Source organism: Chenopodium quinoa, unplaced genomic scaffold (genome assembly GCF_001683475.1).
Source record: "Chenopodium quinoa cultivar QQ74 unplaced genomic scaffold, ASM168347v1, whole genome shotgun sequence".
Classification (NCBI taxonomy): Eukaryota; Viridiplantae; Streptophyta; class Magnoliopsida; order Caryophyllales; family Amaranthaceae; genus Chenopodium; species Chenopodium quinoa.
In genome coordinates, this window is record NW_018745281.1 from 699,936 (window position 1) to 772,024 (window position 72,089).

Here is a 72,089-nt window from a genome sequence, read left to right on the forward strand (position 1 = left end):
ATTTTTTGTGAGCTTAGGTCATACAGAGTAATAATATGTGAAATGTTGCAGCTAAAAACTTAAAAATGTAAGTTCTTTAATGTTCTACGACCATCTAACTTCTATATCTAATACTACAGCAATAACCACTTAGTTATATTTTTACTCTTAAATTCCTTCATTTTCTCTCCCATAATTAATACATTTTTTTTTCTATAATCGATTTTCCTTGATTTTAGAATTTATAAGTTCTTTATAACTCTTGATAACATCTGCTCAAATATCACTATTTAATATGAATCTCATTTACAATTCCATAACGTTGTTTGATGGCACGTTTATGTGCCATCAAACAATGTACATTTCAAAAACTAATAAACCTTAACAATAATTACAGTTAAAGGACGACAAGATTGTAAATAAGAAGAGCAACCACAAAGGAATAAACAGTCTATTCGTACATACAATATTTTTTTTCTTTTTTAATAATAATCTATACTTATATACTAAAGTAATCCCCATAGCTATCCCCTAAGTACACGTATTATCACCTCATAAAAAATTTCCTTTCCAATTTTTATTTTATTTTATTTTATTTTTGGTTATTGAAAGAAGTTTGTTACTATATTTGAGGGAGAAGTTTTGGTCTTATATGTAGTGAATGATTCCCAGCCATAATAATTTAAATAAAATTTAAAAATATAGTGGTAAAAAATAATAAATGTTACATAATATTATAAAATACTATTTAGGATATTATCAAAAAGTATTATTATAATATTGTTTTTTCTGTTATTTACAAGAATAACATGAATAGTATGTGACTACGTGAGTACTTCCATTAATTGTACAGTAATTTAGACATTGAGATTAATCTTATAGTATATCACAGTGTTTATTATACTATACTCTTTTTTTTTATATATATGTTTTATTTATTTCTAATGATTCGTTTTGTACGACATTCTTCATCTTGCTAAGGCTTGTTCTTTCATTGTTTTCTCTCATATTGGCAGAAAAGGAAATAGTGTTGCTCATAAATTAGCTCACATTAGTTAGAACTTTGTAGAGATGCGTGTTTGGCTTGAAGAAGGCCCTACCGATGTAAATTCTGCCCTTGCTTTTGATCTTGCTAATGCTTAATAAAACATGAGCACTTCCCGCTAAAAAAAAAAAAAAAAAAAAGATTCGTTTAGTATAGTTTCTAATAAATAAATAGTAAAATATTATTGTAACCGTGCGTTGCACGGGTGTTGAACTAGTAATATCATATGAAGTATAAGGGTCTGTTCCGATTTACTGAAAATAATTGAAATGAACTGATTGGGGGTGAACTGAATAGAGCTGAAATGAATTGTTTATGAGAGAAGGAAATTAGGAACTGAACTGAACTAGTTGGAGCTGAGCTGAACTAAAATTAAGCTGAACAAAACAGGCCCTAAGATAATTTTTTTCTGAAAAAAAAAGCATTACAAGTTTTTTGTTTTTTTGAGAAAAAAAAAAGCTTTGAATTAAATGATGATATGTTTAATGAAAAATAACATTAAATGTGTTAATGAGGTTAAACATATCAACGAGGGTAAAAATGTAAATACACATTTTTGTACATATTTTTGAACGTATTTTTAGGGGTATAATTGGTAGCACATTATTCCTAAGAGTTATATTATACAGTATTTTTTATAAGGTAAGGATTTCGATTTTAATAAGACAAGGATACATCGTACTCTGTAACTTTTATTTACAGAAATTTTGCAGCAAGTCTAAAAGTCTTATCTTATAAATTCCAAGACCCATTTTGTTGTCCTCGACTCTGCAGATAATACTGTAAAAGATTATAAAGTGCCTTCAAAGTTTGAAGGCGTTACAGCCTTACAGGGATACCCAGTTTATAAATCTTGATACATACATCCTTATCCCTCTTAATATGTTCAAGTACAAAACAGGGCTGCTGGAATACTTTGTGAGACCCTTTACTTGCATTCCAAATCAAAAGGCAAAAACTAATGATATTTATACAACAATCTGCACATAATCGCCCCCAAAAATATAAACCATAGAGCCAAATTTAGGAATAGATATCATTTTAGTGTAACCATACTTTTATGAAAAACAGATTAAGCTGAGAGAGAAATAAGCCTACAAAGATCTCCTACAGTAGTTTCTTTCTTATCCTTCCCTTTCCTTCCAAAAGCTCCCTTAGCCAGCTCCTTCTTTTTCTTTTGCAATTCTAACACTCTCTCTTCGATTGTGTTTCGAGCGATGATCCTCACAATCTTCACATCTTTTCTCTGGCCAATTCTATGAACACGGTCCATTGCTTGTTCCTCAGTTGCTGGGTTCCACCATGGCTCCAATAAGTACACCACTGAAGCAGATGTAAGATTTATACCTGTAGTTATGTAACTCTAATCATTTCATTCTTCTAGATAAACAAAAAATCTGAATAGGAAAAAAAGAGGGTTCATACTCATACCTGTACCAGAGGCTTTGAGACTGGCAAGCAAAACAGTAGGAGAATCACTTTCACTAACACTAAATTCCTGTATCACTAGACCTCTCTCTTTTGCGCTCATTGAGCCGTCCAACCGCAGCGTCTTAATCCCAGCCGCTTTCAGTGGTTCTTCAAGTAACAATAACATCTTGCGGAATTGTGAGAACACAACAGATTTAACTCCTCTATTTTCAGAGAGGAGTTTCAGTAAAGCACACACTTTTGAAGATGCTTTAGGTGAAGAGGATGCATTGTTGTCATCTGACAACTCTGCTGGGGGTGGGGCTGAGTAAAGCTCGGACTCTGACAAGGGATGGCGGCACATAGGACAGTTGGCTTTGGTAAGATTAAGAGTTTTAGCAATGCAGGCACGACAGAATATGTGGGCACAACTTGTTATTATAACATCTGTTGGTGGAGAGATGCAAATTGGACAGTCAAAGTCTTCAGCATCTTGCAGCAATGACACCAACTTCTCCAACAGTTCAGGATTATTAGACACATCTGCAGGGTAGTAATAACAAGGAGATGAATGGTATCTAGATAGATGCTAGGAATTTTATTATAGTAGCAACATGTAGTTAAAGGAAACAACATCAATAGTGCCTTAGATACCACTGTTAGCTCAATCCTTTCTAAAAGACTGTTTTCTTCTTCATGTGAAGTTAATTAACTAAAAATGTGATGTTCAGGAGAAAAAAAAAAAAAGTTTCACGCAGGCTCTTACAAAGCCAAAACAGTGCAAACTAGTAAAAGCCACAACAGTGCAAACTAGTAAAATAATGGTAGACTTCAAAACAGCTTGCCTAAAATAAAATAAAAATAAAATAAGCATATGGCTTCAAAAACTGGAAATTCCCGTAGCTGTACATAGAAGACAGATTAAAATTTGTAAGTCCTAAAACTCTAAAAAGTTAAAGCTAATCTATGTAGAACAAGAACGTCCACAATTAGTAAAAGGTAAGTTTCATGATACATAAGAGAGAAAAAATTGTGAGGAAAAGGCTCTAAATTCCCTTATCAACATCTACGATGAGTAAGTGACTAGAAGACAAGTAAATTAACATATAAAACCTTTCTGAAGGCCGACAATAACCAATATTGTTCATCAAATAAGGAAAAAAGGCTTGTATATCTTGATTTTCCCCACTGGACATTCATACCTAATACTGTAATACAACTACATGGAGCCTTTTTTACGTGGCAACCTTTTTTAGCTTCAAACAACAATAATACTTTTCACAGAGCAGAGTAGATAATCACTTCTAAATGGAGCAGAATAGCTACTATATGGAGGCATAATCACTAGAAATGGACATTAAATTCAGAATAACTTAAAAAGGAGTTTACTTAAATAAGTCTATTGTCTAAGGAAGGAGAAACAACAAGAGGCAACAACAAAAACCACCCAGTTGGTGTGCTGTTAGAATGGAGTTGAGAAACAAATACCAATTTAGGTAAACAACCCTTGATATTTTTCATAATTGTCAATAAACATATAAAGCATGTATGGAAAAGTACATATTTCAGAAAACATCCACTAATAGCAATCTAGCCATGATTTCCTGATTTAGAATAAAAAATAATGCTTGAAAGCTCTGTGCTTTGAACAGATATGTAATCTAACAGAGTCAATACATGTAAATTGCAGAATAATCAACATTCTCAGCAACAAATAGATGCATCAGTAGAAGACAGTGTTTAAAATTGGAGATAAATTGACAACTGAGTTGACAGAAAAGCATGTTTGTGCAGGATAAGATGTAGAACAGACATGCAAACACATAAGGAGAGTGCCAACCTTGAACATTGTCTGGAGGGAGCAAGGATTTAATATCATGTGGGCACAATGCGACATCAGTACAAATTTGGCGAAGTCTCAATATAATGCTGAGGACAGTGGAGTAGTAACGTGTTACACTACCATCATTGATATAATTCTTCACAATCTGTTTGGCTTCTTCTTCCATGCGGTCATATAGTCTACGTTCCTCATGCATAAGTTCAACATAACAAGTATTTATTGATTTTGATGGTAACTGGATCAAATTTTGCTCTTTTGTTCTTCTCAATGAGATAGTTGCCATTAAGACCTACAATGAGATGTTTAGAAAACAAGGTTAAGAATAACAAACAGTACATCATTGCTATTCATTGGATTGTAGACTGTACTTTAGATTCTTTTGCATGAAGGAATGGAGTTATCAGTGATGGGGCAGACAAACTAAGTGACAAACAATGACAGAGTCAAATGATGCTGAATTATCTCATAAATATTACTTCTATGTAGAATGAGTGTTTCATTATCCTAAAGCATAACTAATTTCCCACAAGCTAAAAAAACACAAGAGAAAAGATGTACCTGAAGACGCTCAAGACCTTTTTTATCTCCCTGAAGTAATGGCTGTTGCACAACTCTATTCCAGTAATATTTATTAGAGAAGGGTTCAAATTTCAAGAAGGCCATAAGCGAAAACAGATCATAGGAGCTGTTCTGTATGGGTGTTCCTGTCACCACCCATCTTCTCTTACTATTTAAAGCTGTCACTGCACGACTCAACTTTGCATTGGTATTCTTAATTATATGTCCCTCATCTAAGATAATACGCCTCCAGTCCATCTTGTTCATCGGTGACTCAGATAGACTCTCCTCAACAGACAAAGTATTATATGAGGTGAGCACTACATCATACTTCTTAAGCACCTCCACATCACGTGTCCTGTCCTTGCCATGGTACTCATAGTATTTCAACGAGTTAAGATAAGTGTGATCACTAAGCTGTTCTGTCCAAACCGAAAAGACAGAAACCGAACACACAACTAATGTTGTATTTGATGGTACCAAGTTCTCATTCACCACATCACTTGAATCAACTTTCCTCTTCTTCCTAGCAGTATTAACACTACCCCTTTTGCCCTTTCTACCTCCCTTCGACTTCCTACCACCAGAATCATCTATATTATCCCCATCACCACAATTCTCACTAGTTTTACCTACACTACCACAACATTTTTTATCATAAGCAATCAAAGAAAGTAAAGTTAAGGTCTTCCCCAATCCCATATCATCGGCGAAAATCCCACCCTTAATCGGCTCAGGCCTCGTGCTCGTCTGATGATTTGTCAACACATTGACAAACACCCCATCCCTCTCCTCCCAAAAAGGGGGCAACTCCTCAGAATTTTCCCTCCCAACCAACCACCCAAGCCCTTCTTTCTGGTGATCAAACAACTCAGGCAAAATAACATCTTTTGGGGGCTCCAATTTCACAACCAAACCCTCTTTCCTACCCACATTTTCATCAACCAACTCAAAAATCTCATCAACACTTTTAACATCCTTACTATTCCTCTTCTCCTTCACAACCTCGGCATCCGATAGCGCGAAACTAGGACTATTCCCAGCAACTAACTGCAACCCTCCTCCTAAAATCGCAGATTGAACATCTGGGAAAGCCTCAATTCTAGCAAATATATGAAGTTGAACAGGAATTTTAAACCTAGAACCTGAATTAGGAGTATTAGGAACAATACCTTCAACAATAATCAGTTGGGTATCCATTAATGGCGCTAGAACTTTCGCAGCAACTCGTTCAATATAACCCACTTGAGCCCCACGAGTGTTGAGCACTCTAATGGCGTTTTCGTCGTGCACATTCAAGTCATCTCGGACTAAACCCACCAATTGTCGGCCGCTTATTCTTGCGGTGTAGTGCTGCATGCCGACGATTTTGACGATGACGAAACCCACCATGTAAGTTTCGGAAGAAGAGGAGAGAGAAAGTTGGGGGTCTGTGAATTGGGTTTCTTCATAATCGTTTGCTTCGTCTTCAAGATTGTAGGAGGTTGTCATTCTGTTTAAAATTGTGAAAAATTGATGAATGAAGAAGGAGGAGAATTTAGGGTTTTTGGTGGTTTGAAATCTTGTTGAATTTAGAGAGTAATGGGGGTTTGAGATAATCGAAGCTTTTAAAGTGGCTACTTCAAATGTTTGTTTCAGAATTCTCAAGGACGAGAAGTTTGAAAAGCCAGAAAAGGTGGAGTTGAGCGGGTTATATCACAAATATTTAAATAATACTTGTGCTCTGTAATCGAACATTGTACCGCCTTATTATCGACCACTTTGTAGGTGAGTTTGGTCAAAAGAAAAGACAAATTGCGAATTTTGCAATAAAATCATATGCTTATAGTGACTCATAAAAGTTGGTTTTTCTAAGGGGTTTGAAATACCAAAGTTGCTTATAACGACTCACAAAAGTTGACTATTTTAAGGGGTTTGAATGAAATACCAAAGTAACAACGACAATTAGTGGCATTAGTGACTAGTCTCTTCACGTAGGAATTAGGTGCTCCAGTTAAGGATAAAGGGTTGATCAAGGATCTCTCTAGTTCTAAATGTTAGATATCGAACCTCAACGAGTCAACAGGCTCAACCTATTGATCAACAGATGAATTGAACAATCACTATATCAACTATCAAGACCAACATGGTAAACATTTTACATTGTGTTTTAAGGATTGAGGAAATGTTATTGCATACCGAGTTGATATCTACTACAAAAGAAAAGATATATTAAGTGCACCATAATGAAAAATGAATGACCTCTAGGTTTTGTAAGGGTCATCAGACTCATCACTCCTCAGACTTCTCGAACATCTCTTTTTCCTCTTCATTCTTCAACACCATCTTTAACAGAAAAATTACATGTATTTCTAAATAGATCAAAATAAAAATCCATATGAAAAAGATTTCGATAAGGATGTAAGTTATTTGATTGCTAGATAGAAGGTTCCTACATGTTAAGTATTGTATCAATTCACTAACATTATGTACATGTCAACAATCTTGATTGATTAAAATTTTAGGTAGAATCAAAAACCTTGAATCAAATTTTGTTAGATAGTTGCTTCACTGGTCTCATCCAGAGGTTTCAAGCATACAACTGTCTGAATGACTTGTATTTCAGTCCTATTAATCTAGATAATACATGTATCAAATTGTGTAGGCGGGAAAACACATTTGAAGAAGAAGCTAACAATTTGTCATTATAATCAGCATTTCTAAGAGATCAAACACATTTTGAGTAGAAACCAACAATTCTCAGCAGTCAGTAGTTATATTGTTAAATTTCTGCCAATCTTTCAGCAACTTTCATGAATTAAACTAAATTTCCCCTCGGCAAACTTGTACAAGACTGCAAATGCAAATTTTTCTACCAGATGTAGCTAGTAAGATAAATTTTACTCGAACTAAAACCAAGAGAAATCAACAAACAACAATTTTATACCAGTATAACACAAAGTTACCAGGCTACTTGCTAATTCAAGCATATATTGAAGCTGATACATCTGCAGCATTCTCCAAAGCAATTCAATACTAAAAAGTAAAAACTCTACAATAGAAACGAAAAGGTAAAGGGTGAATACAAATAACAGGGCAGAGGAAAAAATGTTCAGGAATGAGCAGGTGCATCAGCTGGGATGGTCGAAGAAGGTGGGGGCTCTCTTCTAAGCTCCTTCACAACTGCAGCAAGCGCCTCAGGGTTCAAGCCAAGATCACATAGTGCAATCAAGACAGAAAGAGAGTGACGATCTAATCCCGTTTCAAGTATGTTCGACATCTGAAATGCTAGTTCCAGAGAGTCTCGTGCAGTTCGTGCAGCCTCCGAATCCATCTATGCAATTTCTTCAGTATTGCTTCACTAATTACTGAGACAGACAAATGTGGAAAAAACTGAGCTTCTTCCATTGAATAACGAGTTTCTATTTCAGTGTAAATGGAGGAAATCATCGTTTAGAAAAGTCATACGACATCTACAATTATTATAGACCCCCGGAATACAGTATATCAAACATATAAACAGGAATTTTTCTGAGTATCAAGAAATCGGATATATAATAAAACAAATTCGGACTCGATTCGAACTTCATGGTTTCCTACTTTCATCATAAAATGAGGAAATTGGGAAATCAGCACCAAATTACGGCAATTCAATTTTTTTTTTTTCCTGAGTGTCAAAATTTTGTTCAAAATCCAAAGAAATAACAAAGCTTATCACAAATACAACATAAATATTCGAGTTCTGCACAAGCACTACTAGGGATTTAATAAAAAAAATTGAAATTTGCATACAAAATAATTGAATTCGTGAATGAATTCAAGACCTAACTAGGGTTTTAATTTAGGGTTTTGTTTAGCAATTCTTCAATCAATCAATTAAATCAAATCATACAAGAATTCACAGGAATATGAGATGATAGGAAGAATGATTACGAACTCAATAGATTACGAAAATGGAAGATTGAAGTTCCAATTCAAAACGAAATAATTTGAAGATAAAAACATAAAAATAAGCATTATAACGGTAAATTAAAATTGTTGAGCAGACATACCTTAAGAATTGGAAAGGTGGAGAGTGAGAAATTAGTCAAGATTTGCGATTTGTGGAAGAAAAAGTAGGCAAAAGGAGTTTTGCTTGAAAGGAAAGGCAATGGAGGAGAGAGACTGTAGAAGAGGGAAATGTAGGAGAGAGACTAAAGACCCAAATTGGAGTAGTATTTTCCCGCCTATGTCTAGTACGTACAAGTTTCACGAAACCAAACTAGATAGGAGTCGCAAACTCACAATACTCTCTCCATCCCGTATTAGTTGCACAGTTTGCACTGATTTTTCATAAAACTTGGACAATTTTATGAAAAGAAATGACTCGAAATTTTTTATGTTGCTCTGTACAAGTCTATTTGTCCTTCCATGTTTGCCCTATTTACCTTTTTAGTTTGTCCCTTTAACTTTGTCTCATAATACTTTGTTTCATCAAACATTGTTACAATGGGTTTTTTTTAAATAATTCTCTAGTTGGTTTTATAAAGGCCTAATTTGATTTTAGGTTGGTTGATATCTGGTTTGGATCCTTCTACAAGTTGGGTGATCATTGTTTTATTTTTTTTTTTGTAAAAAAAATTAATAGCTTATAAGTCATACATGAATACATGATTGGCCAAGTGGTCAAAGCTCACACATGACATAAGCCCTTCAAAAAATGAACATGTATTATTCACTTTATGTAATTAATAGCCTTGAGGATAGAAGAATCATTTGAGATCCTGTGTACATCACTGTCCTTCAAGCCTCTCTTGGCCCAAAAGGAAAAACCAATGTTGTCTAATCAACACCTTATATATGAATAGCCAAGAACATCAATTTAAATTCATTTCCTCTAATGAACCCACAGTAAGTTTAACCAACCGTTGTTATCCACCTACTAAGTGAGTGACACTCTCAAGCATTGCAAACATGCCAACTTTACATTGTGCTCAAATCGCAAGAGGAGAAAAATCATTCATCCATTAGCATCGAAACAATGGGAAAGGCCAACTACGTTTGAACCTTCGTGCCCTAAAATCTTGCTTGTAATCAGTTGCTTGACAAACTTGAGGTTCTTAAAGAGCAACAAATGAGCATTGCTACTTAATATATGAAATCCTCTAGTGCAACAACATTTGTCACTTCTCTTGCTTCTTCCTTTCACTGCATGCCTTAAGAGCTTGAACCTCTACACAAGTGCAAAACGTGCAAGAACAAAATTAACAAGAACTTGAGCAAACTTTGAAATTTCTACTTTTGGACAACAAGATTTTGAAAGAAACTTTAACCTAATTAATTTGAAGGATGGAAATGGTAACATAAACCAAAAAGAGAAACACAAGTTATGAAAAGAAAGCGTACCCTTTTGGCACGATTTCCAGTTTCTATCGGTTTTTATCAAACAATCCTGCACGTATGTTCAGATTATACATAATATATTAGAAACAAAATTGTATCTTCTTATATATAGTAGTAATTTAGTACCATACTTGTGTACCTGTAATGACAAGTACAAAGATGAGCAATCTCCAAGTTGCTTCACACTCTCATTTGCGTCATTTTGATGAACTGGTGGTGGTGGCTTTGAGATGGCAAGGATGATGATTGATGAGATTTGATGTTTTTGCCGTGTAAGTTTGCTTTTGTACTTGGCTTCATCCTGTGAAAGAATATCTTTCACTTAGAACATAACAGTCTCTGACAATGTATAACATGCCCCCAACATTTTAGGCATTTTCCTCTCATAAAACTAATTTAACTGAGCTTCGCTGTAAAAAGTTGAAACAGGGTATGCCTCTGATATTTCTTAAAAGTTTCAAGTGTTCATACTTATGTCACAGTATCAAGTATCTTATGGGGGTACTCATTGTAACCTAGAGACTTGAGTATTCCCCTCCATCAGAGTAACTCCCGAAAAACATATCATAAGTTTCAGAAACTTACTGATTTGTAATCGTGTTATTATACGTCAACAAAATGTGTGCTGCCTTAAGTAAGTACTAGAACAACATTATCATTACTCATTACACTTAGGAAAGAAGTCAAAGGAAAATCTAGGATGTATACCCAGATATGGTCCCGAAATTGATACATCAAAATGTGGCTATTCTCAAATAATTTGAGCCATGATTATTCATAGTCTTCTACATTGCTGCAACTAGTGAGCTCTTTTTTCTTGTGGCCAATATGGCTTAAAAAGGAATTTAAGTTCATGATTCCACAACCTCGAGGAAACTACTCCCTTCTACATCACACAAATCCACTCAAAAATCATAATAGCATGATACTTTAGATAGTGATAGGCCAAGCTATTTCTCAATAAGTAGCTGTGTTCTCGCTCATTTGAGAGCTCAGTGAAACAGAAACTTAAGTAGTGGCAGAGACTGCTTCTTGGATCTTACTCATATAAAGTTCCTAGATTACGAAGTACAGTAAAATTTTGTATCGATAAGAAGCTCTACTCAAGAAATAGCCACATATTTCTTAGTCAGTACTAAGCTACCTACAGATTTTTTACAAAAAAACACTCAGCTGAGCATCGATTCATTACAATCCAAATCCATAAAGTACAACCATTCTTCAAAAGCAGCAGATTACCCACCACCCTCTATGATAATTGCTAAGAATATTCTACAGCGAACTTTCCTCCTTAAAACATGTAACTCAAGACTATATTGATATTAATTGTTCCAATAGGAAGTAACACAAACTCAACACCTAAAAATATAATCTAAACAATGTTACTTGGACTTTGTATTTTACTTCAGTACCCACGAGACACTTCAACATGTGTATGGACACTTCAACACTTTAACAGCCGAGTTGGAGACTTGAACACATACCCTGTTTAGTACGAGTTCTCGAGTTAGAGTAACATAGAGTGTAACATGCCGAATACATTACAATAGTACACAATTATAACTTTTCAAAAACTTACATGGGTCTGTTACATACTACAACTACAAGGTCTACAACGATTGTTATAGATAATTAAGAAAAAGCTGGAAAAGTGACAAAAATTGGTAAATGAAAAAAAAGGAGAAAGCGTGCATGGAAATAGAGATAGGGATGGTAGGAATAAAGCTAGACATCACTGATGTTAAGCTTGCACAATTTTTTGCTCCAAACTTCATTTTTATGCTACCCATACAACCTTCTTAATCACCTCAATTTCTCACAACCAAAAGTTGGAAGATTATATAAATCCTTGAAAATTCCAACTCAATTTTAACTCACTCGAAATTAAAAGAAACACCCATTTAATCACTCCCCCCCCCCCCCCCCCCCCCCCCCCCCCCCCCCCCCCCCCCCCCCACAAAAATAAAAGAAAAAAAGAAAAAAAAAACAACGTTCCAACAAACTAAAACCTTCAAAAATCCAGAAATTAATCCAGATAGGAAACCCAAATATTTGAAAATAAAACAGTTCTACTGTTGAAAATATTAACATTTTAACACCTCAAACCATATGAACAGCTGTTGCTAAAACAGCTTAACAGATTCACCTCACACTATTACGAAATATTGTTTGAGCAAAATAGGGAACAATTTCTTATATCTGTAGCTAACCAAGTGCGTCACCAAGCATAGAGCCCATGCCAAAATAAGATTAGATTGGAATTGTCAGAGAATTTGTGCTGATAAGACTCTTACATTGGCTCACATGACATGCAATATAATATCTTTCTTGGGATGTCAATCAGCAACATAGGTTCTACTTGGGAATTACCAGAGAAAACATCAAATTGAATCACGGCCTATAGGCATATAGACCTTTCTAAGAAAACAAGTCACGGCACTACTTTTGACCTATTAACTTAATAACCACCCCATCAAAATGATTATGCTTGATGTAATAATTGTGGATCCTATAATCTATCTTACTTTTGCAAGACTTACCACAGAAGTTCTTCAAAAGAAGCAAATTGAAGCTAAATAGACCAAAGACACCACAACCTTTATTCCATTCCACAACCTTTTAGTTCGGTTTGAGTTTTTTTTTTTTTTTTTTTTATTTATTTATTTATTTTTTTATTTTATTGCGGTTTCTATTCGAGTTTGGTCGTAATTGGGTCGGGTTGTAGTTGGTTCGGGTCATAATCATTTTGAGTTGAATCGGGTCGGTTTGAAAATGGGTTTAGCCAGTTTAAAGTGGATTTCGGTTCAAAATTGTTCGGGTTGTAATCGGGTCAGGTTGTAATCGGTTCGGGTCATAATCAGTTTGGGTTAAACCGGGTCAGTTTGAAAATTGGTTTCGGTTCAAAACAGATTGGGTGAAATTGGGGGTCCGGTCATTATCGGTTCAGGTCATAATCGGTTTGGACTGAACTTGGTCGGTTTGAAAATAGGTTTACCCAATTTGAAGCGGGTTTCAGTCCAAATCATATTGGTTTAAAATCGAGACGGATTATTATCGAGTCGAGTGTCAGATAATGGTTGGGAACGGGTCATGTTATAATCAAGTTAAGTCATAAATAAGTTGGGTTTATCGAGTAGTGGGTTGAGACGGATTAGATCATAAACATATTGGCTTACGGGTTGTAAACGACTTCGGTTTCAACGGGTTACGGGTTATAAATGGTTCGGTAACAACAGGTTACGACTTGGACCGGTTCAGGTTTATCGGATTTTTGCTGGGTTAAAACGGTTTTCGGTTTAAAATGGGTCAGGTTACTATCGGGTTCAGACGTAATCGGTTCGGGTTGATTTTTGTTTCATGTTGTAACAGTTTGGCTTGATAACGGGTCGGATTAGTAATGGTTCGTACAAATTTGGTTCAATTCAGTTTTGGGTTAGAAAAAATTGGGTTGGGTCTGTTTTCGGTTTCCAAAAAACGGGTTTTTAACGGTTTAGTTTCTTTTCGGATCGGTTCGAAACAAGCGGATTTAATGGTTTGGGTCAGAAACTGACAGCTCTACTAGTCAGTAATCAAAGTGAGACTTTCAATATAAACGCAAACAACAAGCTCAGGTATGAAACCAGAAGAAAATGGGCATTACATTTAGCCGATTTAGGATCACCTCTGCTGGGGTAAGCAACATTACATACGAGTGTTAATTACAAAAGAAATACTTCCTCCGTTTTGTTTTGTTTTGTTTTTTTTTTTTTTTTTTTTTTTTTTGAACTTGTTTTTATTTATAACACTTATCAATACAAAAATTTAGATAATTTGATACACTAGGATTTTCCTAATTTCTTAAACAATTCAAACAAAATTCCACATGATTATTATTTCTTAACTCTTATGTATAAATCACAAAGGGAGGTCAAAGGTACATGTGTAAATAGTGTAAAAGTCAAAATAAATCAAGTAGAAAAGAGCAAAGGAAATACTCCGAGTATGGCAAAGAAAATTCCAAATGAGCATAAAAATAAAAGTGAGTAGACACAACATGGATAGGTAATACTCATCAAATATAAAAGGATTGACAAAATTAACCTCCAACATTAAATAATCTGCATCATATATTATTAACCTCCAAAATTAAACATCTACTAGCATAAGTCTAATTCATAATTTACTCGGTAAAATCAATTTTAGACTTTGTAGTAGTATGTCTACAAAATGCCGCCTTTGGGGTTCCCTCAGATGTTCTTCAAGCCTCAAAGTTGCCTCCAGTCGTTGAGCTTGCACTACACATTTTCGGCTTAGTTTCATGACATGCAACGAAGATAGGCAAGAGTCAAGCAGATTAAAAAAGTGCCTCTTAAATCCTTATAAACTGATCTCGGTGGATGTTGATAGTGCATACTACTATGCACCTCCTATGGCTCTACTATCTCATGGATGACAAGGCACAGTTGTTATATTCAAGATTTATTGACATTTTATACAAAGTAAACCCTTCATACAGATCGTATATTTCTGATGGAGGGATATTATGGCCACAGGAAAGCTTCCAAGGTTTGGACCACCCCCGAAGCACTAACCAAAAGCTCACTCCTTCATGAGCCATGACTTGTAGCTTTACCCAAGGACGTAAAGCTGAGCCTGCCAAAAATAAACATTGAACTTTGGTGATTGAAATTAACTCCACAAAGAGAAAGACAAAATAATAATATACTGTGAGAATTACCTAATAAGCGGCTTTTTTTGTACAGGAGCGGTTATTTGGACCGGTCCTGGCATTGTAAGTTCAGCAGGCTGCACAAATGGAACAAGCAAAGATGATCAAACCACATGAAGTAAGCATCTAATTAACCTCAAAGCAGGTACAAACCCTTCAATCAACTGGTAAATAACAATTACAGTGTTTTAGATTCACAACAATATCAGAAGGAAGAGGGGAGAGAAGGAAAATAAATACTCTCTTAACTCGATGAAGCAAAAGATGTAAAATAGGGTAAAGAGTGGTTTTCATTTCCAAAAATTTTCTAAGTTCAAAACTTCTTTAATTAAAAAAATGGAAAATGTACTCCCTTTATTCTTCCCTCCCCTTCTAACCCAACCAAATTATTGTCCAGCTAAGGGGATATACCTATCAACTCTTTCCCCCACCCTCCAAATCCCCTCAATCAAACATACAGTACAAGCTGGCAGAGATAATTTTATAATGATTTCGGAATTGAAGGAAAAAAAAATACCCTCGCTCCCCACCTAACAACATAATAAGTACGATGATACTTTTAGGAGATCCCAGATTCTGGAGAGAGCTAAATAACTCCATTGGGTAGATTAGCCAACTGCAACCTCTAAACTCTAATATAGAACATAATACTCTTACTAGTGCCTGGATCCCACTACCTATCAAAATACGAAGTATATCGCTATTAATGTCATCATTTTTAGGGCCTTGAGAACATTTATGACATGTTAATCATTGATAATTCGAGTGACAGTAAAACAGAGAATGATCCAGGAATAGGAAAAGACCTCAAGCTCTTCCAAACTCCCATTAGCAAATGAACTGGAGTGAGCAGCAGTTGCACCAGATATTCCAATTTCCACTGCTTCCATAACAGACGAGGTCTCCTGCGACAACTTAGCAGCTTCTCCAGAATATTCAACTTGATGAGCATTTTCTACATCAACCTCTAGCTCATCAAGCTCGGGTAGATCTTGCTGAGACCCGTATGGACCTGACATCATCTTTTCAATAGCCACCTTCTCTGCCTCATTGGAGTTGGATGATGCAGAAGGAACTGATGCAGTACTGAGAGGCGGACTTTGTTGGACAGATCTATCAAGTTCACCATTATTTGCAGGATGTAACATTTCTGTATCTGTTCTCTCAGTATTCGCCTCACTAGATCCATCCATTTCTAGATGATCCACTTTTACTAAAGAAGTTGCAGTGCTGATAGGACTACCTGCATGACCTCCTTCACTTATAGAAGGCAAAGAAGCTGAAAGTCTGGGCAATCCCACACCAGACACGGTATCATCATTCTCCTTTTTTCTCCTCTTGCCACCACCTAGCTTATCTAAACCAGACTTCATCTCAAGAGATCGCTTACGTTCTCCAGAAGATCTTGTAGAACGAGGTCTAATACCCCCAGGAAATACAAAAGCTGGTATTTTTTTTTGCCTTACATGGCTAACGCGGATTTCCATTCCAGGTTTCCACATGGTATACATATTAACAGTTTGCTTAAATTCATCAACGGTCATCCTTATATCAAACTGTTCGCGTTCACCAGCTGGAACCTCTTTTATACTCTGCAAACCCATGAAATAAGAGCTATGAAAAGGTTTGGATTCATCTGTGAATTCACCTGGGTGAGGATGGCACTGAAGCATATTGTACGTGTGCCTCTCAATCTGAATTGGCATAAACAAATTTCAGAAATGGATTCCACAACAGATACATGTATAAAGTTCCAATCCTGTTATTGTAAATAACTTCTTTTTTACCTTTAACGTAAGTGTACGAAGACGAGACTCAACCCAACCTTTCCATTTCTGATAGTCATCAGCATTTTCAGCGTTGATGTCAATCTGCAGATAGTTTCCATACGCTGTGAAGAAAGGATATGGCTCAAAAAGTGAATCCCAGTCACCCTTGTTAGATTCCATAGCCTGAAAGTGCATACAATCACCAATCAGAACTACAGAAGGAAGAATACAGAAAAGAAAAGGAAAAAAAAAACGTATAAAGCTCAGCATGTCATCAGAGTTGCAGTGTAGCCACAACTCAATGGTACAACAAGGGCAGACCAGGACAGCTGAGATATCCCCATGTTTGAAGACAACAGTCAGTTACTATTTACAAACCTAAAAGCAGCTTTTCTGTAACTGGATATCTCATAATACTCCGTATGTATCATTAACATCACAACATAGCTACAATATTGATTGATTGATAGAAACAGGAAGGTAATAAACTGAGCCTCCTATAAAAGGGCGAGACCAAACACAACCCTTCTCTCAATGAGTAGGGAAAGACAATTAGAAGCTAAGAGAAAAAAGAAATGCATAGTAGAGTGAGGAGATATCACACAAGAGAACAGACATAACATAGGAGACACAGACGCTCAATCTCCACTCAATAGATTACAAGCATCGAAACACAATTAAACAGGATCCAGTGTCATCTACATGACTTGATGACTACATTCATGGCCAGATTGGCCACTAATATAGACCCTAGACTTCCCTTGGAGACATAAAACAATTAGATGTAATATTACTCATATTCATCTTCATCCACAAGAGATCTCCAAGGCATGACTCTAAACTAATGCCAATCTAAATAAGACAGAGCTAAAAAGCAGTAAGGCACTTCTTTTTTGAGATTTCCACCCTGTTAGGTTTTGTCAGGGGTGAAAGCTTCAACCTCTAGAGAGGTTTCTAGGTAACAATAGAGTACTAGAATGCAGGAAACTAAACAGCTCAACAATTAAAGAAAGTACTCCAATATTTTTCCAAAACTTTCCAACAATACTGTCTGAAAGAAACAAGCCATGAGCTACTCAAAATCAGAAAATCCATTCCCCCATAATCGACTCAAGTAAAGCTAAAGTCGTGCGCTATCTACGACTTCAGCTCAAGTCCGAACATGGCATTATGGCAAATCAATAAGACATACGCTGAATTAAATAAAAATTATATAAATCAAAAAAAAAAAAAAAAAAAAAAGTAGTTTGAAGGCTAATAGTAGTGATAACCATACTGGAACTGATATATGATACATAAGCATATCCCAACAGCATAAGAATCTAAGTCTTAATCCCACCCATAATAATGATTCCAGTGAGCATTTTCATGGCAATCTAAACAATCAAATGGAAAATGGTAACGAAAGCTTAACTGTAACTTTTTACATCATATTTGATAATCTTTTTTGATAAATCAATGTTAAAGTTTCAATGTAGCCAAAGACAATATCATCAGACACCCCCTCAAACTTAGATACGAAGTTTATCTTAAAATGATATTTGAAGACACTCTTTAGATCTTGTGTTATATATAGTCAATATTCTCAACAAACATAAGATGGCTAGCATACAACTCACAGAAACCTCCGAGTATCAATCAGCTTTTTTGCTTTCCTAAGGAACTCCCACAAGTGTAAGACAACTTTGGGTCCAATAATTCCAGGAGCCAATGCCACCCAATACACGTTTTCCCTCTTTACTCTTCATAGTTTTCCCCAATGGCACAAGAGGCTTCTGAGAGGGACTTGTAAGAATTGATAGTGCCAGTCAATATGGTGTGCAAAGTTATATGTCCAGCAGGCATGAGAGATAACCAGAACTAAAAGGTAATGACAAAATCCACACCCATGCTTTAGTATTAAAGATCTAGACTTACACATAAATAGACAGTATAACTTGTACTATGATGTTGAAATGGACCAAAAAATGTAGGAAACATATAACATAGAGGCAGATCCTTCCAGTGGAGAGCAACACTACACACAACACTACCCTTCCCTCCTCTCTCTAAGTTCATTGCACAAGGGCAAGAGATATAAAATAGAGGGGGGTGGGGAGGGGGGAACAAAGGTAAATGAGACATCATACTAGAGAGAGGGATCCTCATACACGTGGAAAAAACATGGCATCAACAAATTCAAGAAAAATACCTCACAAATTTCATATCCCCTTTGGAACTCTTCTGTCATAATCCGCAGAGTACTGGCTGAGACATTATAACTAGAATTCATGCATGGATATGCAGGAGTTATTATAGGCATCAAATGGTATCTATCCTTGGGATTCCTCCTTGGATCCCAAACTTGCAGACCAAGAGATCCCTCTTCAATATCACAGAGCATGACAGGAGTGGGCCACCTCCATTGAGTATAAACCCTAAAGAAGCGAGAGACTAACATATTGGGCAATGCGTTGGGATACAACTGACAAATACGAGCAACTAGTAGTGCCCAATTAATACCGCCAAGAAACCCAGCCACCTAACCATGAAATGAAAGAGAGTATTAAGATCCACATATTCCAAAAAAAAAAAAAAAAAAAATGTGAAAAAAATTTCATTGGAAAGGAAAAACAGTCATTAACTCATAGGAGCCTCTATCAAGACAGTTTATTTACATAAAACGAGGAAATAACTCAATTCTTACATTTGAATAGACACCACGACGTTTTGCCCAAAATCGCATGCATCTAAGTGTAGTACGGAAATTCTGCAACAACAGGTAAAGTTAAGCAAATATACCTACTTTAAAGACCAAAAAATTGCACGGGTTACTCAACTTCAACCCGTCACAAGAATATTTGGTTCCTTCAACCATCATGAGCACCCACTTTTGTATAGACAACTTAGACACTGTAAATCAGACTTTACAAGCAATGCAGACCTGTATATTTGGCACCAAGCGCAAAATTTGATCTGTAACTCTACAACCATTAAGACTGCGAACAGTCTGCTCGTCAGCATTTTGCAAAATTGAATCTTGGGAGATATCCAAATCCTACATTATAAGATATAGAGCAAAATAGCACATAAGCATCATATGAGACACGCTTATTCTTCAATATTAAATAGGCAAGTTCCTGATTCTCTCCCCATCAGCACACAGCCCACATGAAACATGATCAAGATACCTCAACCAGATATAAACCTGCCCAAATCTTACTGCTAAAATCTTCCTCAAAATGACAGATAGAGGTTAAGAAGAAGTTGGGGGAGAGGTATTAGAAACTTTTTAAGGGTAAACTGTCCTTCACTACCTCCTATGAGACCCTCGCAAAAACAATGGAGACTTCAACTCAAGAAAATAATCTAACCTAAGAAGGAAGTGAAGCAAATGGGCATGAACTGTTTAAGGGCAAAATCATAGTTACACGAGATATACAAAATTCATCAAAATATTGGGGCCAGCATTTTTACCTTCTGTAATCTGTAATACATATATGATTACAGATAAAGACATACTAGCCAGCCTAAGCAAGTAAGCAATAAGACAAGCCAAGTAGCTAACATGCAATTTCCTAGTAAATCAATATAACATGTATCAGAATTTCAGTTCCTCTGTGCCTCAATGGGAACCAAGCGCATAGAGTGTAAAATGATCATGATAGATGTCACATTTTTATTCAACATGAACACAAAATCCAAAAAGAAACCAAAGTTTGTAACTATAGCATGCAAATGAGATAAGTCAGACAGCTGAATTAATGTGGGGATTATACTCACTTCAGGAACCACCCAAAGCGACAATTTTGCATAAAGAAGATCTATGGACACCCCATTGAACTTAAATCTCATCACTGGGACAAAAGCATCAGGCACAGGGTGCAACTCTGTAACCTCAGGCATCTCAGAAAGCATCCTGTGGAGTTCTCCAAAGAAATCTTCCTATATCCAGTAAAATATAACAGGTAAAGGGGCACTGAAGTAGGAAAAAATAATGGGAAAAGTATAGAAGCAGACAAAAGTTACCTCTCGCGTAGCATGTCTAGGGCCAACACATAGGGTATCTATATCAGCTCCAGGACTATGCACCTAGTTACAACAACCAAAAAAAAAAAAAAAAGAAAAAAAAAAAGAAAAAGAAGAAGAAATCTCAGCAAAGTTGGCACTACTACAGTAAGTGCTTGGAAAAAAGAAAGGTAAATTGATAAGTAATTTCCAAGAAACACAAGCTACTAAACACTAGTGTGAAAAAGATCATAAAGTATAGTTTCTTTACATTTCCAGATCACTATTTTCAGCTTCAGCCAACCTGGAGCATAGACAAAATGGAATTGTAGGAATTTGGGAGGATGAGATATAGAATATTACTCCCAAGAAGCAAAAATTAAAAATTTCTTTAAACGTGCGTTTTCCTATTTTAAACACAATTTCAGTCTCTTTCCCAAGGTTATGAATCACCAAATATTCATCCACCACAAAGAATCAGCCTAGTATGTCTTCAACAATCAACATCTATATACTCGGTACATGCTTAGAAAGAGCCCAAAAATATTACTTACACAGTAGTTACACATCTCAAAACAGTCACAAGCTTAAAAGAAATTATTACTTTCAAAAAAAGAAAATCACCCACAAACAGCCACAATTCACGCAATAGAGCTAGGTTTACTTACTATTACAATCAAACCCTAGTCAATGATCTAGCCGTTTCCCTTCACTTCAAGCTTATACAGCTCAGATTGTGTCCCAATGTTATTAGTTTCAACATTGACAATTACTTCTTCCATCATACTTATATTCCACTAGATGTTGATCAATACGACAATTTGGCCACATCATCATCATCTACCTCTCATGACGTTTAATTCTTAAACTACAAAAAGAGTATTGGTTTTTAGTGCAATTCGCATGGATTGGGAATTCGCATGGATTAGGACAAGCCATATCAAATTATCCACTTGTCATCCCACCAGAAACACAGACATGGGGCCACATGTGGATGGCAACTTGAGCGCATTGCAGTTAAACTTTTAAGACTCCAAAGAAGAAGCACACAGCACAACTCACCTGACTTAAGAGCTCAACCATCACCTAGAAGCTTAAACTAAAGAATAAAGATCATAGAATGAATAAGCTAGGAGCTAGTTATCATACCCTTAAAACGCTTGCAAATCTAGTGATAAGTTGGCTTTTCCAGTACAAATTGATCATTGTTAAGGTCTCCTAATTCAGTTTGATGGCAAATCTATTATAGAATACAACAGAAGCCAGGCATAATTTGATTTTTCCTAGTGAAGGAATTGCTATATATTCAAGAGTTGTAATACTTAGGCAAGGTCTAAACAGAGGCCCGTACAAAATAATTAAACTCTCTAATGTAAGCAAAGATGAATTATTCAAAAGAGAAACTAAGAATCCTTAATAAGAAGGGAGTGGGGGGAGAACCAACAGCAGCAGCAGCAGCAGCATCAAAAAGGTTTCATACCCCAAGTCGATATGACCCAAACGTGAAAATCTTTGCATTTGCTTCTTGCACCAATTGTTCATTCAAACCCTTGGCTCGGCTAATTGTTTTCACCCAGTGCTTCACAATCTATGCAAAAGCCAACAAAGAATAACCCAAAACATTATTGAATATCACAAGCTCAAATCAGCATAATAATTCAAAAAACAAGAAACCCAAATAAAATACACACAAAACACAGCTTAACCTGGTCTAATCTTCCAAGCACTTCTTCCCTTCTCACAGCCTCCTCCTGCTTCTCGTACAAACCCACATTTTCCAAGTACTGTAAAACCAAGATTCTCACTTCAATATGGCCTCAAACAATTCACAATAGATGATCAACAAAAGCAACCAATTCTACGATAAGAAAACTGTAAATTAACCTTTTCAAGTTCGTGGGTCTTTTTCACATCATATTCCGTTGGTCCACCAAATGATATTGGCTCGGTTATGCCCAATCGTTGCCCATTATATTGATTGATCACGCCCAAATCAGCCATTAATTCAAACTCAAAGGATTATACGCTTCGTCCTGTTTTTCCCTAACAAGTATCCTTTTTCTGTTCTTTGTTCTTTTTTTCGCTATAATTTTATTACCATCAACAAAATTGATTTCTTTTTTCCACCATTTATTTCCAAAATTCTTTTTTACATTTCGGTTTTTTTTTCTTTTATTTTATTTCCCAAAATATAAACTTTTGCACATGAATCCAATCATCAACTCAGAAATTAAAAAAAATAAAAAAATAAAAAATTACGAAGTAAAGAACGAAGAACGAGAAATCTGTTAATGTGTAGTATAGGGATACAAGATACAATCAGCCGAATAAATCAAACAAATAAAAACTACAACAAAATTGAAGCATGAATTGGGGGAAAATTAAACGACAATCTAATACAACAGAGGAAACCCTAATTTCATCAAATTGACAAAATTAAACAACCAAAAATTAGGGGAAAATCGAAAGCTTATCACACAGATCAACGAGCGGATTATTAATCGACAAAATCTTCCGCTGCTTGCTGCTTTGAACTTGGATTAGATTTCCGCCATAGCAACCCAGAAATTGAGAATTTTACTCTCCTTGAATTTTGATAGGAGAGAAGAGAGAGAGAGAGGAGATATTTGTAGAAAGATTGAGGGAGAAAAGGTGGCTAGTTTAACTGATGCTGCTCCCCTAAGTGCAAATACTTTTTTTTTTTTTTTTTTTTGGTAAATAACCTAATAAGTGCAAATATAATCCCTCTAATCGGCCAATCACATTATTCCCTCCGTCCTTAAATAATGTGATCTCGTATTGTATACGGAGTGGGGCTGTTCATATTAGGTTAACCGTATCGTTAAACCGTTAGACCGGTTACCTTAAAACACAAACTGTAATCGTATCGTTAAGAAACGGTTAACCAATTCTTAGTGGTACAGTTACCGGTTAACCGCTAACCAATAAATAAATTATAATCAATACTTTATTGCCCATCCAAGAGTTTCAACTCTAATACAAATTTTGATATAAACAAGAATAAGCTCCAATAAGTTGATTACAAATCAATAAAGATTCTTTTAGGGTTAACTTACTTAATTATACTTCTCTTTACTATATATATATATATATATATATATATATATTTTAATCGTTTACTCAAAAGTGTAATCGTAATCGTAACCGTTAACCGCTATATTTAACGGTTCGGTTAACCATAATCGTTTATTTTTAACGGTGCGATTAATTAATCTATAAAATGAGTCAGTTATAGCGGTTAACGATTACGATTTTCTTATACACCCTTAATACGGAGTAGTTGTCACTTTTGCGCTTGTAGTTAAGAGTTGTCACTTTTATGCTTGTAATTGTAATAATGCACATTTTTTTTTATGGAAATTGTTAACAATGTACATAACTTCGTATATTCAAACTCAAATAATCAATCCAATTAATAAAAATTTGTAATTCGTATTTTTGTTGATACACTAATTAAGATCTACCACAACGTAGTTTAGATGGGTTGAATCATGTGGGTATTAACTAGGTGTTCGTAAATTATACTCCAAAGTTCTTATATCCCTAGTAGTTTGCATCATTGCAATTTAGTGAGTCAAATTTAAAAAACTCTGACCACAAATTATCACTAATTTATTAGAAATTATATAATCATGCTGGATTCATTTTAATGTCTACTTTTAAAATATCATAATTTTATAACTTTGCATAAACAGAGTTGAAAATATTTACATTTTAAGATGCGTCTTAGAAAAATTAAAAAGTCAAATAAGGCAAATAAATAGAAACAAAGAGATAATAATTTTTTTGACATAAAGAGAACTACAAAAGCACAAAGAGAAAATGATGTTTGATACGGAGTACTAGGTTTTTGGTACCACCTCCAATACTTTAATCATCGTAGTTTACATACACATTTAAATCAAATTGTTCATCCAAATGCACAGTGTTAACTATAAAAATGGTGAAATAACTATCTTTTTTGGCTGTGTGGAATTTCTTTTTACCAAAAATGCACAATTTTTCAAAGGATTACCTCTGTTAGAGAGTTATCGGAAAATATATGTGGTGATATATTTTCCCTAAATATAATTAGGAGAATAATATATTTAGGTTTATTTATCTTAAAGATATTAATTAGTGAATATATCTTTAGGATTTACAGTTATTGTGGTATATCTTTTAGAAGATTGTTTCCTATCTTATTATCTTAGGCTTTGTATAAATACGTACTCTACCTATTAATGAATAATAATCAAGCCATTCTATTATCTCTTTCACCCTAATTTGTCATGGTATCAAAAGCAGGTTAGATCTTGGAAGCGCTTACAAAAATGAAAATTAAACCTACCTTGAAACGATAGGGTGTTGTACCTTGAAACGACATGACAAGCATATTGGTTTCACTATACCTTGAGACAACTAAAAATTTTAACATACACTAGGGTGTACTATGCTTGGTACACCTTGTGTAAATGTACACCATTGTTGTACTTCTATTTAAAAAAAAAAAGAGATTCTACTTGCTTAATTATAGGAATTATGTTATTCATTCCATATTTATTATTTACTAAATTAGTTATTTTCCACGTTCATTCATTTTTGAGTTTTCAAAACAGAGAGACAAATTTTTAGAGAGAGAAATTGAAATTTCAGAGAGAGAAGTTAAAGGTTAACAGGAAAAATGATGGCACAAGATGAATTTCATCACGATTCTAATCGTCGATTTGCTATGGATGATCACAATGAAGATTTTTGTGATGATAATGGTGAATTTGTTTAATTCGAATCTAAAGAAGAAGGTAATTTATGTTTCTAATTTTGACAATCAAGTAAGAGGATGAATAATGAAATGTTCTTTAATTTATTGTGTGCATTGTTTTATGTTTGTTGATAGTGTGGTTCAAAATTCATTGTAACATTATTGAGAATTTTATAATTTTGATATTTGATGAATTTGTGTATTAAATTTTAGATCAATATGACAAAGGTCGAAGATGATGTTCTTTTTAAAATATTGTTATGTTCGTTGTTATTAATAGGTTTGAAATAAAAGTTGAATTTTAATTTAATTCACATGTTCTGTTTAAATATTACTTATGTTCTTTTGTTTTATCATTAAGTAGTTCTTTTATGATTTTGTTCTTTTGTTAATCTTGTAATTTATCTCTTAGGTTCTTTGATGTATTCTATTTTAACATATGTCATTTAAAAATTAGTTTTAGCGTCATTTTTAATTATTATAATATTAATTTTGAATATTATTTGATAATTCTATATTTTTTCATTATTAACTATCATTCAATAACTTTTTTTTTTTTTTTTTAAATCAGGATCATGAGGGTTGATGACGTACGATATTGTTTTGGGACCTCCTCTATTGATGATTGATTTTTAGACCATAAGATCATCCGTGATATTAATAAAGAACATGATAATATTATATAATGCACATTATTTATATTTGCCTACCATGATCCGAGGACAAAATGTAAAGAACATTTCACAATAAACAAAGAATATTATGTGACTATAGAAGTACATTAAACTTACCACCAAAGAACATGGACATTTAAAATAGTTTATTAAAAGATCTACAAAAAATCATTATATAATATAATAATGGACATATGGAAATAATGTAGCATTAATAATGAATTGTATATTACAAACAAATATAAAGTACATCATCATTTATGATAAAGAACATTGTTAAACATACAAAGAACATTACAGGTAATATGCATGGCCATTAGACCAAATTATGAGTATAAAAAAATATTTATAATATAAATAATGAACATAATCATACTATGTGATGAACAACATGACAAAATTTTGAAATTAAAATTTAAATTTTGAATTTTAAAAATTAAATCTTGATTTATTTTTATGGAAAATTCTTTTAGAGGATAATTATTATGAGAAAATGATTTTCTTAAAAAAGATTTACCATTAAATGCGGGCTACAAAGATAAAGTAATTATATTTTACTTATTTAAAACCATGCTAAAAAATTGTCGTGTTTTTTACTTTTTAACAATATGTTATTTTCACTTTAATTATATGTTATTTACATTCCATCTCAAAGATTTAAAAGTACTGTGTTCTTTATTGTAAACACTATGTACTTCCTGCTTTTTTTTATTTTATCTTTTTTTTAAGGGTACCTTTCTCGGTACACCTAAGTGTAGGAACCATGCATTGTGAGATGACTGGACATTATACCTTGAGACGAAAGGGCAAGCATATGACGAGTTCGAGAAAAAGAGACGTTCTCGTTGTGATGTTATTTTTGCAAGTTCGAAAAGAATGACGTTCCTGCTTGTTTGATGATTGATGGGTTCGAAAAGCCGAACATTCTCATCATTCAAAAGGGAAAAAAAATTGAAGGCTACATCACCAAATTAGTGCATCTCGACTTCAACAAAGTGAAGAATTTCCAATCGCAACGTTCGTGTTATTTCTGTTACGATTGCGGGAGGGTGTTATAGAGTTATCGGAAAATATATGTGGTGATATATTTTCCCTAGATTTAATCAGGAGAATAATATATTTAGGTTTATTTATGTTAAAGATATTATTTAGTGAATATATCTTTACGATTTATACTTATGGTGGTATATCTTTTAGGAGATTATTTCTTATCTTATGATCTAAGGTTTTGTATTAATACTCTACCTATTGATGAATAATAATCAAGCCATTCCATTATCTCTTTCACCCTAATTTGTCAACCTCCATTAATTTTCCAAATTATAAGATTAGAGGTTTTTCTTATAGAGGAATATGATATTAAGAGAACATATTAAGAGAACAAATTATCATTCCAATAGTTTATGAGAAAAATCAAGTTTATGAGTCTGATGTACAAAAAAATGTAAATTAGGGGTAGGATGGTCATTTTAGCTAATAAATTAGGGGTAGTTTTGTCATTTCACCTAACAAATGAGGGGTAGCATTGTTATTTCACCTAATAAATAAAGGGTAGTTTTTTTTTTTTTGGAAAGAAATGAAGGGTAGTTTTTTTATTTCGTCTTTTTTTTTTCTTTATTTAAAGGTGGCTGATTTAAAAAAAAAAAAAAAAAAGGTAAATCAGCCTGATTAACTGGTTGTTCCTCAAAGTTTATGGTGAATTATGAATTTTATTTGTAACAATTTTGATCGTCGACTAGTTTATTTTATAATGATATTGTGCAGAGATGAAATTGACTCATATGTTGTCGAAAGAAAAAGTATTTCTCTAGCTATTTTGGATATTATTGCTTAATTTTTTCATTTTCTGTATATTTGAGGTTGAATATGATATTCATTTGATTAAGATGCATGTTAAATTAAAATTTCAATATTTTATATAGTAGTTTAGAAAAATAAATATCTTAGTATATGAAAATAAGCTTATTGCATACCCTATTCACACAAATAAAAATTTGCAAAGAGGCTTTCTTCCCACTTTCCAATAAAACACAAGTTTATCGCCTTAATAAAAAAATTATATGGCAAGTATGTAAGTTTTTTGCCTTGAGATTTGTGCTTTTATTATTAAAATAATCAATTCTTGTAATTTTGTCTAGCTTTGTTCGTAAAAATCAATTTGTGCTTCTTTAAGCTCAACTTCACCAATAACTAAGTACTCTCATACGAATCTAGAATAACTTAGTTCCGTCTAGGGTTTTCTCTTGGGAGGGTTTCCTTCTATCCATTGCTAGTCTTTGCTTCGTTCTCGAAGATTGTTCCTTTTCCCTTTCTTTTTACTTTAATTTGATCCTTTTTCAATCTTGTTTTTATTTCAACCCTTTATGGAAAATCCCGAAAAAGAAAACAACAATATTTTAGACCTTAATAAAGATGTGGACGGTATTGATTGGGTGGATGACGGAGGTGGATAAGAGGAGGCGCAGATAGAGTTGGCAGTCGTGGGAAGAATTCACACATCCCGCAACATAAACTCTAATGCCCTAATTAGCACGTTGAAGAAAGTCTGGAACCCTAAGCATGGTTGTGAAGCGAACGTGATTGGGGAAAAATCCTTTTATTTTCAGTTTCATTATTGGAAGGACAAGCAATTCGTGATGGACTTGCAACCGTGGCACTTCGATAACCATGTTATGATTGTAGATGATGCTAAAGGTAACTCAAAACCCTCTAAAATTCCCCTTCATCATGTGCCCTTTTGGATCCGTGTGTATGATCTACCTTTTAGGGGTAGGAATAATGAAGATAATGCTAGGAGACTTGGTGATAAAATTGGGTCCTATATTACTATGGACAAATCAGATGTAATAGGGATTAACAAATCTCTAAGAATTCGAGTTAGCATTGATGTAAATAAGCCGCTTAAGAAGACGGTGGAATTAAGAACGGAGAGGGGAATAATGGAGGTGCCAATAAAGTATGAGAAGCTGCCTGTTTTTTGTTATATTTGTGGATTATTAGGCCATGGTGAGAAGGATTGCGAAGAGAATGTGGTGCGAAGAAACTTGAATGAGAAGCTGCAAGTTACTACTCCATGGAAGGCCACAAAAAACGAGAGTTATGATGAGGAAAGTGGCCTAAGCAGTGCGGTGAAGAAACTCTTTATTACGAAGCAATCTCATAAGCCTCTTACAGGGAATGAGAAGCTGGAAGAAGTGATGGTCCAAGAAGTGACATGCGCACCATAGTCATCAGGAAATCGCTACTACAGAAAAGTGTGAGGAGGCAATCCCTATTTTGGGTTCCATGAATCATGGTGATGGGGTACCATTATCTTTTCTTGAATGAAAATGTCACAAAGAAATGGTATCATTAATAGTTGTAGATCAACAATTTGATAATCGATGGGCATACTTTTCTATTTCAGTGGAATGAAAGTTAGTTTGAAATGATCGACCAAGTTATCTAGTAATACAACTCCAAATATTATTTTTATAAATAAAGAAATCAGAACATAAAAAATAAAAAAATAAAAATAAAAATAAAAAGGGATAATACATTAGATTGCAATACTAAATTAAAGTAATTATAATCATCACTAATGTTGCACAAAGTTTACCATTAAAACATAAAGAAGTTACATTCATCTAAAAATCACTGAACAAGGATATACTAAGTGAGTAAAATTCAGAAGAATGTTCAAAAAAAGATTTCACCATCAAACCACCATTGCCATGATTAACTGTTGATAACTTACCCAAAAAACAACATAACTTAATTACTGCCTACTTATAAGATTATACTAAGCAAACGATGTTTAATTCAACCAAAATAAACATATAATAATCTAGTACACTAATTCAGGCTATAGAAATAATCTAGTACACTAATTTAGGCTATAGACATAATCAGGAATGGCTTTATATAATACCATCGTAGTTTCTAGGAATGCGGCAGTATGCATCCGAGTTTAGCATCGTCGTAATTGTAATCCATACCATCACCGCCGTCATCATCATCGGAACCAGTGCTATCTTCGGTTACTGCGCCGCCGTCATCATCATCATCAAAGTCATTCACACCACCCTGACCATCATCATCGGATTCGGCATCTGATTGTTCCTGTTCCCTTGCTCTAAATTCTCAGCTTCACCGTTGTCATCCCCTTCACCATCAATTTCACCTTCTTCCTCAATTTCGCCCCAACATTTTCATCACCCCCATCTAACTGAAGTTCTACATTTTGATCAACCCCTACAATTGGTATATCAACGGAATTTTTTCCCCCGCTCCTTTACCAGCCCCTATTCTATGAAAAAGCCTTCTTCCAAATTAATCCCTTGAATACGACATTGTTGTCCTTCCCTCTTCACCTTCTACCCTCTGTTGAACAACCACCCCTCGGTGAATTTTCGCGTGCAAACCCATCCCACGCTCTAACCATTGGTTTATCTCCTCAAGAAGAGTCTTTTCCGTCTTAATATCCTCTTTGGCTGCTTTAATTCCCCGCCTTAAGTCTACTAGTCGCTACAACTCAATTTTCTTGATTTTTGACCTTATGTCGCTCGCTTCCGCGTGCTTCTTGTCTCATTCCTCCTCTAGTTCAACCAACTCTCTAGCAAGTTGTGAAAGCCTCTCTCTCAAGGCGGTTAAATCATCGGCCGGAAGAGTGGAACTAGAAGCGCCATTGTTAGCCATTAATTTCGAAATTTTGGTTTTCAAAATAAAATCAAATTTTAGAGAAGATGGTTGAGAAGAACAGAGGAAATAATTAATGAGAAATTTGTTAGGGAGTTTTGGGATTTTTATTGGGAATAAACCAAAGCCATAATTAATTAGCAGACATGTCTCTTCGACTGATGTCACTTCACGTCCAACACCACTGTAGTTCGCACTAATCTAGACGACGTTTGGTGTGACTATGTACTTGGGGCGTTTGGCAAGTGGGAATGGGAATTTTGGGATTATAGGATGGGAATGGGAATGGGATTTCATCAAATACGTCCAATGTCTTGTTTGGAAAGAGATGGGAATAGATGGGAAATAACATTTCACAATTACGAAAACACCCGTACAAAAATCATTCCAATTTCTATTTCATTAATGGCATTTTAGTCAATTCATTACTTGTTTCCAATTCCCATCTCTATTACCTACTCCCCCTAGGTAATAAAATGATGGGAATAGAAGCATTTTATTCCCATTCCCCTTTCCCCTTTATGCTCCCATTCCCATGAACGAACCAAACATGGGAATTACCATAGATTGGGATTAATATTCCCAATCCCACCCTCAATTCCCATTTACCAAACAACCCATTGTTTTTGGCTATCATGGCCGAGGCAGCAAGTACTCCCCCAGGAATTGCTAAAAATCCTTCAAGAGCGTCGTGTAATAAAAAGGAGTACAAGATGTACTACAACTTAGAGCATGTTTGTCCTAAATTCTGTCTTGATAGTTGTGAAGTAGATTGTAGCGCGACAATGTTATTGTCAAGTCAGTTATCAAGCCAACTCTCTCTTTGTAAGTTCAATCTAATCGGTCTTTTAAACGTATACTCGTAGAGATAAATTGTTATTACTGTCATTTTAGTGACAATTTTTTTAAAAAATAAACCAAGTTAAAGTTATTGCCATTTTAATTACAAAATAAGGTGTTTCAAATTAGAAGTACATTGTGTTACATTTAATGAAGCACAGTACATTACAAAATACGATATCATAATTCCAATTACAACTTAGTTTTACATGTTTACAAAATGATCACTTCTCAACAGTTATTGCAACTTTGGTTGCTGGAACTTGGATCCCTGTTTAGACCATACGTTCATCAAAATCAGAAGTGATCGATCCATCTGGCGGTCTATAAATTTTCAGGAGAGTTAACCAGCTAACGCTTCATGAACACCAATATCAACATACTGATCTTGTAACTAATCATCTCCAACTACGGTCTCGCGGAGAGCTGTAGCTCGTTTTCGGGTATTGTAAACCTATCATTAAAAGAAAAACAAACATATTAGTTAAAAGAATCACCGTTGCTCATAAAACCTACTAATTACAAAAGGTAAAGTATACCATTACTTTATCAGTGACAGGTGGTGGTAGATGTACATCCTCTGGTGTAGGCAGCACCGTAGTTGCAAGAGCCTGCAGTATGAAAATTTTAATAAGACACTAATATTAATTATATATGAAACACAAAAACTATGCATTCACTTCAAATGAACCTGTTTCTTTTTCCCCTTCATGTTATTGTAAACCGTCTCTAATAGAGGTTTCTTCCAGGAACCCTTGGGTCTACCACGAGGCCTCTTAAGTGGCATAGGATCAAGTACAAGTTGGCTGCTACCAAACACAGGTGGTTGGGTTATGCCCTTTTCTTATCCTGAATCGCATTGTACATGATCAACCTCAACCCATCCATCACTATCAACATCACTTTTATCAGCTGCTGTAGTAAATGGTTTAGTTACAGATGCCGGAGCAGCAGCCCCATCACCAGCGCTGGTAGACCCAATTTCTGATGATAATGGGTACTCCGAGGTTGAGACGGCTAGTGAAGCAAGTGCCTCTAACTGTTTAGCCCGCCTTTCTTTGACATCAATACGAAGCTGGGACAAACCTTTTATCAACAAATCAGTCGTGTCATCGTCTACCACGGATGCTTCGTCACAAATTGGTTCAAACCACGGATGCTTCGTCACAAATTGGTTCAAACTCACTCATGATTCTATTGAACCTCTTCACCTCCGATGACTGAGAAGGGTCATGGTATACTACCTTAACACGACTGTGCTTCCTAACAATATCTTTCCTCCAACGATCTAAAATGTACTTCTAGGGCAGGTCAAATACCAGATTCTTATCAAGAGCTCTTATGCAATGCTTGTAAAGTATACCATGAGTTTCAAACTTATAGCAATCACATCGAACCTCCTTCAAAATAGGGTTATACCTGACTCTATATAATCGACGATGATCAGTTATAATATCCTCACTGCGACCTTTAAAAACAATCCACACTATATCCTCTAGCGTGTACTCAATGGTGTTTTCATCAACCCACCTTCCACCCTTCGGGTAACAGTACAACATCCTAGATAATTCCATTTGGATCTCTTGGAATTTTGCATCTGTGTACAGCTTTTGAAATAAGCTCTCAAGCTTAAACCCACTTACTAAGCGACGAACATACTTCGTACCCGTAGCATCAACATCCTTTTCATCCATGACCCTCTTTTCCATTGCCTTTGTGTACTTAACAGGAAACTCAAACAACTTTGTCTTGCGGTTCACAAAGCCATCAAAAAAGCTGTTAATACTCTCCACACGTTGGGCTGTTTTCATCCTAGCCAAAAAATACTCTTTCATAAAAGATGGAATCCACATGTGCCTCTCCTTAAACAGACCATCCAACCACTCGTTCTTCTCCAAATCATATTTCTTCATACATTCTAACCACCTCATTTTAAACTCCTCCACCGTGAAACTTTCATAGATCACTGCTTTTAATGGGGACTTAAAATCCTTGTACCTACAGCAACAGACCACACAAAACCAATTTACTCAATTATACAATAAATTAGGAATCTTTATACACTCAAACCAAAATTTAAAATTGCAACACGTGTTTTAAAGCAATTATCGCACTTACCCGGTACATTTTCCAAGTTTTCCGGAAACTTCCTCATAATATGCCAAATACGCCAACGATGCCTAGAATAAGGCATCACTTTAGCCAGCGGCTTCCTCATGACTGCAGCTTGGTCCGTTAGAATAGCTCCTGGTGCTTTATTCCCCATGTAAGTTAGCCATTGGCGAAACACCCAACCATATGTATTACAATCTTCATGGGACACAAGTGCACAGCCCAGCAAATTGATTGACCATGGTGATTAACACGAACAAAGTTTGCAAATGGAAGATCATACTCATTTGTTAAGAATGTTGCATCAAAACAAACAACATCTCCAAAATCCTCGTAAGCCACACGACTACGAGCATCTACCCATAGCACATCCTTAAGCCTGCCTTTTCCATCTAGACGGTGAGCATGGCAAAAGTTAGGATTGTTAGCCTGCATTTTATCAAAGTAGGCCATCATCGTTGCAGCATCACCATCCTTCATTTTCAACCGCCTAGCCTTATACACCTAATGCTCAAGATCCTTAAGTTAGGCAAGGACTCTTTCTCATGAGACAGGCAGCCTCGAATCTGGGACACAGGAACACCCTCGTCAAAGAAGTTTAGTAATCTCTTCTTTACAGTGGAGGTATAATTCTTCATCATGTATTCTTTCACAAGCTTTGACTTACTTGGTACAGCTGATGCTCATGCTCATTAATCACCTTAAGCAACACCCACTCGCCTTCTGGGTTAACACTAGCATATATACTGGCAGGACATTCACATTTTTTAGATTTCCTTTTACCATGCTTAAGTTCATCCTGAGCAATAACACCATTAACATTTCCACCTGTTCCTGAGACATCCATTGCCTTCGCCCTCTTCTTGGCTTCCCTCTGAGCCCTCATGTCAGGAGCACCCCAACACTCACACCGCCAAGTGGTCCCCCTGCGAGCTTTGATTTTCTTAGAAAACACACCCTGAACCCGGCTCACACCAAAACCCTGCTGCTCCCCATATTGTTTGTAATAAAACTCTACATCATCCCATCTTTTAAACACCATACCCACGCGGGGGGGTTCCACTATAGTCTCTACACATACCCTATTGATTGAAACAATTGTTTCCACAGTTTGCACAATTTTCATTGGGGGGTGTAATCACTTCTATTACCACCAAAAGCTTCATCAGGAAACTAGAATAAGTTACCACCTTCTTCGACAGCAGTCATACATACATCATCATTCTCAACACCAGTATCAGTGTGGTGTTCAGAAGGTAAACTACTCTCCACTATATCCGTCCTAGAAGTGTCCTCCACAGATCAGGACACATAACTCCATCGAATTCATCAGTCACAACCCCACCTCGCAACACAACATCATCACTTTCATCACCAAGATTAACCACATCCATAGAATTATCATCCTACAACAGGCAACTTTTATAACCACTTTTAACAAATATAAACAACCTGAAATATCATTTAAACACCACAATTCTCATTCAAACCCTGACAATTAAAAAGTTAAGGGCAAACACAAATACTTGGACATACAAACAGTTCTCAACTAATATAAACACCTGAAATATCATTAAAACACACATAGTTCAACAAACTACACATTCTATAAACTACTTGTAAGAATGCCTAAGGGCTTCCATAGCTTTTCTCCACACGGGACTCTTAAGGGCTTGGGTGATGTTTTTGGGTAGGGTAGTGTCATGAGCTTCGACGTTGAGGTTTAATTTGTTTATGGGCTTGCGGATACCATGTTGGAGGCGAGTGATTATTTCAGGGGAGGTAGGAGAGGGTTGCGGGGAAGGTGATGAGGAGGTTGGTGAGGATAAGGAAGGATGGGAACATGGCGAAGGAGTAGGTGATGTAGGGGAGGTATGAGGGGGAGAAGGTGGGGATGTGGTGATTGGCGAAGTAGGTGCCGTAGGAGGATTAGGTAAGGGAGTAGGAGTGGGCGTGTGTAGGGAGTGGATGACTAAGGGAGCCCATTGTTCAAGTAGTTCATTGTTGGATGTGCATGGGGATGTCGTTAGTGATTTGTAAGGGAATATAGACTCAAGAAATTGGACATGCCGTGATGTGTAGATACGCATGGTTGATGGATCAAGACAGTAATATGCGCTTTGAGAGGGAGAATAACCTATGAAGACACATGGTTTGGATTTTGGGTCTAGTTTGTGGGTGGTATATGGTTTAAGCCAAGGATAACATAGACACCCAAAACTACGAAGTTTGGTGTAGTTTGGGTTCGAACCAAAAAGTTTGAAATAGGGAGAGACGTTGTTTAGAGTAGGTGTGGGAAGTCGGTTTATGAGATAGGCGGCTGTAGAAGCGGCATTGGACCAGAAATCAAGAGGCATGTTTGCATGAGAGAGTAGAGATAGGAATGTTTCGACTATATGTCTATGTCGACGTTCAGAATAGCCATTATGTTCGGGTGTATGTGGAGGAGTGGTGAGATGAGAGACACCATCAATGGTAAGATGATGTTGTAGAGTTAGGTATTCTGTTCCATTGTCCGAATAAAGGGTTTTGAGTGGGAGTTGAAAATATTTTTCTACAAGTGCTTTGTAGCGGAGGAAAACAGACTTAGTATCCGATTTTTGTTTTAAGTTGTATAGCCAAATGTATTTGGAATAATGATCAACAAAGATTAAATAATACTTGTAATTGTCATGGGAGTAAACAGGAGAGGTCCACAAATCAGTGTAGACATATTCAAGAGGAGCATAAGATTGAATAGAAGAGATAGAGAAAGGAAGTTTGTGACTCTTATTACAGGCACATGAATTACAGTCTAAAACGGAAATTGAAGAGACATTTAATTTATTTTGCAAAATAATATGCTTAAAAATAGCCCTAGATGGATGACCTAAACGATGATGCCAATCAATGGAAGACGATGTGCTTGTGAAAACTGATGGAGTCGAGGTGGAAAGCTCATAGATGCCTCGACTAGGTGTCCCTTGAAATAACACTCTCTCCGTTGAAGGGTCCTTCAGGTGAAAAGAGTTAGATTCAAAAGAAATAGATATATTGTTATCACAACAAAGCTGAGAAATAGAAATGATATTGTTGGTTATAGATGGAACAACTAGAACATTATTAAGTTTGAGATTGGAAATAGTGCAGGAGCCAATATGAGAAATATGAAGGCCCTTACCATCCCCGACGATTAATTCTTCAGTACCATCATAGGGTGCATGGAGGGAGAGATTAGTGAGATCATTAGTGACATGATGTGAGGCGCCACTGTCAAGGAGCCACGAGGAAGAGGAAGGAGACGATAGGTGAGTGTGGTGTGCTTGCGGCTTAGATGGAGGCCGAGGGGATTGTTGTGTGGGTGAGTGACGTGGTGGAGGTGGTGAGGCAGAGGGGAATTGTTGTGTAAAGACAGGACAACGAGCCACTACATGACCCTTTTCTCGACACCATTGGCATTTTCCTAGGAAAGGACGGGGAGTGGATGTATGGGAGGGTGTGGGAAGCAGACCATTGGACGGCTTGGGGGAGGGACGATGCTGCGGCTTTGTATAGGCAGCAAAAGCGGTTGCAGGAAGGGCCGGGGCCATGGTAGATTGGGTTTGAAAGATGGAAAGCTCTTTGTTAATGAGTTTCTCGTGAAGCTCTTCAAAGGAGATAGGTGTGTCTCGGCCATTTACAGAGTCTATGACGGATTTGTATGAGTCATCAAGACCAGCGAGAACACGGTCTATGAAATCCTCATGGTCAATAGGCTTTCCTAGAGCAGCTAGATGATCAGCACACTCTTTTAGAGAGCGCATATAATCAGATATGGAGGAAGGGCCCTTAATAATACGGTGAAACTTATCCCGTAATTGTTTGATATGGCCACGGGAAGGAAGGGCATAGGTTTGATATAATTTGTCCCAAAGTTGTGCCGATGTTTTGGCTTGGTTGATAAGAGGAACTAGGTTGGGATCAATGGTACCGATTAAGGAGCCAAAAAGGAGACGATCTTGGCGAGTCCACCATGCAAAATCAGGGTTGGGGGATTCGACATCATTGGTGATGAGTGTAGGAGAAGGACATGGTGTGCTTCCAGCAAGGAAAGAAAAGACGTCATGACCAACAAGCAATGCTTCAACTTGGAGTTTCCAAGAGAGATAGTTGGTGGGAGTGAGCTTGAGGACATTGTGCATGTTAACGACAATGAAAGGTTTCATGGGGTTGGAGGGGTTTGACAACTGGGAAGAGGCTTCGGTGGTGGAGGAAGACATGGTGAGGCAGCGTAGAGGAGGTGGGCGTGGGTTTGCTTGGTCGTCAGATCAAGAATCTGATACCATATAGAAGATAGAAGAATTGTATTTTGTTTTACTTAATTATCTTCTGAGAATTGTACATCATATAAATAGAGTTTAAAAATAGGATAATTACAAAATATACAAAGTTAATATTTATCCCTAAGATTAAGGGAAAACTAAGCTAACAATATTTACATGGATAATAATAGCTGCCGAAGATAACGCCGATCATATAACAACGAGATGATCAAGATCATTATCCAACAGATTTGTTCGAAGCTGACGATTATGTTACAATATAAACTAGGCCTAACTCAACATCCAAATTTTACACACATCGAGTATAGCTTTAACTTAAATAACCACAACATCTACGACAAACTTGAACAGAATGACCATTTCGAATCTTAACAATAACACAAAATTCGCCCAAATACGGCACGACTCAAGCTACTTAGAACACATATTATTAAAGTAAAGGATTTACCAAACCTAAAAATTGTAAGATAATAACAAATTCACATACTTGGATAATATGTTACCCAGAAACTTTGATAATAGTCTCCTTCACGGGCTCACGGCCGACCTCTGTTTAGCTTGATAAATGCTAGGTTTCCTCTTTCTACAACAGGGATGGTAAGATAAGATTTACTATGTATATTTTATTCAATTTACAATTTTACCGCAGTACCAATGGAAGACGTTAGACGTTAATTTAAAAAAGTGTTACCGTCATTTAAATTGCTAATGTCAGCAAACGGCCATCAGCTCAATCCGGTCAAAGCAGCATGTGCATACAGTATAATGGGCCCCGCAAACATTATATTTTAATGACTAGGCCCCGGAAAACACTGTAAATATTTACAAATATGCCATAAGATAAACAGCCCAAGTTTATCAAGGTTATAAACCTGAGCCGGCTCTACAAGTAATAGTACTTTTGATACGAGTCATAGTAAGTGAATACACTCGTATTGTAAAACCTTTCTAAGAAATTAAGAAAAAAAATCAAGGTAAAAACATTCAATAACATATTTCATTTTTAAAAGTCAATTTAATTCTTAGAAATTTCAAAGAGAAAAAACTTAACCGATCTAGAATTTGATCGGATTTTCATCACGCATGTAAATGGGAAATGAAATTCTTGTAACAAAGAAAGTAAGGGATATTTTTTTGTCTTTAGACATACTCCGTGGACATAAGCTTACTACACATAACGACAAGATCAACTTATAATTGGACATATCTAACAAAATCCATGTATTTTAAAAAAGGCACCAATTTGGGTAGTTTTTATTAAGTGCTATAATTTTATTTATTATTTGAAGGAAAAAAAAAATAAAGCTAAAAAATAACTTAAGTACCTAAAGATATGACCCTAAGTTTTTTTTTTTTTTTAATGTTTAGTTTTTTAATGTAAATTGTATGGTCTCCATTAAATGGATAAATTTACTTTTAAACATGATGGTAACTTTTATTTATCTTGGGTGTAACTTTTGATCAATTTAGTGAAATGAACTTAATGCGCAATTTATTGTACATTCGATTTATTTAAAAGCTTGTGACCAAGTTATGGGACGGAGAGTCGGAAATAGTATGTTTTGTTATGTTGATATAAGAATGAGCATGAGTTATTTTGATCTAAAAGCTAAAATAAGTAAAGGTCATAAACCTTTTTTTATATATCTATTTCTAATTTTTTTATTCAACATTGAATTATATTTATGACATGGGGTACCGTGATAAGATCGGTACACTTTATTGTAATGAATAATCAATTAATGTAAAGTATTCACTATTATGCATTAAGCTAACCTTAGTTAATTTTGTGAGATTTGATATTTGAACTTTTAAAACTGTGCAATTGCACGAATACTATAATAGTATTACTAATAAATAAAGCTAAATCCCACAGCCAAATCACTAGACAGCGACACTTAGCATTTCAGTTTTTTGCCAATTGTCACGCCATGTATGCAACAAAGAAGACTTAATTTAACACTTATTATGCTAAATAAAGGAGAATTAAGATAATTTTTTTTTATAATAAAAAGTTGTTTTATTTGTTATAAAATTCCAAATAATTGAAAATTTAGATAGCTTTTTTATGATAAAAAACTATTATAGAGTTTTATTTTTGATAAAATTTCCGTATTCATGTATATAAAATAACTTATAATTTTCAAATTATTTTTTTTACTAAGAAACTAAATGTTTCTTAAGCCAACAAATTTAACTTTTTTTTATGATAAACCAAATTTAACAAATTTCTCTTTCGGGGTGTGTTCTATTCACCTGATTTTTACTTATCTGAACTTATTAGACCTTATTAAAACTTATTTTAGTTGTAATTTGTACTTCGATAACCCTTATCAGAACTTATTTCTCCTGAAATGAACTCTGAACTTAACTGAACTTATCTGAACTTGTTATACCTGAAATAAGTGAAAATAAGGTGAACAAAACAGACCCTCAATCATAATATTTCCCAAGCACATCAAATTAAACCTTTCCCAAGCAAATCAAATTAAACCTTATAATTTGTTTTTAAATTACATCTTGATAAATAAAAATCTAGATAAAATATATATTAACATCTATTAACAATACTCCAATAGCAAAAAAACCACATAATTATAATTTCTAATCAACAATAGAACTATACTCGTATGAAAACACCACATAATTATAATTATAAAATGTTAAAATCATAAATAAATAAGGTTAAGTATCATTTAATATTGTAGGATATTGTTGAAAGTACTCATTAAATTCTCAAATACAAAATTGTAAAATAAATCTTGGTAAATTTTCTTTAAAATAACATTTGTTAGCTTATCACCCATATACCTAGAGCTGTCAAAAGTTGACCCGACCCGAAATACCGACCCGAACCCGATTATTTACCGACCTGTCTAAACCCGGAAAAATGATGACCCGAACCCGATATGACCCGACCTGAAACCAACCCTAGACCCGAGTTAACCCGAGTATTTGTGACCCGAACCCGAACATGAACCGACCTGGAGATGACCCGACCTGAAACCAACCCTAGACCCGAGTTAACCCGAGTATTTGTGACCCGAACCCGAACATGAACCGACCTGGAGATGACCCGACCCGAATATAACCCGTAAAATATTGACTTGAACCGAACCCGACCTGAACCGAAATTGACCCAAACCCGTTTTAACCCGTCAAAACCCAAATTTAACCCGACCTGAATTCAACCCGACCTATTCCTAACCCGACTCGAATTTAACCCGACCTATTACTAACCCGACCCGAATTTAACCCGATCTATTACTAACCCGACCCGAAATTCAACCCGATCTGTCACTAACTCGACCCGAAATCAACCCGACTTGTTATTGACCCGAAATTAACTAGCAATCTAGGATTACGTCATATATATATATATATATTTTTTTACCTAATATTATGAGTTATTTTCCTACTTAAGCTTATTCAAATATTTTCAATAAAATTCTCTATTATTAAATTTTTTACAATTTATATGTCTCAAAAAAACCTATAAAAATTTATGAATACCACTACTTTTTGGATGCATGTGCATTCTTTATTTAAATTTAGTAATTATGATTTACGAATACTACTACTTTTTAGGTGCAAGTTCATTTTATATTTCAATTAAGCAATTATGATTTACGAATTCTATTACTTTGTAGGTGCATGTGCATTAATGTAGTCAATTACGGTTTACAAATACTATTTGACCTTAGGCTTGTTTGTTTTATCTTATATTTTATAAAAAAAAAAAAGAAAAAAAAAATCAAAAAAAAAAGTAAAAAAAAATAATAATTTCGGATAATGATTGAATTGAACGTGATAATGATTGAATGCGAGCATGAGTATATGACAATGACCTAATGATAATCTGACCCAAATAATTTACCTGTACCCGATCATGACTTGACTTGTCTGGACCCCAGAAAGTGGTGACCCGAACTAGAGCTGTTAAAAGGCTTTTATTGGTTTTTTATTTTTCTAATTTTATTATTCATTTGCCTATTTAATCTTATTTAAATGTTTTGAATAATGCCTTTTAAATGTTTTAAAAAAAATGTCATTAAAAAAAAACGTGAACTCGAATATGAACTTATAAAAAATAAATAAGTTTAGATAATATCAAATAAAATAAGTTTAGAAAAAAAAATTATTGTATTTTAATTTATCTAAACTAAACCTATTTTATAGGAATTTATATGAACTTATTGTATTTTATCTAAACATGTCATCTCGAATATGAACTTATCTGAAATTGTTATCCCTAAAATGAGTTGAATCAATGTGAATAGATTAGAATAGGGTTTGAACTTATCTTCTAAAAATCTAAACTAAACCTATCTTATTGGAATTAATATGAACTTATTATGTAGATCTTATCTAAACTTATTAGGCTTATTACCTCGAATTTAAACTTATCTGAAATAATTTCTCTTACAATAAATGAAGTAATTGATAATGATTAAACGTGAATGTCATTACATGAACTGTTAACAAACCGGCCCAAGAAATGTACCCGAACTTGATATGACCCGACCAGAAATCAACCCGATACCCAGATTAACCCAATATTTGAGACCCGAACCCGAACATGACCTGACTTGGAATTGATCCGACCTGATTATAAGCTGCAATTTTTTGACTTGACCCAAACCCGACTTGAACCCGAACATGACCCGCTTGTAAATGACCCGACCTAATTGTAACCCGCAAATAAATGACTTGAACCGAACCCGACTTGAACCCGAGAATGACCGACTTGAAAATGACCCGACCTGCAAATTATTGACTTGAACCGAACCCGACTCAAACCCGAGAATGACCCTAACCCGTTTTAACCCGTGAAAACCCGAATTAAACCCGACCTATTATTCACCCGACCCGAATGTAACCCGACCTGTTATTAACCCGACTTAAACCCGACCCAAACCCGATAAAATGTATGACCCGACGTTACCCGACTCAAGCATGACCCAACCCGAACCCGACCCGTATAGGATACGACATTAACCCGAGTTGACTCGACCCACACTTACCCAACCCAAAAAAGACCTGTTTACCCAAATTGACAGCTCTACATATACCCTATACATTAACAAATGGATGGGTGTCATTTATTGTCGAAATTTCGTTAATATACAAATAAATTGTCTTATTAAAGTTTTCTCATTCATATGATTTTCAAACTTTTATATTACAATCGAAATTAATGAGTTTTTATATATATTGAAGAGTATGTATTAGTTTATTTGCTAACATCTCAACATTTTTAATGCATTTGAAATCTTTTTGGCATTTATGATCACAAAATAGTATATTGATGAAATGTTGTGGCATATTAGGGTTACATACAACAAACAAACAAATAAAAAAATTGGATACTTTTTTTTAAAATCTTATACATATTTTAGGGCTTTAAAGAATAAGAACCATTTCCAAAAAAAAAGGAAGACTCTTCAAAAATAGTAACCCAGACATCACCCGAGACACGTACTATATGAATATAAGAGAGTACAAGTACCCTATAATAGTAGGGGTGAGTATTACAAATACCAACTCTCACTATTAGGAAGAAACTCGCAAATGAGTAGTACGTACAAAAGGAATATTGGATTCGTATTTCATAGTAGAGAATGTGGATAGTATCCAAGAGGGTAAATAGGTAGGAAGACTTATGTATTGGTATGGCTTCTTGTGTATATATTTTGATTGGATGCCCACTACCAATATTTATAGTTGTAGATGGAGGTCGGATGAAATGGTTAGAATATTCTAGAACTCTCTTCATCATTCTTGTATCCATAATGTGCTAGAACTTTCACGAACCATATCTTTTAATTGCTTCCAATGTCCAGAATTCTATAGATTATTTTAGTGGCTTGCATGATACAAGCTAGTAGTAAAATCTAGAGAAATGAAGAGCAATACTGACCATGCTACACATACTTAGAAACTTTTAGAACGCATAAATATTCCACCAAAACAATGGTCCTATAAAATCTGGGCCACACCCAACATTCAAAGTAAGAAATTATAGGTATCAAGACAAATATTTTGGAGTTGTAGTAAAGAAAATATAAAAATTCTAGCATAGTTGTCGACTACGGACAACTATCTTCGACTACGATAAGAGATCAAATCTGAATCGTTGATATTTATTTATCTAATCCTAGCCATCCAATCCAACACCTATGCTACACAGTCATCAAGAGCTTGTTTGGTTACTAGATGTGAGCATGTGAGACTTCCTTTCTTTCCTTATAGCATTGGTAGTTTATTTTATCTAACGATTTTCTGGACTTCATGCTGGTTATGTTCTCATTCTTCAAAGGGCAAGGTTTGGACTTTCCTTCATAGCAATTTACCAAGTGGACTTGACAATTAGGTCTCTTTCTAGGCAGTGTATGTTAAGAGATCTTGGACATGATAGCAGAGTAGAACATTTATCAAGTAAGATGTCTGAAAGCATATCAGCCTTTCTTGTGAAGCTCAGCATCATAGTCTACAAAAATATGTTATTTCATCTCTAAAGGTATTTCTCTGAAGTCTCCATGATGCATATATGGTTGAAACTGTCATTGCCTTGGGAGCCGAGTACTTAGTTTTCATGCTGAGTATAATATAGTTTTGAGCTTCCTACTCTTCACTTTCTTTTCTGGCATTGAACTTACTCAGTATTGTTATTTTGTCCATTTTGTATCTGTTGGAAGATAATATCCTTGTAATATGTTTGATGAGCTGAAAGAGAAGGTGCCTGATACCGACTTCACTCTATATACACGACGTCATGTCATTTCCATTTGTGGTATTTTCGCACTAGCACTAGCAACTGGTAGTCAAGGGAGCTTAATGATATTACTGGATAGGCCTGCCCGATTTGTTTGTACGTGTGAAGTGGAGGATCGGATGTGCTTCAGCTTGAGAGATGCGTTCGTGTATTCTGCCGATCATGTTATAACCACTTGAGGGACATTCATCAAAGGATTACATGAAGGCAGTATTCACCTTAATCGTAACCGTTATAGGTTTCTAACACTGTACATGTCCACAATCCACACCTCATACTACATATATTACACAACTATTGTAGATACCTCTGTAATTATGGCCTTTGAAATTCTCTTGGGTACCATTGTTTAGATTGACCTCCATTGTTTGTGTTTAACGTTTCACTAAACCTCTGTCACTACTTTTTGGTTTCTACTGTATGTCACAAAAAAATATGTATCTGTCTTGGTTCATGGTGAAAGCCTCAAATGAACTTGGAGAAGCGTTGAGGACAAATATTGGACAAATGGACAATCAATTAGTCAATTGTGTCTCTCAAATTAGCAGTTGATGATTGAATTATCTAAATCCCTTAATTTGGCCGGAGCATAGATTTTTGCTTTTTGAACCGTGAGAAGGTGTACATGCAAATCCCATCATACGGTTTAATTTGTTTTATTTTTTGGGCGGAAAAAAGAGCCGCAAGGGCAAGTAATGTAGACAAGATTAGATTCCTGGTCTTGAGTACCACCCCTTAACAAACTAAACCAGTTGATCATCCTCAAATATGGTTTAATTAGTCCTAAAAACATCTAATCTTTCAGAGTCACACTACTGGCTTAGTGAAATATAGTCTTGGGAGCTGAATGTTTCATACTGAGTTTAATATAGATTTTAGCTTCCTGCACTTTACTTTCTTTTCTGTCATCATTATTGTTGTTTTTGTCCAATTTGTATCAGCTGGAAAATATTATCCTTGTATTACACTATTATGTGCCTGTACTTGGAGCGAGCTCACTGTTATGGGATGCTTTGTTTCCAGGACGGAAAGGCCTGCCCGATTTGTTTGTGTATAGTGGAGGATGCACTTCAGCTTGAGAGCTGCATATATGCGTACAGCAGGTCATGTTTAGTAGAACAATGTGAGTCTGCAATAAATAACATCGAACTATATATTTCCAATCTGTTGTGCCTATGAAGGCTGTGGTGTCCGGTGTCCCTATTTGGCTTGTTGGTTTGGAATCACTCTTGTTATCTGCAAAGCCGGAAGAGCCTTTTATGGCTTCAACGCGAGCATTTGTGGCATACTGGCATGTATGTACCAGTGGCAGATTCAAATTCTTTCTCCTCATTGCCCTTCTGTTTATCTGATGTATCGTTCAGGGTAGCCTTTTGTTTGTGGGACTTGCTATGCAGAAACTTGTACTCGATCAATGCCACCTCAAGGAAGATCCAAATTCATCTTTAAGATAGTAGGAAGAGTACGTTAAGAGGAGTCCGATATGTGGCCATACCATTGAGAAGGCCGAGGGATGCAGCCATGTCAAATGTAAATGTGGGAAGTATCTGTGTTTGATTTGCATTGTTTGCAGTACATTTATAGAATATAACCACTTGAGGGACAATCATCAAGAGATTACATGAGACCGCGTTTTATCTTAATCTAAACCATTATAGCTTAGCTTATATATACTGTATACAACTAGCTTTGTATAATCTAACAAATTGTACATGTCCACAATTCATAGCTTAGACTACATTTTAGATTACTTTATATGTGGCGTTCTTCCCATGCTCATTTTTTAGAATGACCTCAATTGACTGTACTGTAATAAAATGTTTCCCTAAACATTTTTTGATTTTTTAGAAATCTCTTATAAATACATGTATTGAACAATAGACCTAAAGATTGCTTTTGAAACCAGAGAAAGTGAACTTGCAAATTAGCTAGCCCATTAGGATTAGTCTGGTATTATGAAGTAAATGCGGTTTAATTTGGTCTTTTGAATTACTTACGGTTTAATTTGGCCCAAAAGCATCTAACCAATCCAAATAGCATGTCTATATTAACCTCAATTTGACTAATTAGCTGGCGAATAAGAAGTATTGTTATAATGATTGCAAAAGTTATACATATCTATCGACCTTAATTAAAACGCTTAATTTGTACCTATGATCTTAAAAACATTGGAAATCCTCACAAACAACCAAAATAATTTGCTCCTTACTAATATTAACTTAACTTGGACACCTATCACACTCAATGCCACAAGAAAATTGACAATAATACAGCTTGACCCACAAAATGAAAAGAACAACCCAAAAAAAATGAAGAGAAAAGGAAAGGGAAAGTGGCAAAAAAAAAAAAAAAAAGTGATGACAGAGGACAATACAAGTGGATAGAATTAAATTAGGATTAGGATTGACTATTCAGGTTGCTGGAATCGCACCAAACTATTTTATCAACCATTCAACATTACCTTATTATTTCTATTTTACCATGTGCTTAGTGGATACATTATCTTGCTTTCTTAATTAATACTAAATCTTTAGAAAGTTTCATTAGATATTTTTCCTAATTTTTAAACTAATAATTCTCATTTTCGGATAAAACCACTATTATTGTATTGGATACGGCTTATTTAAGGTTAAAGGGTAATTATATTTAGGACTTTTTAGTAAATTTAACCAACAAAGTTATGTTAAAGCCTTAAAATAAATACTTCGTCTATGCCTTTTTAATTCAAACGTCTTGAGTTTTATGCCACTTCGTAGTTGTTACTGTACATCATTAATATGTTTAATTATTTTTTTGAAAAAATTATAAAAAGTTGACTTTTAGTTTTCATTTAAAAATTTATATCGAGACGGATTTAATAAGATTTAACCGGACTATATTTTTTCTAACAAATAGTCAAATACGGGATATTCCGTACCATATATCATAAAAGACAATCAAAAAAATTTGTGTAAATAATGTAAATTTCAAATATTGGTATACCATATACGGTGATGATGCTGAAGGGAAAGGAAAAAAAAAAGGTAAAATGTATCTACTAGAGTGATTTCCTCAATCAATAAGCTTTATTACTTATAACTTTCTTGCAAAATACCTTTTGATCTTGTAGCTTTTCATCTCAACTAGCTAAAATACTTGAAATATCTTGCTTTTAAGTTTCTAAGTGCACATACTTTTACATTATGTTTGGGTAGCTATCACGAACCAGACTTGGGGGGTTGGTTTTGAATTTGCATTTTCTTTCATATAATGTCTCGTTTTTATTATCAGGTGCGCTAACGCACAAGTTTAACTAATAATATCTCTAATTATTTTCTTATCTTTACATTTAAATTATAAAACTTATTAAAAAGGAGTTTGTGAATAGTATTAAGTCGAAACGTGTCAATGAAAAAAGAAGGGAGGAGATACTTAACAATTTTGTTTGTAGTGAATGAAATGGCTTTTTTTTCCATCTTTAAAATACAGCTTACATACTTCCTCCGTTCTAGTAATATTGCAACAACTGGATTTTTGCACTATTCGTCATGCTTGTTTGACCACAAATTATGATTTATACGTAATGTAAAATGTAGTCATGTGGGGTCTTGTTAGATTCGTTTCATAAAATACTTTCACAATATCAACTTTTTATAATTTTTACTTTTATATAATTATAGATATTTAACATATATAATGTGCTTTGAAATGCGTAATTTCATCCTTGTTACAATATTTGTGAAACAGAGAAAGTATAACTTTTTATACACTACGTATGTACGTGTATAGTTAATTAAAAAGATGGATATCGTCTACATACTCTTCTTGTCTCACTACACGTACGGACAACTCCAATTGTTTAATATTGTTGTAGCTATAAACTTTTCAACAAGATGGAAAAACTTGTTGAGTTGTTGATCATTGAAGCATGTAGCTTGATGTGCTATCTATACAAAACAAGTTGCTTTTGCTTGAATTTATGTAAAGAACGAAGAAAAAAATGAATTGATAAATAATATGTTGGGTGATACGAATTACATTTGTTGTACGCTTGTGGGTCAATAATTCAATATTGGAGAATTTGTAGCTAAAAAATTGTGTTGCTAAAAATATTTATCAGTAAATTATGTTATAAGTGGTCTTAGAGTATAAATTAATTGTGGGGTTTTAAATTTTATTCATTGCATTAGTTAACATTTTGGTTGAGTTGACCTTTTAACGTGCAGTGGTATCAAGAATTGGCATTCAAATTTCATCCACACTTCTTTTCAAGATGAAAAGAATTTCGGTAGGTTTGAAGGAGGCTATGCAAGATCCATATTTCAAGCCCAAAGTAACTCTCATGTGAAGAGGGGGAACGGAGGAAGAAGGGGGTTGGGGGTGATAACTATAAAACCAATATTGGAGTTATAATTTTAATTGAGTTGAACTTTTGACGTTACTTAACCATTAAAGATATCCTAAATTAGTTATGCACACATGTATTATCGTAGATTAAAATCAATGGAAAAAACAATTATTTCAAGGATAATATTTGGACTTTCTTTAATTTATTATAACATAAAATATACTTCATATAAGAAACTACTCCCTTCATAAAATTAATAAGAAAAATTGATTATATTTTTTTCAACATTATAAAAAAGTCAATTATATAAATCCAAAAACATTTTACATAAAACATTTTAATCAATTTATCATAGTCGTAGATTACTTATTATTGTAATGCTACACTAAACTTTATAAACTTTATAATTCCTACTAACGACCAAGTGAACCACTCCATTAGTGATGTGATTGGACTTTTGAAGATAGGCAATCACATATAAAGCTGGGCACGGGCCAGGGTGGCCCGCGTGCCGCCCGGCACGGCCCGTCCTTCGACGCAGCACGGCCTTACCCCAGGCCCGACACGGCACGCCCATCGGATTTCGTGCCACGGTCAACATCCTGGTTTTCTAGGCACGGTCGTGGCCCGCCGTGCTGGCACGTTGGCCCGACACGTGGCACGGTGTGAAGCATGGCACGCAGGCACGGCCCGCCAGGCACGACGCTCGTGCCGGCCCGGCACGGCCCGCGTGCCTGCACTTAAAACAGTAATATTACCGTTGAGCAACAGCCATTAACGGCTCTATTTTAGCCAAATTGCTCCCCAAAATTTCTATAAATACCCACCTCCATTCACTTCCCAAATCACAAAATCACAATCTCTTCTTCTAATCTCTTATATTCTGTAATAATCCTTAATCTCTTATATTCTCTAATAATTCTCTTAAATTCTCTAATTATTTTCTTAATATCGGAAAAAATTAAAAAGTTCGTAATCGCAATTAGTGGAGCGTTGAAGCACGGTTGTAAGATCTAAACTAATCTTTAATTTATTATTGTTTTTATTGTTATTATTAGAATAATCTTGTTTAATTATTATTGTTGTTAATTGTTATTGTTATTGTTATAATTGTTGTTATTAATTATTATTATTGTTACAATAATTGTTATTATTTATCATTGTTGTTGTTATTAATTATTATTATTGTTATTTTTATTGTTAAAATTGTTGTTATTAATTATTATTATTATTGTTAATCAGTTTTTATTAAAAATCTAATTGTTAATTATGGCATCGAACAACCCATCATCTAGGGGGGGGGGGGGGGGGGGAGGCCGACCTGGCCGTAGTAGTAGTTCTAGGGAACCACCTAATACAACGAGCCCCCAAATTCCGAGTCTAACCAATGACCCCGGTTACTTCCCCCCGAGCTATGAGCCATTTAAGCACAACGGTACTTCTGGTTTTTAACCCTATAATATGTCGGGATTTCCACCACCACCACCAAACCAATTTCCACCATCAAACCAATTTCAACCACCACAACAATTCCCACAATTCGGTCAATTCCCACCTAATTATTTTGGTGATCAACAAAACTATTATTCTAGCCAAAGTAGCCAAGAAGATACCCAAATTGCCTCCGGTTCTACCCCTTCTACTACTACTAACCCAAACACACATCATGAATGGTTAACCGAAAGTGAGATGCTACTTTTGAAAAACCGAAAGAGTGATGTATGGCGTCATTTCCTCCTAAATAAACCCCAAACACATGCAAAATGTAAAACATGTAATAGTGTATTCTCGGCATAATCCAAATTCGGGACAGGACACTTAAGTAGACACATGTTTGTGCACAACCAGCTAGTGATCCAACCCAGCCAAAAATGTCCCAGTACCATCCACACGGCTTTACCTACAACTATGAGAGGGATAGGGATGAACTAGGGAAAATGATAGTACACGCCGAACAACCTTTTCTTTTCTCGGAAAGTGACCCATTTAACACTTACATTAACAAAGCACTACCCAACATAAAAGAATCTCTAGGAAAACCGTTCGTTCCGCTGCCATGAAAAACTTCCTAGGGTACAAATTGCGGTTACAAGCCGAATTGAGTAACCTTAACTGTAGAGTGTCTTTGACAGCCGATTCTTGGGATAGTGGTTATAAATATCACTATTTATGTGTGACTTGCCATTGGGTAGATAATCAATGGTTGTTACAAAAAAGAATAATACATTTCAAAATGCTGGAATACCCACACATCGGCATTAACATTGCTCACCATTTAATGCAAGCAATAGACGAATACAACCTTCGAGATAAAATGATGTCTATGACTTTTGACAATGCAACCTCTATGACATACACAGCTAATCTTGTCAAACAAAACTTAACCGATGCAATATTATACGGTGATGCTCTTCATACTAGATGTGTTTGCCATGTACTTAACTTATGTGTACAGGATGGAGTTTGGGCAATTGGCCCATACTACAACAAAATCAGAGATGCTACTATGTCTATTAATAGCTCAAACATGAGGTACCAAGAATGGAATAGTTTTCTAAGACAACAAAAGATAAGGGCAATAAAAATCAAAACCGATTGCCCAACTAGGTGGGATTCCACCTATGACATGTTAACCAAGGCAATTGAGTACAAGAATCCGTTAACAATATTTTACAACCAAAAATTTCCGCAAACTGCTTTATATGATGATGATTGGTATAACTGTGAAAGATAAATGCAATTTTTACAGTTATTATATGACATGACGTATTGTTTTTCTTCTGTTTACAATCCTTGTGCTCAAAACTTTCTTTCTAATGCATGTTTACTCGCCCAACTTTTTGCTGATCATCGCAGCCAAAGTAATTATGATCGGTATCTTCCAGCAATGGAAACAAAGTGGCGTAAATATTATACTGAAATTCCTTTGATTTATATTTTTGCATCCATATTAGATCGTAGGCAAAAGTATGAAAACACATTTATGTTAGTTGACATTTATTTTCAATGCATGAATCTTGACGATGATGTAGAAACCTATAAGATTCATGTGAAGGATCAGTTTTTTGCTTTATATAGAGTCTATGAAATCAAATATGGCACCGTTCCTCGCTCAGGCCCTTCCCAACCATCCAAAAACGTAAGTAAGAAGGCCAAACATTTATTTTTACAAGCTACTAACTTGATTTCAAGGTTTTCAGGTGATTCATCAATCAGGAGAACGCAAAGCGACGTCTCGAAATTACAGATGTACCTGAGTTACGACTTCACAAAGGCATGGACGACGATGAGATAAACAGCCTCGACCTCCTTGCACGGTGGAAACAACAAAGCGGGAAGCATCCAACTTTGGCGGCAATGGCACGAGACATTCTTGGTATCCAAGTCTCCTCTGTTGCCTCCGAACGAGCTTTCAGCGCATCCGGAAGGGTTCTCGACGATAGAAGAACAAGTCTAAAACCCGAAACACTAGAAATGTGCGTGTGTTTCAAAGATTGGTTGGATGCGGAAAATCGCTCACAAGACCGTTCTTACGAGGACAATGACAACGATGAAGGAACCTCCGCTTCCGACCGTTCGGGTTCGGCTAGTTCCCAATCTATCCAACTAGCCGATGAAGCCGAAGCCGAAGCCGACGACGAAGACGAAGACGAGCAACAAGAAGAATAGACAATTTTTGCATATTGTACGATTTTAATCATTATCGTTTATCAATATTATCATTATCCAATTTTCATTGTTATCATTATACAATTTTCTCAACTCAAGTAATAATAATATGAAGTATGCATTATTCACATCCAAAGTCCAATTTGCCTTTTTTCCCCGTTTGTTATAATTTGTATATTAATATAACAAAAAGAAAATTATACCAATTAATAATACAAAAAATATTTAATAAATCATAAACATTAAATTTTAAAGTAATAGTATAAACTAAACATATAAATATAAATATTGAATATAAAAAATAATAAAACATAAATGTTCAACTTAATTTATTTTATAACTTATAATTTTATAAGTTATAAGTTATAATTATAATTTTATAACTTATAAGTTATAAACTTATAAATTTATAACTTATAAAAGTTATAAGTTATAAGGTATAATTATAATTTTATAAATTATAGGTTATAAAATTATAACTTATAAGTTATAATTATAATTTTATAATTTATAAGTTATTAACCATTAACAAAAAATAAATAAATAAATAAATTATTTACAAAAGGCCAGCCCGCCAGGCCAGCACGAAGGCCGGCACGGCACGAGTCCGCCAGGCACGAGGGCCTGGCATTTGAAATTGGCTGGCACGGCACGGCACGAAAACCTGGGCACGCCCGGCACGGCACGCCGGTGACCGTGGCCCGCAGGCATGGCCCGCGGCGGCCCGGCACGGCACGATGCCCAGGTTTAATCACATACCTAGTAATCATTTGCAAACACCTAGCTACATATTAGACCTAAATCGCCTACTAATTAATACTAATTGAGACTTTTAGCTCTAACTCTAGGATAATGTCATATGACGATTTAACTAAATAAGTAGCCTCAAATTTATTGATGAGGTCTTAGCCTAGTGACAAAAACTAAGGACTTACCGTATGAACAACAGTTAATATGTTCGAGTTCTTTTTTCCCGTTAATTTATACTTCCTTCGTTTCATATATAATACTTGCAACATTTTCTTCAAATATAAATGTCACAATACTTGCAACACATTATAATTGGAAAGTATTTTGAGGAAAAGTTATACTATTTCCCTTGTTTAAAGTACATTATGGCCTACTAAATTATACTTCTAACAACCTCTCATCCCAAATTAAAGTATATTAAACCATATAAACTTCGCTTTTCTTAAATACTGTGAAAAAGTGTGTGTTGCAACTATTAAAAAACGGAAGAAGTAATTTATAATGTATTTAGCTCATTTAAACCAAAAAATAAATACAAGGATAATTTTGTGGTCTATAAATAATCTTAGTTTCTCTTTAATTTTCGTGTTTATCCTTCTCAATTTGTGCAGTACAGTCACATCCGATATGGACGATAATTACCATGTTTAATTCATTTCGGCTTTGCGCATTCTCACGGAGTCACATCAAGTTATTAATAACGGAGTATAATTTTCGACTTTATCCAAGGAATTCTAAACCCGTACCAACCAACCAACCAAACGTACCAAGAATATTTAAGACATTTCATATCTACCTAAAAAACTTACTCATGTCCTTCTAATAAATCTTATATATTATATATATTAGGATTAGTATTGTAAACTCTATATATTAATTAATGATACACACTTCAATTTGAGGAGTTTTTCCGAAATCGAACAAAAAAAAAAAAAAAAAGACTATGATTACTTAGAAATAGATCAAGAATTTATGTACTACATATACCAATCCAATTAACTAGAGGAAGTAATGTTCAGTTCAATATTATTTCAATTTATTTTAACTTATTTCACGCAATATGATTTTTGATAAAGATACGTTCAAGATATACAAGTTCAACAAAATAAGTTTATTTTAAATAGTGACAAATAAAATAAAAAATTTCAAATAAAATTAATTCAACAATCTAATCTACTAGTATTACTCTATACTAAAGCATGATCTTTTTTGGAGGGAACTTTCCCTCCTAATTTTTTTTTATTATTAATTTTTCTAGGAGCATTATTATCTAATTATTTATTATTAAGCACATTTTCCTACCCACTTTAAATTAATTAACTAACAAACTTCATTATTATTATTTTTTTTTGAAACAACTTCATTATATATTTGTTTTAATTATTTATAGAGTAACTATTAACTTGCACTTGTATAGAGACTTCTATATTTCAATTACTTTTCCGTATTAACTTTAAAACCCGAGCATGGCTCGGCATTATCTAATAAGTTCAATAAAATATGCTGAACAAAACAAAATGATTAAAAATTGTACCCTATCAAATTTCATGATGAAGTACTTAATTCTAAGAACTTAGGCCCTAATTTTTTCGCCAAATTTCTAATAATTTAACAAAATAAAAAAAATTAAAAAAAAAAAAAAAAAAACTCGAATAAGGGTCATGTCCAAATAAGAATTAGCAAGGGGTCGTTTGGTTCGCACGGGATTCAAAGAGAATGGAATGAAAAACCTCTATTCCATATAGCATGTTGTTTGTTTTACAAAAAACAAAGGGAATCACCACCACCAACACCACCATACAACCCCCTTTTCCCTCACTTTCCTACTTCTCCAGCTACCCCACCGCCCAGCCACCACCTTGTCGGAATCCCTTGGAGCCCGTCACACCTCCCCCACCCCTCTCCTCCCCGGAAAACCTTCCCCTAATCCCTTTCACCTTTCCTTTTCCTCTGAACCCGCCATTGCCATCAATTTCAAAGCTCATAAACCCTACTTATTCATCATCTCAGACCCTAATCATCCATCATTTCAAAGCTTGGTTCTTCAATTTGAACTTCGCTCGTTGGTTTTTCGGGAAAGAAGATATTTTCGGGGTGAGGGGAGGAATGAAGGAGGTGTGACGACCTCCGGCAAGGGGTAGGGGAGGTGCGAACAGGGGCAACAAGTTCCGACGAGGGGTCAGGGAAGGTTTTCGAGGGAGGTGCTAGCTTATCGGGGGTGGGCAAGTGGCGGGGGAGGGGCGGTGAGGTGGCTAGGTGGTGGCTGTGCGGTGGAGTTAGGGTAGAAGGATGGTGGCTGATGTGGGCATGGTGGTGTAATGGTGGCTAAGGAAAGAGAATGGAAAAGTTAGGGGGGGTGGGGAATCAATGTAGAGGGATTTTGGGCGAACTCAAAAATAAAAATGGGTAAAGGGCTAAAGGGAATGATTAAAAGTGACAAACAAACAGCAACAAAGGGAATGAGGCCTGTTCATTCCCTTTCCCTTTGATTAGTAACCCTAACCAAATGGCCCCTTAGAGTAATCCAAGTTTAATCTACAAATACGGAGTAATAAAATAAGTTTAAACAAGTCTAGGATTCAAATTGATTAAGATAACTTTTATTTTTTAAGACGATTAAGATAACTTTATATAGTTGAGAATCGGGTAAATATAATAATTAGTATACCCTTAAAGTCCTTAACATAAGATATGTGCCCCGCTTGTAAATAAAAAATAAAAACGGTTTTTTCACCATATACCCCTGAGTTTTTTGTTTATTCACCATATACCCCTGAACTTTTTTAAATTTATCATATACCCCCGAGTTTTCACAAAAATACATCATATACCCTTGATGACTAATGATTCTTAACTTCGTCAGTCATTAGGGTTAATTATGACCCGAAACCAGCCTAAATACATTCCCCTACACCCGAAACCACCCACATTCCTTTTTCCCACCCCCCGAAACGACCCCAAATTTCGTTTTCTCATCCTCAAAATCAATTATAAAGATATGGTTATGGAGATTTGGAGTGGTTTTGGGGGTTGGAAAAAGGAAAGGAGTGGTTTCAGGGATGGAGGGGAGAGATCTAAGGTGGTTTCGATGCATAATTAACTAAATTCCACTCATCTTGTTGCCATTAGGGGTATACGGTGAATTTGAAAAATTTCAGGGGTATATAATAAATAAACAAAAAACTCAGGGGTATATGGTGAAACGCACTTGAAGTCTGTTCAAGATTTATCTACTTCTCCATTCCTAAATAGTGTATTTTTTCTAATAATTTTTTTTTGTTTTTTTTTTGACAGAAATTTTTCCTAATAAATTAGTGATACAAAAGTTGGTAATTAGTTTGGTTGCGATGGTCTGACCATACTACTTCTTTATTCTAAGAGGACTTTGTAAGGTTTGACCCGTTTCACTGATTTATTATATGGTCAACCCATTTATATTCAACTACCAATTTATAATTAAATCACACTTGAACTCTTGAAGAAGAAAGAGTATTATACAATAAATTAACATATCCTTTTTTTTTAAAAAAAAAAATCAAGTAATAAAATTGAAATCAATACAAAATCCTTGTTTTGATTATTGGAAGGCATGGTTCCGACACCTACTAATAATTCTCAATATTATTAAATAATAAATATCATATACTACTCCTTATGAGTTAGGTAACCATAGGATGGAGTACCTAGTAATTGAGTGAAGTAAACGCCTTTACCAAAAACAGATAATTTTTATCCATTCTAATTACTCGGTACTTTTTTTTCACCCCATTAAAAAGATAAGGTCCAAAATTTATTTTCTTTTTTTCAAAAAAAATAAAAAAGAAAAAAAAAAAGATGTTGAGGTTTTTGACCTTTCTCAAATTTAATTCCCATGTGTCGGAAAACTGACTAAACGTCGTTTTTCAGGTTTTTACTAGCGTGGCACCGTCACATCTAACGTCATCCAAAAATAGTTACACGTGGCAGTAACCCATGAGGTCCCCATAATCCAAATTCATTGTCTTAGCATTTCCTGTTAACTGATTTTGGCATTTTCGTCATTCGTCATCAAGCCGCCGAGTCCTCTTGCCCGTAGAATTGTTTGGACAACAATCACTTCTTCGGTTTCTTTTACGTGTAACACAGTCTTAACAAAAACTTAATTAAAAAGTGATTAGAGAAGATAAAAGAATAATATTATTAAAATTATTCTAAACCCGAGAATGGCAAGTGTTAGCCTATTAGGTACTGCTTCCTCTGTTCCAATTAGATAACACGTTTTATTTATCACATTTGTCATTATTACCTATGTATAAATCCGTAAATATCTTTAATAATCATTAGGTAAAAATAATTAAAAAAAATATTTTAAAATTACTCATTAATAAAAACTACAAAAGCTAGTGAAAATGTGTCATCTAATTTGAAACAGATAAGTATTTTTACATATTTTTATAGTTTATTTATTCGTTACCATTTTATCAAATTCCTTTTTACAAGTATAATGAGGTTTAATTTTTTAGTTTTTTGCAAGTAAAAGAAAATGGAGAAAATAAAGTGATGTGTAAGATTAACGGTTTTTTTTTAAGCAAGCGTGTGTAAGATTAATTACAAGATAAAAAAATTAACCTAATAAAAACAAATTAAATTATTATTTTTCCCTCAAAAAAATTAAATTATTATTTTAAAAAGAAATTTAATGTATAAAAGGTAACCATGCATATTACTATTAATAAAACTTATCCCTCAAAAAAAAAAAAAAAAAAAAAGATATCCGTTAAAATCTTCTCTGCATTTTGTTCGCCTTTAAAAAATAAGTTTCATGTTAGCTTAGTCAGAGCCAATCAAATTAAATCATGTCTAATAAGTAAAGTTCAAATGCACCCTTAATATACGGTTAATTATTAAACTAAAAATAAAATAAGCATTAAAGTTATCTTCAATAGTATAAATGTATAATTATTGCACATTAAGTACATCTATCCATAAGTTTTTGTCATTTTTCCAGAATGTCCAACTATTTCTTCTTAGTAGATGCATAATTAATATGTGCAACATTACGACGCTTGTAATGATTTCTCTCTATCTCTCTCATTATGGAACTTCATAATTACCCCTCTCTTAAAAAATATACTTTTCCTACATGCATTTTAAAATAAATAAAATAAAGGAATAGCATATAAAAAAGACAAAGTGAAACCAATGCAATAAATATATACAAAATACAAGCTAGTATAAGGAGTAAAGGCAAAAAAAATATTATAGGAGATCCCACAATAAATTGGATAATATAAAAGAATGAGAAATTATATCAAATGAATAACGAACTAAATATATAACATTAACTTCTTGATTCGTTTGTAAAGTCTACTCTAATTTTCAATAAATGTGCCTAATTTGTCAATTTCAAATTAGCTGAGAAAGATGCAAATGTTGATTAAAAAAAAAATAAAAATGCAAATGTATATGAAATAATGTAAGTTAAACCAAGTTAACCAAGTTGAGAGAGAGAGAGAGAGAGAGAGAGAGAGAGAGAGAGAGAGAGAGAGAGAAGAGAGAGAGAGAGAGAGAGAGAGAGAGAGAGAGAGAGAGAGAGAGAGAGAGAGAGAGAGAGAGAGAGAGAGAGAGAGAGAGAGAGAGAGAGAGAGAGAGAGAGAGAGAGAAATAATGTAAGTTAAACCAAGTTAACCAAGGAGAGAGAGAGAGAAAGAGAGAGAGTGTGGAGAGAGAGAGAGTAACTTTAAGAAACCGACACATTAACTTTAAGAAACCGACAAAACGTATCATTCTGATGAAAAAAAGTGAATTAGAATCTATATGTACACGTGTGATTCGGATTTCACTATACTCTAATAATTAATTAATTGTATATGATTAACTAAATTAAGTAATTAAGTGGTTGTATTTCAAAAATTGAAATGCTTTAATTAGTATCTCCAACCTCATTATCGTCTAAATTGATTAAGACCCGAATATTGTAGTTGCAACTTAACCAGATTTATAAAAAGTAGATATAATGGCGATAGAATGATAGATTGAGAGATGCATGAGTTGATATATTGAGTAAGTAATTGTATTTAGGGTTAAATAAAGGAATTAATCTTGCTACTTTACCCTCCAACCTCGATTAGTGCTATATATAGTTTATGTTGATTATTAGCATACATGCATACCGTGTGATAATTGTAGCTTGACTAGATTCATAATTAAAGTATCGAGTAATTAAGTAATTGTATTGATTAGGGTTCCAAAAATCGAAGTACTATACTTATATATATGGTTAAACTTATAAATGAATTAATTATATAATATGGTTAACTAGTTGAGCAATTAAGTAATTATATATCCAAATTTGACTACTTTAATATCCCTAACATCATTGTAGTCAAAGCTTATTAAAACGTTAACTGAGCTTTATAAAAGGTATATATAGAGTTGACGTATTGAGTAATAAGTAATTGTAATTAGGGTTAAATGAGCTAGGAGTACTAATCTAGCTATTATTCTATTAACCCTCCAACCTAGCTCATTAGGTCACCGTTGATTAGCTTACATATACAAGTGTAATTATAGATTAAGCAGATTCATTATTACAGTATCAAGTAATTAAGTGCATATATAACTGTATTAGAGTTCCAAAAACTATTATACTACATAGTTTCTTTCTCTAATTTAACCTTATTATAAGTTACGTTTATTTATAACCTTATTATAAGCTTACGTTATTTAACAAATTTAAGAGTCAATCAAACATTTATTCAGTTACGCAATATTATTATAATTACCTAATTCATCTATCAATATTCAATATTAATATGGATCGCAAAATCTATAATTCTTGACATGCCTCTAGGTCGGTAGTCTTATTGATTAAATTTGGAATTTGTTACATTCTTTGGGTAGAAAAGCTTCACGAGCAACACGTACAAGTCAAAGATGAAATAAAAGAGAATAAAAATCATGGAACCCTTAATAATATCATTTTGATCAGAGGATTTTCCGCTGTCGTAACTTTCTTTAACAGTCTAATGTGCATGTTTGCAACATGACTCACGAGTAACACGTACACATCATCCAACCTTTTTTGTATTTTTTACTTGTATTTTTTTATTTTTGGAAAGTGAAATAACAAAAATATAATATTAACAAACAGTTGCAATAAACAATCAATAGTATCATGATAAGATAATTCACATAATCAATGTACAATTTTATATATCTTTGTAGACCAATTTATATATACCGTATAGCTAGAAGATATTATACGGATTTTTATTTATTTTTTAATTATTGTAAATGATCATTATCCTAAAGGTAATTTGAAGTTGATTACTGTACTTAACCCATCACCATTCTAAAGATATACCTTGCCTTTTTTTTACTTTCAAAGATATGTTTAGTTGTAATACGGAGTAATATTAGATAACTCAACTAGTGTTCTAATTAAAGGTAATTAAGTTCAAATAGATAGATAAGGGCACTAAAAGTTAACATAATTAAAGTTTAGCATTTTTTACCCGAGTGAATTTTCTTTGAGGGATTTTTACCCAAGTAGATAGTTATACATATATTCCTAAAAAAAAAATAATACTAATAGTTACATCACAAATATATTGCTAAAAAGATACGGAATAAGGCCCTGTTCACTTCAACTTAATTTTGTCGAACTAAAATTATTTTTACTGAAATGAAATTATTTTTATTGATTAAAACTGAACTTTAGTGAACTTATTTTTACTGAAATTATTTTTACTGAACTGAACTTATTTTTATTGATTTAAATGTTATTATTTCTACTGATTTAAAAAATATATATATATGTATATATATATATATATTAAGTAAAATAATCTATTTTTGTAATTAATATAGTTGGCATATGTAACGATAATATATTATGCCAACCATATAAATTTACATAATATCGTATATAAAAATGGTTGGCCTATAACGATAATGTATATGGACAATTTAAGAGTTTTGCAAAGAATTATCCGTATATAATAATATCCATGATCTAAAAATGCTTTAGATGGAACTTGGAGCCTTAATAAATAGGTAGGGAAGTGATTTGAGTGCGTACATTTATATATTTGCCATCAATCTTTGGAGTTTGGACCCATGATGAACTATAATAAAAGATTATTAGCTTTGGATAGTCATTGTATATCGCTTATGTATAAAAACATTATTAGGAAAATTATGGGAATATGTATTTGATATATATGATATATTACATATACTTGTATATGATATTAGGTTTAGGAATACTGTCTTTCGTTGCCTAACTTTACCGCTAATCATACCAAAACAATAAAACTAATAATAATAAGATTATAAATTATTATAATCATAAATTATTACAAGGATTGCTTCTAATTGCATATGACTATTTGAGTTTATTATTCAACTTCCATATGATGAGTTTATTACAAGGATTGCTTCTTATTGCATATGACTATTTGAGTTTACTATTGGTAGTATTGTAAAGATCATGTATATATAATCATATATGAATATCATATTTCAATATCTCATTGAATTTATTGTAAATGATTAGGTATTCTATCATGATAAATTTTGTTACCCTTTTATAAAATATAGTACTTGTATTTACCAAATATAACCGACTACAATATTATCAATAAGACATATTTTATACTTGACAAAAAAAAAAGATATTATATTTTATAACTATACAATATGTGATAAAAGTGTAGACAAAAGTGATGCATAAAAAATATATGTGAAGTATAAAAAAAAAAAATCTTGTACGACAATATTTTGCAATATATGTAAAAATAATTTACATAAAAAATCCCAGTAAAAAAAGCATCAACGTATCTGAACTTAAATTAATTTTGCTCAAATTATTTTTGCTGAACTGAAATTATTTTTACTGAACTAAAATTATTTTTACTAAACTGAAATTATTTTTGCTAAACTGAAATTATTTTTACTGAACTTAAATTATTTTTTACTGATTAAAACTGATTTTTACTAAATTGAAATTATTTTTACTTAATATTATTTTTTTAAGGTGAAGTGAACAAGGCTTAATTATATATTGTCAATAAAAGCTTGATCCATCTTTTATAAGTACGCCAAATGTAAGATCCTTAGAGCGAGATAATATTTCAAAAAACACAAATATTTAAAAAAAGCGGGTTTACACTATTTTATTGTGTGGCAAGAAAGAAGAGGAAGAATTTCATTCCCTAAATAATTTCACACGTGACTTTTCCCCAAAATTACTTCTCTCTCCTCATTCTCTTTTATGAACTTTGCTCTAATCAAGGCCATTGCTGAAAGCTTTCTCTCTCTTCAATTTGCTTTTATTTCTCTCTTCAATGCAAATGATGCCATTGCAAGACCCAAACACCTGAACTCCCTGAATTGAGAGTGGGAGTTGGACCTCTAAGAAAGAGATCTTGTCATGGTCGAATTCTGCAGAATAAAGAGATTGATAACAGAAGAGGAGATGACGATCGAAGTTGGAAATTAAGGGTTGATTGAGATGAAGTTGGATGAAATTGGGTGTTTTGATTAAGGAATTCTAGAATTTATAGACGCATTTGAAGTGTACAACTGATTTAATAGGTAATTGTGAGTGAATCTCTGTGATTATCTCAGTCGGAAGTGTCGCCATTGTTGCCGCTCAAGTTCCAGAAGTACAGTCACGCAGACACGCAGTGTTGGAGGCTGCCTAATGGGCGGTGCTCGAACAAGTTTGAATGGGCTTGTTTGAAAATGGCGGTGGTTCAATATTTGTGGGTGAGTTGGGTTTGTTCGTAAAAATGGAGGTTCTAATTTTGCTGGGTTTCTTCGATTTTGATTTTGATACTTTTTTTTTTTAAGAATTTTGATTTTGATACTCTGTTTTGCATTTGTAGCTTAATTATTTTTGTAATAAAAAAGGGTCACTTTTGTGATAAAAAGGGTCACTTTTATAAAATAATGAACATTTTTGTGAAAAAAGAAGTTATTTTTGTGAAAAAAGGGTCACTTTTGTAGAAAAAAAAGGTCACTTTTGTGAAAAAAAGGTCACTTTTGTAAAATAATGATCAGTTTTGTGAAAAAAGAAGTTATTTTTGTGAAAAAAAGGGTCACTTTTGTAGAAAAAAAAGTCACTTTTGTGAAAAAAAGGGTCACTTTAGTAAACATATGAGTCACTTTGTAAAAAATAAAGGGTCACTTTTGTAAGAAAAAAGGGTCACTTTTCGCAAAATGTTCGATGTACAATAAAATTATTGTAAACCGGGGGCATGCAAAAGGAATTGTTCAAAAAATCTGTTTTGACAAAATATTTCAAATAATATTTCCTAATCATTGATCACTAAATAAAATTAAAATGCAACAAATATCTTATAATCAAATCTATATCCAAAGATTAATCAACTAAAATATATTTTAATAATTTTTCTTGCTTATTTTACCTTATGTACTTCGATAAAAATAATACGGACTATGACTATTATGAGTACTTCAAATTATTCCAAGTCGTCCCCGTCAAAAAAAAAAAATTATTCTAAGTCGTAAATTTACATTAAATACAGAGTATGTATTACGGCAATTACTCAATGTAATACTCTCTATTTTATTAAACAAATAGACATTTTCCCATGCGGCCCCGCCATGATAAAAAAATAAAATAAAATTCTAACAAATGGAATTTGTCTAAGCAAATGAAATCTCTCTTGTGTCAAATTGTGTGTTGAGAAATGTCTATGTAATTTCTGATTCCAATATCTTTCCTTATCTATCTCTCTAGATTTTCTCTCTCTTCCTAATAAATAATAAAATCAAATTCAATATATATCACATTATTTGTTTCCTTAATTTAATTATTTCTTTCCATTAAACAAAGATAATTAGAAGGAGAGAATAGTGATTAGAGAGAGGATCAAGTCAAAAGAGAGGGGCCAATTTCCTTAAATTTTCTCAATTCCCAATTATTTTTATTTTAATATTTTAATCCTCTCTCTTTTTTCTCTCTCCTCTTCCTCTCACTTTCCTTCCTCCTTTTTGTCAAATTCCTGTTCCACCTCCATAAAAAATACTCGGTGAAATTTCCAGAAAAAATTTTAGAAACAAAAACAAAAACAAATTACAAGCTTTGCTCTTTTTCTCTATTTCTCAAACTCCTAGAATCAATTTGAACTCCAATTTTATTAATAATTCAACTTAATAAGTCTGTAATTATTTTTTTTTCTGTTTTAATTAGTTTTTCTGGGTTGGGTTGTTGCTTCATTGCTTAAAATTGTTGTTCAACTGCCCCTTTTTCTTCTTTTTAATTTTCCTTTTTTTTTTGCCATCTCTTCAAACTCACTTCAATCGTCTTCATCTTCTCTCTGAAGAAGAAGATACAGAGTTTTTTTTTTTTTTTTTTTTTTTTAATTATTAAAAAAAAATTATTTTTCATTTTTTTTTTAATTTTGGTAGAATATAATAAAATATTCTTGCGTAAAAAGTTAATCCCATATCAGAAATCAATTGAGTTTATTCTATTCCGATTCTCTTTTAATTTCTGATCGTATTCTCTTGATCGAATAATTTCTCCTAAAATTCACATTTTCCCAATTTTTATATTTTCTGGGAATTTTTTTTCTGGGATTATAAAAATCTGGGTAATCAAATTTCGTGATTTTAGCAACTGGGTATTGATTAAAACAAGTTTTTAGGATCTGGGTTATTGAGAATTCGATCAAAAATGACCTCAAAACCAGGTGGTCATAAAACTAATAATAATGGAGGAGGAGGTGGAATTGGTGTTGGTCTTGAAAATTGGAGAGATTATTTTAGAAGAGCAAATTCTGATATATTCGATATAATCGAGCACGCAATAATGGTGGCAGCTTCAGATTGTCCAAAGGAATTCCGAGTTAGGAGGGAGAGAATCGCTGAGTTGCTATTCACATGTCGATTAACGCGGTGTTTAGGATGTGACCGAGTCGAGTTAGCGGTTTCTGAGGTTGATGAAGGTGGTTGTGATGGTGATGTTAAGGTGGTAATCAAAAGTGTTAATGATGGGTTTAATGTTGATGATGATGTTAATGGTGGTGGTGGTAGTAAAGGGAGTAAGGTTAATAGTACTACTAGGGAAAATGAGTATGATCAAAATGATATTGATCAACATATTGCTAACTTGGATTTGGATATGATATTGAATCATGAGAGTAATTATAGTTTAGATGATGCTGAGGCTTTGACTAATGAGATTGAAGAAGCTAGGGAGGTTGTTGATGAGGTGTTGAGGATTAAGGAGATACTCCTTAACAGCCAGGATCAGGTAGATTTTCCTGATACATTTTCGGGTTTTTGATTTCGTCGAAAATGGTTGTTTCTGTCTTAGTTGATTATAGTGTTATGATGTTGTTTAATAGAATTGATGATAGGAATGTGTGATTGTGTTTTTGATTGAACTTTTTTTTTGACTAGGGTTTTCTGACTTGTGGCTGTTGTTCTTGTAACTGATTTATTGCAGTCTGATTCTGTGTTGTTCGAGTCGTTAAGGAGGTTGCAATTGATGCAATTGGATGTTGATATCCTAAAGGTTTGAGCTTCAATCATTTGTTGTTGATGGTTATAAATTGGTTTTAATTTATAGTAAGAGTAGGTTGCTTAGTCTTGATTGGATTGAATTATGATCTAAAGGAAATTGTGCTGGTTTCAGACAACTGAGATTGGGAAGGCTGTTAATCGCATTAGAAGACATAATGCAAAGAACATTCGTCATCTTGCTCGGGCGTTAATAGAGTATGATTCTACTACTCTTAACAAATGAACTGATCATGTGTCTTGTCCATTGCATATTGGTGAACTTTGAGTTCTTGCTACTGTTAATGAATGATCAGTGCTGTGTTTTGTCAAAGAGCTTGGCATGTTAGTTAATAGTGTTTCCTATATGCTTGATTAGTACTAGTGCTGCTGCTTTTGTTTAAGAGTTTAGCATGTTTTTTATGAAGATAGACATGAAACGGCGAGCAAAAATTCTGTATGATGCTATCTGATTTTCAGGCTTTAAAGAGCTATAAGAATCTACAAACCGTTAAAGTGGTTAAAATATTGGCATAGTTATTACTCGTTATTAGTTTTTAAAATTTCGGTTATGTTGCCCTTCCAAATGTGAACGTGTTCGAATCTACGTTACTTGATTGTTGATTTAATTAGGCATAGTAATTAGCTATTTAATTTTCGACTTAGTATATTCTTTTCCTTCCAAATATGAACATGGAAATAGATGTTCGAATTTGTGACACATGATGGTTGTTTTAGGTTCAGTAATTAGCTGTTTGAATTTCCAAATATGAACATGAAAAATATGAATTTGCTGCATACTGTGATGTCCGTATATAACTTTTAATCATTTTAGTGCTATGTTTCATTCACCCATTTTCCTTTGTTAATAGTGTTATCGCTGTTTTGTGTTGACAGTGGATGGAAGATTATTGTCGATGAGTGGGTGAAAGCCTCCCAAGAACTTGGAGGTAGTGTTCTGCTTGTTTTGGTGGTGTTATTCTGTATTTGATACTTCATGAAGTATATGATCGCAAGAGCATTGATTAATCTAATTTCTGATATCATAACTTCATATTGACTCATCTTCTCCCCTTTTTTGCAGAAGGAGGTACCCCTGATTCTGTTAACCCATCCACAGTTGATGAAGAAGAAGGGCTTCCTTCTCCACCATTGGAGGACGGAGTATTTTTCTCAACACAACATATGGATTTTACTCAGGTACTTCATTTGTTTGTCGATGCCATTATGTTATTATTATTAGGAATCGTTCCAAAGCTGTGTCATTGATGATAATGGTCCTTGCTTTTTGAAACTGACTTTCTTCTTGTTCCTTTGGGTCATGCTTTGCAAACATGAAGTTTTTTGATGGCATGGATGATGATGGAAGTGAGTTACACTTCCTTTCCTTTAGCCTAGTCTTATATAGCTTTTGGTATTTGGTTTCTTTTCTGAATTCCCCACTTTTAAGAATCATGATGATGATGAATGGGGAAATGTTGTTTCAGATCCTCAAAAGGGTGGGGGATTCAACAAGAACCTGGAAGCCCGGGAAGCTGGAAGAAAGCCTTCAGTGGCTAAGCAAGACCCTCCTAAGCGAAGAGAAGAACCTAAACAGGTAACTCCCTTCCCAAAGGACAACAAGGTGCAACAAACGAAAAGGCAAGAGCCCCTTTCAAAACCTAACAAGCCCACAAGCGTGCAATCTGGCCCTGGTAGACCTGTAAAACCCAATGGTGAACAGAATCTTAACAAAGATTCTAGGGTTCAACAAAAACCAGTGATCCAGAGAAGGCCACCTCCTCAACCTGAGGTATCAAGTTCCCAAAATTTATACCATAATTAGGTCTCGGGATAATATAATGTTTTTTGAAAGTTTAGGGTTTAAATTATATTTCCATTGCTTGTTGGATCAGAAGATGAGACCTTCGAGTGACAATGCTGTCCAAGAGAAACTAGAAGCCACAAAAAGGAAACTTCAGGAGCGATACCAACAAGCTGAGAATGGTAAGATGAGATTCTCATTTAATTCTCGGTTTACATTTTGTGCAAACTCTTTTATGAGCTGACACGTCATTATTTCCAATTCCAAGTTAGTTTAACCGAAATTAGCGACCAAAATTTACTTCTGACTGTCATTTTTAATTTTGTTGATAAACAGCAAAGAGGCAAAGGACCATACAAGTAATGGAGATACATGACATCCCCAAGCAGGGGCTTGCAAAACCAAATGCATTTGGTAAATTTGGCAACAACAGGCATTGGGCGAATGGCAGGAAATAATCTGTGTGATATTCTTCCTTTCTCGTTGACATCAGCAAATTTTTTCAGTTCGGTGGTTTACATGCCTACAATTTGAGAGTTAGCTGTAAATTCTTTGGCAGAAGTTTGAGCTTAGCCGACATTTCGGGGAGGATGAAGCCTCATTGGTCATTCGATTCTGCAGTGTTAGGGGAATAAAGCCTCCGGGAACATTCTTTCTTGATTTATCAGTCATTTGAACACCTTAGTATCAGCGCACTGATCTTATTTACCAGAGTGTGTTTCAATGACTGTTTTCCCCTATCCCCTTGCTATACAGCTCCTTTGTTGCAAACCTGGATTATACATGAAGATTTGCACAAAAAATATGTGCATTTTCATAATCTTGATATGATATGTAACAAAAAATAAAAGTACATATGTTACTTCACAAGATATAGAGTATATATCTGCAAAGAAATAAGGATCTTGTGCAATTTGTGTCTATTAGACACTTGTGGTTACCTTTTTCCCTCTTCGGGTGGTGGTGGATTGGCCGGGGGGTGAAGAGAATTTAGTTCATCTTGCAACTAATTTTCGAGAATTTCTTGTTTAGTCGATGCTGTATAGTTAGTTGAGAGATGATAGACGAATCTCCGTAGTAATTTTTGGTATTTAGGAGAGTTTTGGGTACTTCCCGAAAAAATAGGGGCGAGGGTTTTGTCTCGCTCGAACCTCTCTCAACCAAACACCTCCTGAAATATGTTTAATGTTCTTCATACTTTGGTGGTAGACAAAGATACATTGATGTCATTGAAAGATAATGGTAACAGAAGGTTGAGATTCTTCAGATCTGGTACATACGTAACATGTTTAGTCCAGTAAATCACTAATCATAGAGAGCAGAGCAGAGACATTTATTCTGTACTCAAATTTTTTTTTTCATATTGGATAATTACTAGTGTGCCCCTATGGTTCAATATTTTCTGATATGTTGACAGGAGAATTTCCATTATGTTTTAAAAATGGAAGGACTTTTTTTATTTATTTTTTTTTTTTTAAAATCATAATTATAATACAAAATTTTAGCTATTTATTTACTTGAGTCAAATTTCACTAGTGCTGATACTACCTATAACTGTACAAGTGCCTAAGTGGAAGTATTGAAGTCAAATCTACATTATCAAGGAGAAAAAAAAAATACATACTTTTCACGAAATGCTAAACGTAGTCATTAGAGATATGCGCTTTAACCATTTAATAATTCCTCAAAGTAGAAATACTAAGAAATACTTGTAACTTAATTACTATGTTGAATGAATGCATTTTGTCGTAAATTCTCAGCTTCATATTGTACAGCCTATGAATTCTGAAAATGTGCATTTCAAGCATAAACCCTATCCAACTCCTAAATATGATTGCTGATAGTGCATGTTTGTCAATTCAAACTAATTTGAGACACTAACCTCCAAAGTTAGAATTATTACATATTGTATTAATTAGTTCAAGATCTTTATTCTAAAAATAGTTTGAATCCATAAAAGACTTTGTACGTGAGTTGAAACTATCACGGAGTATAAAGATATGGATCTATGAAAAATTACTCTAGTTGCCCTCAAGAGAAATAAAGATGCAAAATGCCAAAATTGGCATTGGAGCTAAGTTAATGAGCAACAAATGTAGATATAGCATGCTAAAATGCTGGCTTTAAAAAAAAAAAAAGATGCAAAATGCCAAAATTGGGCATGGAGCTATCTAATGGAGAGGCAACAGACAACTTTAGAAAGACGCAAAAAAAAAAAAAAAGGAAAAACAAAATGCAAAGCAAAGCATCATTTATCTCCATTATTAATAGTGTTAGTTGTTGGTAGACTTTAGCTATAATTGAGACACCTACTCTCAAACTAACTGCTTAGCCTTAGCTAGGCATATACTCTCTTCTTCCTACACTTTGCGGTTGCCCACTTCTTGATGTTTTCATGCCCCCACTAAAGTGGAGTCTTATCAACACTCTTTTGTTCCAACCAAGATTTTTTTAGATATGTCAATTAATCCTCTGTAAGCCGTTAATTCATTCATCTCCATGTATACTATTATAATATAAATATAATTTAATTTAGCAATTAACGATTAAAATTATGCGTTAGTAACTGATAATGTCAAACCGAGTAAACTAAAAAGAGAAATGAGCATATTGCTTGCTTGGCATTGTTTGTGAATTGTGAACATGCAATGAATTTGCACAGAATAGAAGACCTTGATCACAAAGTTGCAACACTAGAAATAAAGTAATCGACTAAAATGAGGTAGCGTACCAAAATAGACGCGGGAATATGTGCTTTGACCAACTTGGTCAATTTTAACCAAAAAAACACTATAATATGAATATCGTATTATACAATATAAATAATACTCCATCCATTTTTAAATACTTGCTCCATTTTTCTATGTGCGGAATTTTAGGAGAAAATAATAAAATATGGAGATAGTGGGGTAGATGGAAGAATAAAAAAATTATAAAAAGCAAAAGTAATTGAGAGAATTGGAGGAGAGAGAATATGAAATTAATAAAATATCATTTATGTTGGGTTCACTAGTTGAGAAAAATAAATTAAATATTGTAAAAACTTTCCAAATAAGGAAATTGAGCAAGTATTTAAAAAACGGTTGGAAATGAAAAGTGGAGCAAGTATTTAAAAACGGAAGGAATACCAAGTGTAATTAAAAACTAGTATAAGAAATTTGGAATTTTAAGCCGATATTTTGTGTTTCATTCAACTTTCATCTCAATTGCTACTTTCTTTAACCTTAATTTAGGGAATATAAAGCAACTCCGTATCTTATACTTTTCTCCATTCGAATTAGTATTATGCTATCTGATCATAGTATAAGGTTGCATGTATGAGGCATCGTAACAAAAATTAAAATTACTTAAACTGAATACAATTACAATCCATTTATGCTTTTCCGAAATTACATCGACATAAGTTAATTTAGGGCTATATATTCATCATAATTCATGATCATACTTTGTATAAAGTTTTATTCATTTCATCTTATTTCCAAGAAATTGACTTTTAGACTTGGTGTACAAAGTCTACAAAATTCGTCTTTTCCTAATTATAGACTACAAATTTTTTTATAATAATATAATGAGATCTTACATAGAGATAGAGAGTGTGTATTTATCTATTAGACCATATAAGAAACGCAACAAAATAAATTAAACAAATGTATTTTATTTTAAAAATTATAAAGTACTTAATGTTTGACTTTTTATTTTTTTTATTTAGGTGAACATGAAAGTGTTCTTTCTAAATGGCGAGGAGACAAATTAAAATGTTGCATACAATTTTTAATAAGAATTCAAGGTTTTACCTTGACTTCCATCCAAAGAATCAAATTACAAGAAACTTTCAATTGTGTACAATTTGTCCAATTAGATTTCTCTTATTTATTTCATACCTCATACAATAAGATTTCTTCTTACAACATAGAGTTTCTTTGGTCAATATAAATCTTATATCTTTAATAACTTTTTACTCCATAGTGAATAAATATAAAAAGTGCACGTTATCTATGTTTTAATAGTGCACGCATGTTGTAGAGACGGTTTTAACGAGATGTCATAGTATAAAGTTTTCAATATTACGATTAAAAGAGAACAGGCAAACCACGAATATAATTCTTGAGAACCTTGACATTGTAATGGAACATGGGTATTTATTGAATATTGCCCTAAAAAAAAGTTGTCCGATCTTCAATTCATCAAAGCTTCTTACATGATAATAACTATAAACGCCACC

The 72,089-nt window shown here is 34.0% G+C and overlaps 5 protein-coding genes across 6 annotated transcripts; 1 reads left to right on the forward strand and 4 right to left on the reverse strand.

Annotated features, from left to right (window-relative positions):
* Nucleotides 1–1,780: 1,780 nt before the first annotated feature.
* LOC110711743 (putative SWI/SNF-related matrix-associated actin-dependent regulator of chromatin subfamily A member 3-like 1) lies at nucleotides 1,781–6,527 on the reverse strand. Its single transcript, XM_021890160.1, has 4 exons — nucleotides 4,836–6,527; nucleotides 4,275–4,566; nucleotides 2,456–2,977; nucleotides 1,781–2,371 (listed from the first exon to the last, which is right to left on the reverse strand). The coding sequence occupies exons 1-4, from the start codon at nucleotides 6,324–6,326 to the stop codon at nucleotides 2,097–2,099; spliced, it is 2,580 nt and encodes an 859-aa protein (XP_021745852.1). The 5' UTR covers nucleotides 6,327–6,527; the 3' UTR covers nucleotides 1,781–2,096.
* A 1,169-nt stretch (nucleotides 6,528–7,696) lies between these two features.
* Nucleotides 7,697–9,076, reverse strand: LOC110711607 (mitotic-spindle organizing protein 1A-like). The gene is made up of 2 exons (XM_021890015.1): nucleotides 8,867–9,076; nucleotides 7,697–8,182 (listed from the first exon to the last, which is right to left on the reverse strand). The coding sequence occupies exon 2, from the start codon at nucleotides 8,146–8,148 to the stop codon at nucleotides 7,927–7,929; it is 222 nt and encodes a 73-aa protein (XP_021745707.1). The 5' UTR covers nucleotides 8,149–8,182; nucleotides 8,867–9,076; the 3' UTR covers nucleotides 7,697–7,926.
* A 5,156-nt stretch (nucleotides 9,077–14,232) lies between these two features.
* On the reverse strand, nucleotides 14,233–23,378 carry LOC110711740 (nuclear poly(A) polymerase 1-like). Its single transcript, XM_021890158.1, has 12 exons — nucleotides 22,545–23,378; nucleotides 22,367–22,444; nucleotides 22,141–22,248; nucleotides 20,682–20,744; nucleotides 20,436–20,597; nucleotides 19,597–19,710; nucleotides 19,360–19,422; nucleotides 18,865–19,194; nucleotides 16,692–16,856; nucleotides 15,711–16,598; nucleotides 14,914–14,981; nucleotides 14,233–14,828 (listed from the first exon to the last, which is right to left on the reverse strand). Exons 1-12 carry the CDS (start codon nucleotides 22,659–22,661, stop codon nucleotides 14,783–14,785), a joined length of 2,202 nt encoding a protein of 733 aa, XP_021745850.1. The 5' UTR covers nucleotides 22,662–23,378; the 3' UTR covers nucleotides 14,233–14,782.
* A 6,639-nt stretch (nucleotides 23,379–30,017) lies between these two features.
* Nucleotides 30,018–30,773, reverse strand: LOC110711552 (probable DNA-directed RNA polymerase subunit delta). Its single transcript, XM_021889964.1, has 4 exons — nucleotides 30,684–30,773; nucleotides 30,449–30,602; nucleotides 30,259–30,329; nucleotides 30,018–30,197 (listed from the first exon to the last, which is right to left on the reverse strand). Exons 1-4 carry the CDS (start codon nucleotides 30,771–30,773, stop codon nucleotides 30,018–30,020), a joined length of 495 nt encoding a protein of 164 aa, XP_021745656.1.
* A 33,537-nt stretch (nucleotides 30,774–64,310) lies between these two features.
* Nucleotides 64,311–69,263, forward strand: LOC110711484 (probable mediator of RNA polymerase II transcription subunit 26b). Of its 2 annotated transcripts, none has more exons than XM_021889874.1 (9): nucleotides 64,311–65,815; nucleotides 66,011–66,079; nucleotides 66,200–66,282; nucleotides 66,961–67,013; nucleotides 67,148–67,263; nucleotides 67,404–67,431; nucleotides 67,551–67,855; nucleotides 67,962–68,049; nucleotides 68,204–69,263. In XM_021889874.1, the coding sequence occupies exons 1-9, from the start codon at nucleotides 65,237–65,239 to the stop codon at nucleotides 68,323–68,325; spliced, it is 1,443 nt and encodes a 480-aa protein (XP_021745566.1). In that variant the 5' UTR covers nucleotides 64,311–65,236; the 3' UTR covers nucleotides 68,326–69,263. The 2 variants fall into 2 exon arrangements, with proteins under 2 accessions (XP_021745566.1, XP_021745565.1); XM_021889873.1 differs by having other exon boundaries at nucleotides 64,330–65,815; nucleotides 67,959–68,049.
* Nucleotides 69,264–72,089: the final 2,826 nt, after the last annotated feature.

Excerpts from the sequence above, each read along its gene's own strand:
- LOC110711743 (XM_021890160.1), bottom strand. The coding sequence starts at position 6,326 with ATGACAACCTCCTACAATCTTGAAGACGAAGCAAACGATTATGAAGAA. Across the intron at positions 2,978-4,274 it reads CCCTCCAGACAATGTTCAAG|ATGTGTCTAATAATCCTGAA; the intron begins GTTGGCACTCTC and ends ACTACCCTGCAG. Across the intron at positions 2,372-2,455 it reads TCTCAAAGCCTCTGGTACAG|GTATAAATCTTACATCTGCT; the intron begins GTATGAGTATGA and ends ACATAACTACAG.
- LOC110711607 (XM_021890015.1), bottom strand. The coding sequence starts at position 8,148 with ATGGATTCGGAGGCTGCACGAACTGCACGAGACTCTCTGGAACTAGCA.
- LOC110711740 (XM_021890158.1), bottom strand. The coding sequence starts at position 22,661 with ATGGCTGATTTGGGCGTGATCAATCAATATAATGGGCAACGATTGGGC. Across the intron at positions 20,745-22,140 it reads TTGGGTCATATCGACTTGGG|GTGCATAGTCCTGGAGCTGA; the intron begins GTATGAAACCTT and ends TGTTGTAACTAG. Across the intron at positions 16,599-16,691 it reads TTCGTACACTTACGTTAAAG|ATTGAGAGGCACACGTACAA; the intron begins GTAAAAAAGAAG and ends ATGCCAATTCAG.
- LOC110711552 (XM_021889964.1), bottom strand. The coding sequence starts at position 30,773 with ATGGCTAACAATGGCGCTTCTAGTTCCACTCTTCCGGCCGATGATTTA. Across the intron at positions 30,603-30,683 it reads CACAACTTGCTAGAGAGTTG|CGACTAGTAGACTTAAGGCG; the intron begins GTTGAACTAGAG and ends ATTGAGTTGTAG. Across the intron at positions 30,330-30,448 it reads TGTTCAACAGAGGGTAGAAG|GGGTTGATCAAAATGTAGAA; the intron begins GTGAAGAGGGAA and ends TACCAATTGTAG.
- LOC110711484 (XM_021889873.1), top strand. The coding sequence starts at position 65,237 with ATGACCTCAAAACCAGGTGGTCATAAAACTAATAATAATGGAGGAGGA. Across the intron at positions 67,264-67,403 it reads AACATATGGATTTTACTCAG|TTTTTTGATGGCATGGATGA; the intron begins GTACTTCATTTG and ends GCAAACATGAAG. Across the intron at positions 67,432-67,550 it reads TGGCATGGATGATGATGGAA|ATCCTCAAAAGGGTGGGGGA; the intron begins GTGAGTTACACT and ends ATGTTGTTTCAG.